Source organism: Scyliorhinus canicula, chromosome 16 (assembly GCF_902713615.1).
Source record: "Scyliorhinus canicula chromosome 16, sScyCan1.1, whole genome shotgun sequence".
Taxonomy (NCBI): Eukaryota; Metazoa; Chordata; class Chondrichthyes; order Carcharhiniformes; family Scyliorhinidae; genus Scyliorhinus; species Scyliorhinus canicula.
Window position 1 is genome coordinate 138,597,828 of NC_052161.1, and position 60,948 is coordinate 138,658,775.

The following is a 60,948-nucleotide window of genomic DNA, read 5'->3' on the forward strand; positions in this document are numbered from 1 at the left end:
ACAAATTTTCATTTTAATTCAGAAAGATGCAATTTAATCAATCAGCGCCTTCTAAAAGTCAAATTGCTACAAGAGCTGTGATTGACTTAATCCTTCCTTTCTTTCGTTGTCTATTATTGGTAATCTTGTTGAGCAGGCGCAGTGACCAGGCTCGTGTTGCAAAAGATCTTTTCATTCATGGGATGTGGGTGGTGCTAACAAGGCCAGTGATGGTCAGCCAGCGTCCTGAGCGTGTACTGTGCTGATTGGAGGGAGAGAGTTCCAGGATTTTAACCAAGTGATTATGAAGGGACAGTTAAAGTCGGGATGACGTGGGACTGATTGAATAGGAATTGTTGAAATGGCGATCCCTAGGTTTATTCATTCATAACTGATTTTTGATCTCCTCGCTCTCTATGTTTCCTCTATTTTATATTGGTTGATCGTGGAATGAGAAGGATAAGGATGTTGGGGAATGTTTTATGGAACACTAATAGTGCTATTTCAGGGCAGCACGGTGGCGCAGTGGGTTAGCCCTGCTGCCTCACGGCGCCGAGGTCCCAGGTTCGATCCCGGCCCTGGGTCACTGACCGTGTGGCGTTTGCAACATTCTCCCTGTGTCTGCGTGGGTTTCACCCCCACAACCCAAAGATGTGCAGGGTAGGTGGTTCTCCCTGTGTCTGCGTGGGTTTCACCCCCACAACCCAAAGATGTGCAGGGTAGGTGGATTGAACACACTAAATTGCCCCTTAATTGGAAAAAATGAATTGGGTACTCCAAATTTATATTTTAAAAAATAGTGCTATTTCACTCTATCAGGCAGTATGGTCCTCTTTACTGTATATTTCAGTATCTGTTCTTTTTAGATCTATTCATGACCATATTTTGGAATTCATTTTAAAATATGCAGAGCGTAATTATCAATTTGTTCGATCTTTCACATCGGTATCGCTTGGTTGTGCACTGGCTACTTCTGTACTTAATCAGAATTTGAAAATAGTTATAAAGTGCCAGTCCGTAAGTAAATGGTTATTTATAAGCCCTCAGTGCACCCATACCCCTTAATGCCCAGCATTCATTTACAAAATGTAATTGCCAAAATAGCACTGATATTATAGATGATATTGTCTTCGGAGTGTTACTGTACAAAATTGAATTAACAGGTCGTGTGTTCGAATCAAAGTGTCCTTGGTTTGTCTCCTTCAAGGCAGCAATAAAAGAATGGGGAGGATGGCTGTAGATCATTTTGTCTGTGTCAAATTTTTCCACTGGTGAGATTGAACATCGAGGGAATGGACTCTCCCTCCAGTCTCTGCCATATGTGACATGGGGATCTTTAATCCTGTCGTTGAAATCGAAAATGTCCCATTTGCGTCATGCTAGCATCCTCGATCCTCCTCCTTCAGCCTTACCAGAGTCTTCGCATCCACAGATTTCCATTGCATTGGTCCATGAATATGCTTGGCAAGTAGTGCAGTGATTTGCCTTCTGCTGTATGACTGGCCAGGAAACTCTCCTGCTCTTGATGCCTGCCATCAGGCTTATTGAAGAATCTACAGGCTGAATACCAACCTGTTTGGCCACGTTATGAATGCCCTGAAGTGGGACTTGAGCCCAGATCTTTTGGTGCACAGGCAGAGACTCTGCCTACTGCACCACAAGACCCTCACTAAAAATCAGAAAATATCACCAGAAATACAAACTTGAATTGGTCTACTTTTGAATTATGGATTATAATAATTACATTGTAGTATTTTGAGCTGCACCATATATATTTTTCAACAATTAAATGCCTTCATATTTTTGGGACCTGAACTCTGGTGTTCCCTCCCTAAACCTGTCCAGCTCTCTCCTCACTTTCCGCCTCCCTCTAAGAGACTCGTTAATACCTACTCTTTGATGAAGCTTTTAGTGTAAATTAATAAATCTTTATTTACATTACTCTTTTTTTTTTTTTTTTTTTTTATAAATTTAGATTACCCAATTATTTTTCCAATTAAGGGGCAATTTAGCGTGGCCAATCAACCTACTTTGCACATTTTTGGGTTGTGGGGGTGAAACCCACGCAGACACGGGGAGAATGTGCAAACTCCACACGGACAGTGACCCAGAGCCGGGATCGAACCTGGGACCTCAGCGCCGTGAGGCGGTTGTGCTAACCACTAGGCCACCGTGCTGCCTATTTACATTACTCTTAATGATTTTATCCACATTTAATTATAAAGTTATGTGGCTCAATGTTGAGTTTTGTTTAGTAATGCTGCTGTGAAGCATCTTGGGGTATTTTTAATGCTGCGTGACAGTTTTGCAATTATCGTATCGCTTGGTGACTTCACGCGTTCACGTTTTTTCAATTATGAATTCTGTTTCTGCCTTTCTAGGTCAAAACTCGCCAGGAGACGTTCAGGGCAACAAACGATATAAAAGAAAACCTTTCACCGAAAGCAAGAAATGAAGTAGTAATTCTGACTTGCCTTTCGAACGGGCGAGTGTTGCTCTTAACCTTTTGTGATTCTTGATGGTTTCTCATGTACACGTGGCTTAACTCTCTATCTGAGCGCCGTTTCTTTTCCTAGTTACCAAAATACTGTTTTTCTTTTTCTTTTACATCCATTCCAGGTCTCGTAGTAGCATGTTGTAAAATAGTCGAGTGTGTGCACGATTCTACAAAACCTTATTTTCTTCCATTGTCGCTTCCTTCGCTTGTCTGTAGGATGTTGTTGCCCGTGCTTCCTGTCAAACTGTAGCTTTTAATTTGCAGGGTAACTGCAGTTGACCCTCGGTGGGGGGGGGGCTCATAGCCGTAAGATGAGGCGGGAATGAGAAATTCAGGCTGCTTTCTTCTGGCGAGGGATGGCTTAAGGAGAGCACATGCCTTCAGGAACAGGCTGTGTGTTCTGGAACATCTCGCATGGTAATCTCCAGTATTCTAGAATGGCACGGCTGACAGAAGATCGTGTGATCGCAGCAGCCAGGAACTTTGCTGGATTGTTAAATGTGGAGTTGGAGCGAAGCTCATTCTGAGGAAGTGCGTGCCTTCCACGTATTCAGTTAGTGGAAAACTAGTCGATTGTGAAAGCAGTCCCCCGTTGAATGGCGGGTTCACAAGCAAATGGTGTAGCGGGACGACCGCAGGGGAAAGCAACCTGGGCAGGACGCTGCTCTTCCAGGCACATGGTGCAGTGCTCGGTCTGGCCCCTTTCCTAAATATCTATCTCCTGTTTGCATGCATATTTAGAGGCGCACGTTTGTCCACATTCCATCATCTTTTCAGGTAAAAAGCAGATGGTGCCGGACTTTCACTTTCCAGACTTGACCCCTCACCTTCGGGTGAAGTGACAAGGATACTTGCATTATTACAGTGATAAATACTTCCTTGCAATGTAATTACCATCAATCGGGAACAATGGCCAAGCATAACTGACCCAGGTCAGGTAATTCCACATCATTGCTGACCCAGATGGAGAGCAGAAAATACTCCGCAAATCCAGAACTGTGCTGGATTCCTGCCTACAACCAGATGCATTAGAAATAAAATTGCCTTGGAATTGACTGTTGCGACCCTTCTAGTTGCTGGCCTTTGCCTTTCAGATAACGTGCAGCTAAAGTTGCTATTTTAAAACCAAGGTGCGATTTAGAAAGTAACACACAAGAATAATAAAACCCTCCAAACCAGTATTCACACCAGTGATTGTAGGAGTCAGCTTACTGAAGCAGTTAAAGTGCAGATATTGAGGCAACCCTCTGTACATCCCATCCTGAGATCATCTTTAACGTGTTTCAGTCTCAACAGTTCAACTAGGAACAAGTTTTTCGGAAGGGACTAGGATTTCATTGGCCGCCATTCCCCTGAAGTTACACATGCACAAAACAATTTTCAATTTTTGGCAATCCATTTTGTACCTTGACTGTCACTGATGCATCGCTAAAGGTGTGTGCTCAAATGTCCCTTGCCAAATGGTTTGTCCCTTCCAGCAAAGCAGGTATAACACAAGCTGGTCACAACCCTGTTTACATGTCAGTATTTTTCAGTAGTTTTGAGTTTATTGTCTTAAAAAGTCATCTTCTAGCCAAAATCAAATGCACCAATTTGTATAACTCCAGGACGATTGGGACAAATTATATTGAGGGTATTTAATCATTTAAGAAAATATTGACTAACTGCGCAGTGATAGGGGAAGGCGTATAGTGAAAAAAGAATGGTATGTGATCACAAGCAAACTGTTTACTTAAAAAAAAAGTTAATACATTTAGGATATTATTGGCAATCATTTAGGGTTTTGCCAAACTTGAGCACAGAGGAAGCATTTTGCTAATTGTAGTTTTGTCCTTGATCTATTCCACCTGGTCCCTGAAGGTAACACAAACTTCCTTTGGAAACCTCCATTCATTGTAGAGCTTTTCCCTCTAGTTGTTTTCACCTCCTGCTACACAAGAAACGTGTACTTCTAATGCATTATAGCGGCCAATAAAGTGGTGTGTAATGGAAAACCTTTTTCACTAATAACGAACGAACGTGAAGTGAAATTCGATGATGCTCACAGACCTTCTGTGATCACGAGCAGTAGAGATCAGGCCACGCTTAGCAACCCAGCAGAGATAACTTGGCAGCGCTGCAGATTTATTTTTACAGTATATATGCACTTTTTCTTACCAATAACGGATGACCACGATATGCGTAAGTAGAGCTTGATCAAATGGGATCCCAGTGGGGATATCTACTGGATATTCTGGCAGTTTGTCCACTGAATAGTTATCGGGAGACTTTAAGTTGCTTGACGTGCTAACCAGCACTGATTTGTGGAGTGGAGATGTGAGGGGCATTAATAGTCTTAACACGACAGAGAACCATACTGATGCTTGAATTGTTTGCTACAGGAGTTAACCAGGATGAAAGCTGGTTCAGCAAATCAAAAGTGAGAATTTCAGTGATAATGTTTGATTAGTGTACTGTTTACAGTTTCATTTTATTGCAGAAGGAACAGTGCTACGAAATGAGAGGGAAGAAATGTCTAATCTTTGCTCTGAACAACTTAAATAGACTAAAGTGCTAAAACTGGAATACCAATCCTTCGCACCAATCCTATTCCTTAAAATTCCAACTTGATTTGCTCTGTCCTCCGTTGATTTCTATTTTAAAGTTTAACTTGTACAAGTGTTTAAGAAATGTATGTGGAAACAAATTGTAGAGTTTAAGGTAAATACACGTTCATTTGCACACATGATGTGCCTAGTTAGTGGCTATAACTTAACATTATATCTCATGCTATCATAAAATGGAGCAGATAAAATTGGATGCAACCTTGTGTCTGCAAACCTAGGTAACCAAATAGCAAACAATATTTATCAAATGCATAGATCCTTTTAGATATAACTGTTGAGAATCAACATCTAATTTTATTCTTAAGTGCATTTTTAAAAAAAACGTTCACCAAGGGGAGCCATTTAAAAAGAGTGGAGGACATGACTGAGGCTAGCAAACCTACAGATCAGAGTCTGTACTTGTGTGAAAGTACACATACCCAAGACCAGTTATAGTGTAAGTAGTCCAGTGTATTAGACTACAGAGGTTATAGTTTGTATAATATAATCAACCACTTATAAATGACAGCAGATGAGTTAACTCTTGAGTTACTCCCTTATCAAGCTGCATGGCTTTTAATGTTATTGGACAATGCAAATGGACCATTTTTACTCAAACACAACTCGGCTATATTTTTCCATGTGACTTGCATTCTATTCGACAAAGCTAGGGTATTGATAAAGTACCACTTTTGTTTTTCAATCTCTTGGATATAGAAGCTGAATCTAAACTAAAAACTGATGGCTATTAATAAGCCGGCAGGTGCACTCAAACAATCTGACGACAGAAGGAGCCGCCGCTATTTATTATCTGCTATCCACTTGTAGTAAATTTTCAAGATACAGTCTTCGGCTGTGATCATGTACGCGTTTCGTTTCGTAAAAAGGTCAGGTTAAATATGTATGCTCGGTAGAACCATTACGAAGTGTACCTGAAGTCAGCCAACTTGCAGAGCACACGGGGAGATGGGTCATGCCAGAGGCCAGACAACCTCCGGAGCATGGGCAGTTTGTATAGTTTTAGTGGGACTTAGCGAACCGTACACTGGTCAGCTAATGCTTCGGTGTCTGAAAAAAATAAGGCTCGGTCATTTTTATAGTACCAGACATTTGAAATCGTTGTAATGTATTTAAGCTGAAATAAAGTTATCACGGTAGATGCAAGATTCTTGGATTAAGTTTATAGCTAGATGACGGTATAATGAAGGATTCCGATGGGGAAAGCTTGAAGTCTTTACTTTCCACATTAGATACCAAATGATATTTGCACATCTTGCACTTTTAATATCGCGTTTCCAGCTATGTCACAATTTAAGCAGCACTGATTATTAAAAGATATATCTTTTAATGCCAGCCTAATAATAGACAAAACAAAACCCCAGATCTCTTCAAAACATAATATACAGTTTAGTATGATGGTGTAACTGAAAAATTGCTTTGTTTAGAATATAAATTGTTACCTGATGATAGGTTTTACTTGTCATTTTCTTTAAAAAGGTAAATATTTGGGTCTAAAATGGTATGGGAAATAAAATTCACACTTTGTTTAAATCTCGAAACCTTAAGCTGAAACTGACCGTGGTAAGAAATCACATGAAAACATAGCGTTAATCCTATCTGAGAGTCAGCCCTCTCTACAGTTGGGAGAAATAATGTTCACATTTTTATAAGCAGATTTTTTTTTCTCGTACCAAATCTCAAATAAATAAACCGAAACCCAAAGTTATCAACCCCTCAGATTTGCCAAATTAAAGGACCCAATACAGCAGAATTTGCTCCCAAAAAAATTATTTGGCCTTCAGTGCTGATGAATCGTGCAAGGAAAGAAATCCAGGTGGATCTGTAAATACCTGTTCACCTGAGCATGTCGAATCTACAGAACAAATGCACTGGAAATTCTTTTACTTTAATACTGAGCTTTTTAAAAAATTAACATTGTGACATTTGTGTGTGTCGCTATCTCTTTTTATCGACTCTTTCAAATTGTAAACGCAGCTTCTGCTGTTCACATGTTAAGCATATAATCATGGATTTATCAGAGCAAAGGTTCCCCCCCTCCCTCTCATTTCTAGCTTCTGTGTAATTTTTAGCGGGTGCACAGTGGGTGCACTGTTTATTTTGTATGAATTGTTTGCAGTGAATTGCACACCTTTTAAGAAGTAATTGTTTAGGAAGGGATTGAAATTTGCTGTGGGACATTGTACACTTTCTCAGCATAAGAGCCCTTTCGCCAGTACTGCACATTGAGATATGAAACTACAACCACTTGTTTTGAGAGAGACCGGATATGTTTTGTGAAGAAGGGAAGGGTTCAGAGTAGGGTTACAGTATTCTAACAGTTGGGTTTTCTGTTTTCTGGATTATCCAGACTGCAAGTACTCTGGTGCTGTGCTATAGTACTTAACAGGATTTATTTTATTTTTTTAGAGCGTTTTTGCATGAAAATTTGAAAGTGGTAATCAAACCCACTCTTAATATTTCAGCTGTGCCGAAGTATCCTGTACGTTTATGGGAATCACTGCTGAGATTGGATTATTTTGTAGATTTGATTGCGCGAGGAACTTATACATAAATTGACGAGTTATACGGTCTCCCTCAAAAGAAAAGATTAGTGGGTATTTGCCATTAAAGGGAGAGATACTGGAGCTGCTTTCCGTAGGTTTACTGAATGTGCTGGTAATCAGGAATTTACCTGTGTGTTTTTCTAATTTTAATTTTGTCTGTTGTGGCTGGTTAACCACAATCCATTGTAGTTTAAGGGTAGTTTTAGTTGGGATTGATTTATTGTGCTTCCTATCAACACCAGTCCCTTCAGAGGAGTGCATCAACACTGTACATTATTTATTTCGTCAGGGTGGCTACACATTCATAATTTTTATTTTGTAAATATGTGTTGAACCAAGCTTGAGGTATAAAGACTTAAAAAATGTAAATATTTCATTTATTTGTACTAATTATAATCCATTTGCTGTATAGCATAGACGTGTAATGCAGATATCTAATTCTGTGTATGTTAACCTGCACCACTGAACTATTTAGTGAATGAGGTAACAATAAAGGTACAACCAGAGCATAAGCAAAATAAACTGGTCTTGTTTTTATTTCTATTTCTTAGAACACTAAAAACAAATAACTGATAATACAAAGTTGTGCATATATATATTATATTTTACTCATGACCCTTTGAAGTATATTTCACAACCAGCTGATTACTTTTAAAGTGTAGATATTGTTCTTTGGGCAAATCCGGAGCTGGAAGAGTACACAGCGCAGTCCTACACACAACAACAACATTAATAACATGTTCATGGGTATTTAATGGTTGAGCAGCTAATATTTTCCAGGACAGTCTGAGAACTCCCTGGTCTTCAAAAATCGGCTGTGGCGTTTTCTACATCAAGCAGACGTGCTTCAATTCAACGCCTCGTTCGAAAGGTGGCACTTTGCACAATGCAGCCCTTCCTCTGTTGCACTGATGTCAATTTAGCTGATGTGTTCGAGCGCTACTACAAAAATGCATTTTTGTTTAATGGCAGGTTAATTACAATGTCGCATTAAACTAGATATTGTTACAGAATGTTTTACAATAACTAGATTCAAGACTTTCATACGTTAATAGTGTGCTATGCATCCTTGTCTATTACAAAATGATCTAATACAATAAACTGGCTTAATGCTGTTTGTATCATTTTGTTTGAGTAATGCCTTTTACCTTTAATTAGATTGTGGGTCTAGCTCACCTTTAAAACTAAAACACACATGGGTAGCACAGTGGTTAGCCCTGCTGCCTCATGGCACTGAGGACCCAGGTTTGATCCCAGCTCCGGGTCACTGTGTGGAGTTTGCACATTCTCCCCGTGTCTGAATGGGTTTCACCCCCACAACCCAAAAATGTGCAGGGTAGGTGGATTGGCCACCCTAAATTGCCCCTCAATTGGAGAACAGAAAATAATTGGGTACTTCAATTTATTTTTTAAAGAACTAAAACACACAAACGCAGTAATACTGAGAGCAGACAGAATCGTTAGAACTTCTATCCTTTGGATAAGACCCAGTTGCATTTAATCAAGGCCAGAGTTACTCAGAAAACGACAGAGGTTGCAGCCCGAATTTGGGGTGCTGACTACAGGCAAGGCTGAAGAGCAACTTAGAAAGGTAAAAGGCGCAATTTATGAGCATGGGGAGAAGGCCAGTAGAATGCTTGCCCAACAACTAAGGACGAGGCTAGGGAAATAGGGAGGGTAGTGGATGGGGGGGGGGGGGGGGGGGTAATCTAGTGGGTGACCCGGCAGGGCTGAACAAGGTCTTTAGGGACTTTTATAGGAAGCTGTACACTTTGGAACCGACCGGGGGGAGGCGATTCCTGGATGGACCTTCCCAATAGTGGGAGGGGCTTGGTGGCGGACTGGGGGCCCTGGTCAGGATCAAAGAGGTATTTGGGGAGGCCTGAAAGTCATGCAGTCGGGCAAAGCCCCAGGGCCGGATGGGTATCCGGTGGAGTTTTACAAAAAATTTGCCGGGATAGTGGGGCTGGTGCTGGTCAGGGTTTTTAACGAGGCAAGAGACAAAGGGAGTTTACCCCCGACTATGTCGCAGGCCACCATCTCGCTTATTCTGAAATGGGATAAGAACCCAGAGGCTTGTGGGTCATACAGGCCGATCTCTTTGATCAACGTAGAAGGCACGTTACTGGCCAAGATCTTGGTGACCAGAATTGAGGACTGTGTACCGGATGTAATTGTGGAGGATCAAACCGGGTTTGTAAAGGGGAGGCAGCTGGTAGCCAACCTAAGAAGGCTGCTCAACGTGATTATGATGCCCCCGGAGAGTAGAAGGTAGAGATAGTGGTAGCCATGGATGCTGAAAAGGCTTTTGACCGGGTCGAGTGGGATTATCTATGGGAGGTACTAGGACGGTTCGGGTTCCAGGTGGGGTTCATCGACTGGGTTAGGCTATTGCCGAGGAGACGAGTGTAAGGACAACATCGACTACTTTACACTGCACCTTGGGACAAGACGGGGCTGCCCTCCCCGCTGCTGTTTGCGCTGGCCATAGAGCCGCTGGCAATTGCACTGAGAGCGTCCAGGGGCTGGAAAGGGCTGGTCCGGGGGGGGAGTGGAACATAGAGTCTCGTTATACGCGGATGATCTGCTGTTATATATATCGGACCCAATGGTGGGGATGGACGGTGTTATGGAAATCCTGAGGGAATTTGGCCAGTTCTCCGGATACAAATTGAACATGGCTAAGAGCGAGTTGTTTGTAATTCAGGCGAGGGGGCAGGAGAGTAGGCTGATGGGGTTGCCGTTCAGGCTAGTGGGGGAGAGTTTCCGATATTTGGGGATTCAGGTGGCACGGGACTGGGGCAAGTTGCATAAGCTCAACCTGTCCCGACTGGTGGAACGAGTGAGGGAGGAGGTCCGGAGGTGGGATGCGCTCCCGCTGTCATTGGCGGGGTGGGTGTAGACTGTTAAGATGCCGATTCTCCCGCGGTTCTTGTTTGTTTTTCAGTGTCTCCCCATCTTTATCCCGCGGTCCTTCTTTAAGAGGCTGAATAAAATGATTCTGGGATTTGTGTGGACAGGGAAGTCCCCGCGGGTGATGCTTGAAAGGAGCAGAGGAGAAGGGGGGCTGGCGTTGCCGAACTTCAACTATTACTGGGCGGCCAACATAGCGATGATAAGGAAATGGATGGTGGGTGCGGGGTCGGTGTGGGAGCGGATGGATGCTGCTTCGTGCAGGGGCACTAGCTTAGCAGCCCTGGTCACGGCGCCTCTGCCGCTTCCGCCGGCGCGGTACTCCACCAGCCCGATAGTGGATCTGGGGCCAGTGGAGGAGGCGTGTAGGGGAGGTAGGAGCATCGGTGTGGACCCCAATGAGCGGCAACCACCAATTTACCCCGGGGAACATGGACGGAGGGTATCGACTGTGGAGGAGGGCGGGGATTGGTGAGGATGGGGGATCTGTTCCTGGAAAGGAGCTTTCCGAGCATGAGGGCGCTGGAGGAGGCGTTTGGGCTGGCGGGAGGGAACAACTTTAGATACTAAAAGGTGCGGGATTTTGTACTTCCCACCAATCCCACCGAAGGGGAGGCAGGACAGGGTAGTTTTTCGGGGAGAGGGTAGAGTCTCAGATGTCTACAAGGAGCTAATGGGAGCTGAGGATACGCAGACCGAGGACCTGAAGCTTAAATGGGAAGAGATAGAGAACAGTGTCTGAGCAGAAGCTCTGAGCAGAGTGAACTCGACCGCAACATGCGCCAGGCTCAGCCTGATCCAGTTTAAGGTTGTGCACCGGGCCCACATGACGGGGGCCCAGATGAGCAGATTCTTCGGGCTGGAGGACAAGTGTGCTAGATGGGCCGGCTAACCATGTACACGTTCTGGTCGTTCCCTAAACTCTGGGGGTATTGGCAGGGATTCGCAGATGTCATGTCCCGGGTATTGAAAACTGGGGCAATCTTTGGGGTTTCGGAGGATCTGGGAGTCCAGGAAGAGAGAGAGGCCGACGTTCTGGCTTTTGCTTCCCTGGGAGCCCGGCGATGAATACTGTTAGCATGGAGGAGGAGCTCAAAGCCCCCTAGGGCTGAGGTATGGCTATCGGACATGGCGAGCTTTCTTGGCCTGGAGAAAGTCAAGTTCGCCTTGAGAGGTTCGGTATTAGGGTTCGCCCGAAGGTGGCAGCCATTTATTGATTTCTTCGCAGAGGAGTAAGCGGAAGGGGGGGAGGGGGTTAGAGTAGAGTCGGGGGATATTGAGGCAGGTCCGTGCATGAACAGGAGCCCTGGTTTGCACTATGTTTACTTTGTGTCTTGACTTTTTTTTGTACTGTACAATGTCACTTTTTCTATATGCCTAAAATATGTTAAAATTGTTTTAAAAAGAGATCCAGTTGCATTTTTTTAAAGAATAAAAAGTTCTCTTGGTGTTTTGGCCACATTTCCTTCAAGTAGCACCACTGAAAATAAACCGATTAACTGGACTAAATGAAAAACAAACTGCTGGATATATTCAGCAGGCCAGGCAATGTCAGTGGTGAGAGAAGCAGCATTAATGTTTTCAGTTAATAGCCTTTCACATTAACAGGGCATTGATTTTGGTAAATTACTGCTGTTTGATCTTCCTCAGGACATCTGGCTCTTGAATGTTTAATGGCTTTGTCAAATATTATGGATTAAAACTGGGACTGAAGGAAAATAAGATGGAAGGCATTCCCCTGCACACAAAGATGGCAGCATTAAATATCAGTGAACTGTGCAAATTTGCACCCAAAGCTGGAGATACAAAGTGTTATGATTTCCGCACCATTTCTTTTTTTTTAATTTAGATTACCCAATTATTTCTTCCAATTAAGGGGCAATTTAGCATGGCCAATCCACCTACCCTGCACATCTTTTGGGTTGTGGGGGCGAAACCCACGCAGACACGGGGAGAATGTGCAAACTCCACACGGACAGTGACCCAGAGCCGGGATCGAACCTGGGACCTCAGTGCCGTGAGGCAGCTGTGCTAACCATTGGGCCACCGTGCTGCCCTGCATTTCTTTTTTTTAATGTACTCCTACCCATATGTCAATTCACAGGTTTACGTGGGCTTCAGCTTAAACAAAAAAGTCACAAAAATATTGTGGAGGACAGAAATGCCATGAATCTGCACGAAAAAGAAACAATTTGCATTTATTTTGCACCACTCAAGACGTCTCAAATTGCTTCACGGTTGATTAATTACATTTCTACGAGGATGGGGTGGGGGGAGTGGGTCTAGGTAAAGGTGCTCTTTCGGAGTGTCAATACAGACTCGAATGGCCATCTCCTGCACTGTTATTCTATGAAAATAGCTCTATTTGATTACAGAATCCAGTGCAGTGCAAAGTAACTTTTTATTTATTTCATGGGAAGTGGGCGGTGCAGCCTGGGACAGCATTTATTGCCCATCCTTAATTGCACTTGGAGAGGACATTTTTTTTTCTTTTTTATAAATTTAGAGTACCCAATTATTTTTTCCAATTAAGGGGCAATTTAGAGTGGCTGATCTACCTACCCTGCACATCTTTGGGTTGTGGGGGTGAAACCCACGCAGACACGGGGAGAATGGGCAAACTCCACACGGACAGTGACCCAGAGCCGGGATCGAACCTGGGACCTCGGCACCGTGAGGCAGCAATGCTAACCACTGTGCCACCGTGCTGCCCAGGAGAGGACATTTAATAGTCAATCGCATTGCTGTGAATCTAGAGTCACGTGTAGGCCAGACCAGGTAAGGATGGCAGATTTCCTTCCCAAAAGGACATTAGTGAACCAGATGAGTTTTTAAAAAACAATTGACAATGGTTTCATAATCATCATTAGGCTTCTTAATTCCAGATTGTTATTCAAACTTCATCGCCTGCCATGTTGGGATTCAAACCTGGGTCCTCCAGAGCATGACCCTGGCAATACTAGTTTAGTGAAAATACCACTGCATCATTGCCTCCCCATTTATATCTGAAGATTTTGCGGCATTGCAGTGTTATGTAAATGCAACTTTACTTTTCATTTTCGTAGCCGTCGGAGAGAACAGAGCTTTTGTAGAGATTGGGTGAGACATTGGAAAGCAGTCCAACAGTCTGGTCTTTCAGCTAACTAACTGCTGGACTTGGAGCAAATAACAAGATTCAATGCAAGTTATTTAAGTAATGTCCTTCCTCCTTGACCTTTGTGGATAGAGATGAGGTCATCGTCCAGCTACGTGCAATATGCTCTGCAATGTGAAACCAGGATCCCCCTCTTCAATCATCAGTCAGTTTGAATAAGAATGATCTTGTCCATAATTTAAGAAGGGGGGCCTCACGGTAGCATGGTGGTTAGCATCAATGCTTCACAGCTCCAGGGTCCCAGGTTCGATTCCCTGCTGGGTCACTGTCTGTGTGGAGTCTGCACGTCCTCCCCGTGTGTGCGTGGGTTTCCTCCGGGTGCTCCGGTTTCCTCCCACAGTCCAAAGATGTGCGGGTTAGGTGGATTGGCCATGCTAAATTGCCCGTAGTGTAAGGTTAATGGGGGGATTGTTGGGTTACGGGTATATGGGTTACGTGGGTTTAAATAGGGTGATCATTGCTCGGCACAACATCGAGGGCCGAAGGGCCTGTTCTGTGCTGTACTGTTCTATTCTATAAGTGACCATTCACTATGCACCTTTGAAATGTAACACGAGAGTGACTATTTACATTACTCACTTTGCGCCTGTGTATAGAGGGACTATTTCAAAAGAAACGATTAGTAATTAATAGTTTTGCCTTTTTACTTTGAACCTTTAAAACTTCTTCAACATCTTAAAAACTAGCACGTGTCCAGGTCTTCAAGATTGTATTCTGGAGTATTCAGAGGAAACTGGAATAGAAAGATAGAAATATTTTGTTGATATGAAATGAATTGAAAATCGCTTATTGTCACGAGTAGGCTTCAATGAAGTTACTGTGAAAAGCCCCTAGTCGCCACATTCCGGCGCCTGTCTGGGGAGGCTGGTACGGGAATCGAACCGTGCTGCTGGCCTGCTTAGTCTGCTTTAAAAGTCAGCGATTTAGCTGAGTGAGCTAAACCAGCCCCAGTATTATTGCAATATTATTTGCTTGATAAACTTGAATGGCTGCTTACATTTAAGAATGCGACTGAAATGGGTACCGATGTCTACAATGGCTTCACATAGACCTAGGTAAAGGGGATTATCTTTTATAAGCATAGTGGTCCACATTTTGCAGTAAAAATAACAGTAAATCTATCAGTGCTCACTGTTGACTAAATCGGCATAAACTTCCTATACTTGCACATGTGCAGTTGCCCTGTTCTTCTCTTGCCTGGAGACTTGTCATTAATTGCACAGAAAAGCATACATTTGTGGTACTTGCGTGACTGATACCCACTAAACACACCAGAAAAATTAAGGGTTTGGCTGTTCAAATGTAACTGAATTTTTAAAAGCATGGTGCCAAACAACCTCCATTGTACTGAAAGTGAATTTTGCAAGTGTAGAGTCTCATTCTTTAATATACTAATTATTATTGGAGGGTTTTTTAAAAATCTGTTTTACCTTTTCTATTGGCCTCTTTTTCTGCTCTTTCATTCTCTGTATATGATTTGTCATTGAATTAGAAATTCTATTAGCCCTGCTGCCTCACGGCGCCGAGGTCCCAGGTTTGATCCCGGCTCTGGGTCACTGACCGTGTGGCGTTGGCACGTTCTCCCTGTGTTTGCGTGGGTCTTGCCCCCACAACACAAAGACGTGCAGGTTAGGTAGATTGGCCACGCTAAATTGCCCCTTAATTGGCAAAAATGAATTGGGTACTCTCGATTTTTTTTTAATTAGAAATTCTAATTTGCACTTATTGATTTATACTCTGCATGTCTCCGGATTCTTCAGTCCAATTATTGTTGCCCTCTTCACACAGGATGGAGAAGAAACTGTCCTGAAAAAGCTCCGAGTCTGTGGGCAAGTTTAATGAACAGCTAGCATTTGCTCAGCACGGTCTGCAAAATCCAGGCTATTACAAATCGTGCTTGCTTCATGCTGCTGTATTCGAATGTCATAATGCTTATGATTTTCTAAATATAGTCAGTTTATTAGTATGTTTACTCAAGCCTGAACCACACACTTCCTCTCCCCCTCAGTCTCATCCTTCTCCAACCCCCTACCTTGCCCCATACATCTGAAAATGCACATTCTTCAAGGACGTCAGATGGTCATTTTGTCATATGGCATAACACCCTTCGCCATTCCACTGTGCAAATGATTTGCTTTACCGGCTAGTCAGTGCCATATTTCATACAAAGAGAAAAGCTCCTAAAGGATGTGAGGAGCAACAATATGGACTAATTTTAAGCTTTCATAACCCTGTAGCAGCCTACAAGCCAACACTAAGTGCTATCTGAATGAAAGAGTTGTCTGCAAGGATGGGTACACTTGGAGTATACTAAGACCTGCCCTATTATAAGCTCTTGTGTGCATTATGATTTGAATAATGCATATGGATATTGGTGAATGGCCTGGGGAGAGGGGCTGATTTGAGTGCCCTACCATTTATGTTGGCGAGGAGAAGGCGAAGGTATTCGGGTCCAAAGAGAAAATGCTGGAAAATCTCAGCAGGTCTGGCAGCATCTGTAGGGAGAGAAAAGAGCTAACGTTTCGAGTCAAGTTGACCCTTTGGACAGGACGAAAACATATGAATGTGATTCGCTGACACTACCCCCTTCCACCCATCGTCAGCACCTCCTCCAGCAATGTGGAGGCCGGCTCCACCGGGAAGCTCTGTATCTCCTTTCTGGCGAAATCTCGAACCTGCATGTATCTAAACATTTCCCCCTGCTCCAGCCCATACTTTGCTACCAGCTCCTTCAATCCTGCAAACCGACCCCCAAGAAACAAATATTTTAGTGTCTTAATCCCTTTCTCCTCCCATCTCTAAAACTTACGTCCCACTTCCCTGGCTCAAATCTGTGGTTCCCCTGGATCGGCATTCCCCTTGACCCTGCCCCCAACCCGAAGTGCTGCCGAAACTGCCTCCAAATTCTCAAGGAAGCTATTACTACCGGACTCCGAGTATTTCCCCAGGGCCATTGGGAGCGGCGCTGTTGCTAGCACCTTCAATCCCGACCCCCTACACATACTCTCCTCCATTCTGACCCACTGGGAATCAACCCCTCTGACCCAGCTCCGCAACTTCTCCACATTCGCCGCCCAGTAATAATATATCCGGTTCGAAAGGCCCAAACCCCCTGTCTGCCTTCCCCTCTGTAGCCGCACCTTTCTCACTCTGGCCCACCTTCCCTCCCCATATGAACGAGGTAATCATTCCTTCAATTTCTCGAAAAAATGCCGTTAGCAGGAAAATCGGCCGGCATTGGAAAATAAACAGGAATTACAGCTCTGGCAGAGATTTTTAAATTTACTTAATGATGTCTGCTTTCAGCATCTTCAAAGGTTGTTTAGGTAAGCATTTCTTCCATGTTATTTTTTCATCGAATTTACAGTGCAGAAGAAGGCCATTCGGCCCATCGAGTCTGCACCGGCTCCTGGAAAGAGCACCCTTCCCAAGGTCAACCCTATCTCCACCCTCCACTACCTCCACCCTATCCCTATAACCCAGTAACCCACCCAACACTAAGGGCAATTTTGGACACATGGGCAATTTATCATGGCCAATCCACCTAACCTGCACACCTTTGGACTGTGGGAGGAAACCGGAGCACCCGGAGGAAACCCACGCACACACGGGGAGGATGTGCAGACTCCGCACAGACAGTGACCCAAGCCGGAATCGAACCTGAGACCCGGAACTGTGAAGCAATTGGGCTATGGGTATTTTGAAATGTGTGAATTCTTACTTTATCCAAAAGCAATAATTTATCATCGAAAACTGAAGATGAATATATCAATTCAATGTAGGGCTGGAGGAGGAGCCTCAATGTATCAATTGCGAAGAGCACCCTGTTCCCTATTCTTTCCTGTTCATTCCTTTCTCTTAGTTGCTGCCCAGACATGGTTTACAAGATACACGGCCGTTTGATTTTACTTGTGGGGGGGAAAAAAATCATTTTAATAGCATCCTACCATCTTGTCACAACAGTGACCAGAAAGGGCAGGTTTGTTCCTCCTCCAGCCCTACATTGGAATGGTATATTCATCTTCAGTATTCCATGATAAATTAAAGATAAAAGCAAATTACTGCGGCTGCTGGAATCTGAAACTAAAGAGAAAATGCTGGAAAATCTCAGCAGGTCTGGCAGCATCTGTAAGGAGAGAAAAGAGCCAACGTTTCGAGTCCAGATGACCCTTTGTCAAAGCTAAAGAGAAAATGGGAAATATTTATGCTGGAGAGTGAGAATAAAAGATGAGCCATAGCCATAGAAACCCAGGGAATTGCGTGGGTTTCGCCCCCACAGTCGAAAAATGTGCAAGCTAGGTGGATTGGCCACTCTAAATTGCCCCTTAATTGGAAAAAAATGAATTGGGTACTCTAAATTTTTTTTTTAAAGAAACCCAGGGAAACCAGGTGCTAAAAGCTACAGAAAGCAAGGGGGGAAAGTGCTAATGGCAGTCCCCAGAGAGAACAAAATGTATGAAAGGCCAAACTGTAGAGAAATTAACATCAGGTGTAGATGTGGTGGCGGGTGTGGGTGTGATGGGGGGGGGGGGGGGGGGGCAGGGAGAAAAGGGTAACGAAAAGTGGATAAGAGGGGGGAGGAAGGTAAATATATATAAAGAAAGACAAGAGAGAAAGAAAGACAAGAGAGAAAGAAATGGTAAAAGACAGTTAAAATGAAATGGGGTGAAAACAAATGGGTTGAGGTGGGGAAGAGCTAATCATCTGAAGTTGTTGAATTCGATGTTGAGACCGGAAGCCTAACCGGAAGATGAGATGTTTTTCCTCCAGTTTGCGTTGTGCTTCACTGGAACATTGCAGCAGGCCAAGAACAAACTTGTGGGCATGGGAGCAGGGTCTTTTGTTAAAATGGCAAGCAACAGGAAGGTCAGGATCCTGAATGCACACAGACCGAAGATGAAATGAAATGAAAATGAAAATCGCTTATTGTCACGAGTAAGCTTCAATGAAGTTACTGTGAAAAGCCCCTAGTCGCCACATTCCGGCGCCTGTCCGGGGAGGCTGGTACAGGAATCGAACCGTGCTGCTGGCCTGCTTGGTCTGCTTTAAAAGCCAGCGATTTAGCTCAGTGAGCTAAACCAGCCCCTGCTCAGCAAAGCGATCACCCAGTCTGCGTTTGGTCTCTCCGATATAGAGACAGCCACATTGGGAGCAGTGAATGCAGGAGACCAAATTGGAAGATATGCAAGTGAAACGTTGCTTAACCTGGAATGAGTGTTTGGACCTGGGATGTTAAGCATGGAAGAGGTAAAGGGGCAGGTGTTACACCTTCTGCGATTGCATGGGAAGGTGCCATGGGTGATGGGAGAGGTGTTGGGTGTGGTGGAGAATCCGCAGTAATTGCTTTTATCAGGTACTTGGGTATTCAGGTGGCTCATGATTGGACCGCCATGTATAAATGGAATCTGGCGGCTTGGTGGAGGGGGTGGAAGGGGATCTGAAGAGGTGGCGTGCCCTCCCACTTTCGTTAGCAGGGAGGGTGCAGATGGTCAAGATGAATGTCCTGCAGAGGTTTTCTGTTTTGTATTCAGTTCCCTCTTGATGTTCCTGTCTGAGGCGATCTTTGGTAATGGGGGCAGGTTAATTTGGGCTTTCGTGTGGGCTGGCAAGAAAGCGTAGTTTCGGCGGCTGTTTTTACGGAGGAAACTGGAGCTGCTCCTAAACCTGTTGTATTATTACTGGGCAGCGAATGTGGCGAAGGTCCGGCCGTGGTGGGGGGAGGAAGAGGCAGAGTGTGTGCAGGTGGAGGAGGCGTTGTGTGGCAGGGTACTTTTGAGGTTAGGAATCAGACATATACAGTTACAGGATTTTGTGCAGAAGGAGATGCCCGCGTTCCCTCGGTTGCCAGAGTGCACTTTGTTGGACACGTTGTCATCAGGTGAGTTAGGGGACGGGAGGATCGCAGACATATATGGATGATCATAGGGAACGTGCCAATTGAGGAAGTGAAGCAGAAGTGGGAGGTGGAGTTGGGAATGGAATTGGGATGGGGTGTGTGGAGCGAGATTATGTACCGGGTAAATGCAACATCTTCCTGTGCCAGCATGAGCTTGGTACAGTTCAAGGTGGTGCGTCGGGCCCACATGACGCGGGCGTGGATGAGTGGGTTCTTTGCCGAGGTAATGGGTAAGTGTGAGGGATATGGAGGGGCAGCCGGCAAATCATGTCCACATGTTTTCGTCATAGAACATAGAACAGTACAGCACAGAACAGGCCCTTCGGCCCTCAATGTTGCGCCGAGCCATGATCACCCTACTCAAACCCACATATCCACCCTATACCCGTAACCCAACAACCCCCCCCTTAACCTTACTTTTATTAGGACACTACGGGCAATTTAGCATGGCCAATCCACCTAACCCGCACATCTTTGGACTGTGGGAGGAAACCGAAGCACCCGGAGGAAACCCACGCACACAGGGGGAGGACGTGCAGACTCCACACAGACAGTGACCCAGCCGGGAATCGAACCTGGGACCCTGGAGCTGTGAAGCATTTATGCTAACCACCATGCTACCCTGCTGCCCCATGTCATGTCCATGATTGGTGGGGTTCTGGGGCTTGATAACCTGATATGGGTAGCACAGTGGTTAGCACAATTGCTTCACAGCTCCAGGGTCCCAGGTTCGATTCCCGGCTTGGGTTACTGTCTGTGCGGAGTCTGCACATTCTCCCCGTGTGTGCGTGGGTTTCCTCCGGGTGCTCCTGTTTCCTCCCACAGTCCAAAGATGTGCAGGTTAGGTGGATTGGCCATGCTAAATTGTCCTTAGTGTTGGGTGGGGTTACTGGGTTATGGGGATAGGGTGGAGGTGTGGGCTTGGGTAGGATGCTCTTTCCAAGAGCCGGTGCGGACTCGATGGGCCGAATGGCCTCCTTCTGCACTATAAATTCAATAATTTCTATGATTTGAAGCTTTATCGAAGATTGTGGGGGTGGAGATGTTGCTGGGCTGTCTGGTGCAGATCTTTGGGGTATCGGAGCTTTTGGGAGGGGGGGGGGGGGGGGGGGCTGATGTAGTGGCTTTTGCCAAGCTGACTACCCAGCCACAAATTCTACTGGAGTGGAGGTGGGTGGAACCAACAGTGTCGGTGTGGCTGCGGGGTGTTTAAACCGGAAAAGATTAAATTCACTCTTGGGGGCTTGGAGGGGGAGAGGGTTCTGGGCGAGATGGAGGTTGTTCTTGTCTCAGTTTGAGAACCTGCCAGCAGGGAAGAGGAGAGGGGGCCGGAGGGGGGGGGGGGGGGGGGGGGGGGGGGGGGGGGGTGATGGTTAAGGGGAGAAAATGTCAAACTGGGGATTGTGTTCGGTTTTTGAAAGATTGTGTTCTTGTTTCTGTACGCCCTGGTTTGAATAAAACATTAATTGGAAGCTGCAATGAGATTTGGCTGTCCACCTTTCCTGGAGTAGGGACAGCAGAAATTTTCTATTAAACATACCAGCCCCACCCAAACTGAGCAGGTGGAAGCAGACAGTCTGATACTCATGCCATGTATGGCAAATTATTATACTTCCTGTATCAAACCAAATATCCTGTCACAATATAGGATTTCCCCTTACGAATAACCAGATTGACAAATCTCCGGATGTAATTTCCCCCTTTCCATTTGCATCAAAAGACAGACAGAAGATTCTTTGGCTTTTTTTCTGTCCCCGTTGGTATTTCCACGGGGTGAGTCTCCACTTGTGGGTTCAGGCAGGGTGGCAGCACATTGGAGCCCAGGTCTCCCCCCCCCCCCCGCCCCACCTGCCCATCCCCCTCTCCCTCCGACCCCCCCCCCACCACCTACCCATCCCCACCCACCTGCCCATCCCTACCCCCTGCCCTCCCCCCACCACCTGCCCACTCCCGCCCACCCCCTGCCCATCCCCCCTACTCTGCCCACACCCTGCCCATCCCTACTCTGCCCACACCCTGCCCATCCCCCCTACTCTGCCCATCCCCCCTACTCTGCCCACACCCTGCCATCCCCCCAACTCTGTCCACACCCTGCCCATCCCCCCTACTCTGCCCACACCCTGCCCATCCCCCCTACTCTGCCCACACCCTGCCCATCCCCCTACTCTGCCCACACCCCCTACTCTGCCCATCCCCCTACTCTGCCCACACCCTGCCATCCCCCCAACTCTGTCCACACCCTGCCCATCCCCCCTACTCTGCCCACACCCTGCCCATCCCCCCTACTCTGCCCACACCCTGCCCATCCCCCCTACTCTGCCCACACCCTGCCCATCCCCTACTCTGCCCACACCCTGCCCATCCCCCTACTCTGCCCACACCCCTGCCCATCCCCCTACTCTGCCCACACCCTGCCCATCCCCCCTACTCTGCCCACACCCTGCCCATCCCCCCTACTCTGCCCACACCCTGCCCATCCCCCCTAATCTGCCCACACCCTGCCCTGCCTACCCCCTGCCAGCCATACTGTGCCCAAATTGTCAAGTCATGTTGACTTGCAAGAAATTGCAGCCAATCAGCATCCGGAATCAGTTCAGGCCATTGGCCCTAAGCAAATGAGTGAAGATTGAGTCGATGGCCGTGCCGGCTGACCCCCAGCCGGACCCCCAGCCTTACCACCCCCCGCCCCGGTCCTTGCGGCCCTGTCCCCTGCGGTCAGCCTCCTGTCTGCAGCCACCAATCGATGGGATCCTTGGCTTTAGCCGCAGTGTTTCCGGGTGTCTGATTGACAGGCGGATTGGCGAATCAGAGCGCTTCCCGGGTAGAACGCGGAGTAGCAATCTGGGCTGCAGCCAATGGGAGGCGGGGGGCGGGGCCTGAGGCCTGAAATGTAACAAAGCGCAGGAAGCAGCTTCTTGCAGAGAGGAGATCATGGCTGAGTGAGTATCACCCTGTGTGTCTGAGTGAATATCACCCTGTCTGTCTGTGGCTGAGTGAATATCACCCTGTGTGTCTGAGTGAATATCACCCTGTCTGTCTGTGGCTGAGTGAGTATCACCCTGTGTGTCTGAGTGAATATCACCCTGTGTGTCTGTGGCTGAGTGAGTATCACCCTGTGTGTCTGTCTGTGTCTGAGTGAGTATCACCCTGTGTGTGTGTCTGTGTCTGAGTATCACCCTGTGTGTCTGTCTGTGGCTGAGTGAATATCACCCTGTGTGTCTGTCTGAGTGAGTATCACCCTGTGTGTCTGTGTCTGAGTGAGTATCACCCTGTGTGTCTGTCTGTGTCTGAGTGAGTATCACCCTGTGTGTGTGTCTGTGTCTTGAGTATCACCCTGTGTGTGTGTCTGTGTCTTGAGTATCACCCTGTGTGTGTGTCTGTGTCTGAGTATCACCCTGTGTGTCTGTCTGTGGCTGAGTGAATATCACCCTGTGTGTCTGTCTGTGTCTGAGTGAGTATCACCGTGTGTCTGTCTGTGTCTGAGTGAGTATCACCCTGTGTGTCTGAGTGAGTATCACCCTGTGTGTCTGTCTGTGTCTGAGTGAGTATCACCCTGTGTGTCTGTCTGTGGCTGAGTGAATATCACCCTGTGTGTCTGGGTCTGTGTATCACCCTGTGTGTCTGTCTGTGTCTGAGTGAGTATCACCCTGTGTGTATGGGTCTGTGTATCACCCTGTGTGCCTCCCTGTCACCAGACATTATTTTATTTGTTTCCTTGTCCAAATGTTTCTTCTGGAGAGATTCAGTATTTTGGGGTTAATTACAGGGCTTCCTGACTTGAATCTGGGCAACTTCCTTTTCTTTCTCTTTCCCCATCCCCCCTCTCTTCCCCCCCCCCCCCCCCCCCCCCCCCCCCCCCCCCCCCCCATTTCTTTATAAAATTCCTTCCTTCATTTCTCGTTAGGTTGTAACGAGCTGTCTTTTCCTGCACGAGTTCCTCGGCCTTGCCCAGCACAAACTGCTGGGAGGGGGAGGAGGTTTTACAGCCTCCACGTTTGCCAGATACCACACAGGGGAACTGTGAGTTGTAGTTGTGAGGCGTGATTTTGAGATATTAGAACCTCTGTTACTGAAGTGGTGAAGATGCAGAGGAGATTGAACTGTTTTTAAGTTAAGAATTTCATAGAAGCAGATTGCAAAGGGAGTGGAATGTAGGTTAAAAATGGCAACTGAGAGAGGGTTGTTAGAGCATGGAGTGCATTGGTTGCATCAGGAAAAGTTGGCTGAAAGTTTGAAATGGTACACTAGAAAATGGGATGAGCGCAGGGTTAAGGGATTTGTTTCATGTTTCTCCAGCTAACATATTTTCTCATAGTTCTGTTATACTCTCCATCTTCCTTTTTGGGGAAATCTTTTACTAATCTTTATTATTGTCACAAGTAGGCTTACATTAACACTGCTGTGAAGTTACTGTGAAAATCCCCTAGACGTCACATTACGGTGCCTGTTTGGGTACACAGAGCGAGAATTCAGTATGCCTAATCCACCTCACAGCACGTCTTTCGGGACTTGTGGGAAGAAACTGGAGTACCCGGAGGAAACCCACGCAGACACGGGACAACGTGCAGACTCCACACAGACAGTGACACAAGCGGGAATCAAACCTGGGTCCCTGGTGCTGTGAAGCAACAGTGCTAACTACTGTGTTTCCGTGCTGCCCGTGTATTTTGCAGTGCAGTAGGAAGGCATTCACCCCATCAAGGTCTTGTTTATTGATTCCACTCCCTTGCCCTTTCCCCACTTCTTTCACATTGTTTTTCTTTTCTAACTGTCCACTATTTACGAGCGGCACGATCGCACAGTGGTGAGCACTGTTGCATCACAGCATCAGAGACCCGGGTTCAATTCAGACCTCGGGTCACTGTCTGTGCGGAGTTTGCACGTTCTCCCCGTGTCTACGTGGGTTTCCTCCGGGTGCTCCGGTTTCCTCTCACAGTCCAATGGTTAGGTGGATTGGCCACGCTAAATTGACCAAAAGGTTACGTGAGGTTACGTTGATAAGGCGTGGGCCTGGGTAGAGTGCTTTTGGAGGGTTGGTGTAGACTGGATGGGCCGAATGACCTCCTTTTGCACTAGGAATCCTACAATTCACTTTTTAAAAAAAGTTCCATTATTTTTCTCCCAACTTCTCGCTCTTGGTGATGAACTGAAGGTTTCTCTCCAACCACTGAAAAAATACCTCCTGACATTACTTGATCAGGTTTTTAAAAAAAGGTTTTTCAGAGCTCTTACTTGTCCTCCTTTGGGATAATGGAACAAAATCTACTTTCCCTTCTCAACTAAAGCCCCTGCCACCCTGTGTTCTTTCAGAATAGGAATAAGGAGGAAAGGGTTTGCATCCTCTCAATATGACAAATATCTCATTGACCACTCTCTCTTGTGTTTGTTCTCTTTCCACTGATTTCCAAATTGAAGCAGATACTTGGCCTCCACCATTGAGTACAGAATCTTAGAATAATTCTTCACTGAAGTGAGCAAAAGCAACTTTAAAATGCAGATCAGCAACGTTTAACAGTTTCAAAGAGCCCCAGTGAATTGCAGAACTGTACAATTTGAGAAGTTGGTTGTCTCTCCGAATAGACTGACGAGCGATTGACTTTATTGGCAAGTCATGTTGCAGCTGTATAGAACTTTAGTTAGGCCACACTTAGAGTATAGTGTTCAATTCTGGTCGCCAGAAGGATGTGGAGGCTTTAGAGAGGGTGCAGAAGAGATTTACCAGGATGTTGCCTGGTATGGAGGGCATTAGCTATGAGGAGCGGTTGAATAAACTTGGTTTGTTCTCACTGGAACGATGGAGGTTAAGGGGCGACCTGATAGAGGTCTACTAAATTATGAGTGGTATAGACAGAGTGGATAGTCAGAGGCTTTTCCCCAGGGTAGAGGGGTCAATTACTAGGGGGCATAGGTTTAAGGTGCGAGGGGCAAGGTTTAGAGGAGATGGGCGAGGGAAGTCTTTTTACACAGAGGGTAGTGTGTGCCTGGAACTCGCTGCCGGAGGAGGTAATGGAAGCAGGGACGATAGTGATGTTTAAGGGGTGTCTTGACAAATACATGTATAGGATGGGAATAGAGGGATACGGACCCAGGAAGTGTTGAACATTTTAGTTTAGACGGGCAGCATGGTCGGCACAGGCTTGGGGGGCCGAAGGGCCTGTTCCTGTGCTGTACTTTTCTTTGTTCTTTGTTAATTCCTCAGAGGAAATTTTTTGTATATATTTTTTTGAAAGCTGAAGCACGAACATTGAAAACGAAACAGCCCTGAACTTTCTCTCACCTCTGGTTTAACCGAGTCTGCGGACTGGAGAAAAGCAGTTTGCCCTGAGGTCCATGAATGAGATGCTGTGTTGATGTGTGTATTGGTACAAACATGCCATTGGTGAAATGGCTTTGTCAAATATTTCTGAATGGCATGCAAACTGCGTCTTGTCATCTTTTTAAAAATAAATTTAGAGTACCCAATTCATTTTTTCCAATTAAGGGGCAATTTAGCCTGGCCAATCCACCTACCCTGCACAGCTTTGGGTTGTTGGGGGCGTAGCCCACGCAGACACGGGGAGAATGTGTTCTTGTGTCATCTTAATTGATCATTTCAAATTGCTCCATTGCTCCCACGATGAGTGACACACAGCTTCCTGTGCCAATACTTTACCTTGAGGCACAACCCCATTTGGAAATTTAACTTGTGTAATTGCACATGAGATTTTTCACAGCCCAAGGGAGCATTGAATAAAACAGGATGCTGGAAGTGTTCATTCCCTTTATCCTTTCATGGGATTTGCATGTGGCCGGCAAGGCTGACATTTATTCCCCACCCCTAATTGCCCTGAAACCGAGGGGTTTGCTGAGGCATTTCAAAGGGGCAGATCAGAGTCGACCACATCGCTGTGGGTCTGGAGTCATGTAGGCCAGATTGGGTAAGGGCGGCAGATTTCCTCCCCTGAAAGACATTAATGAAATGAAAATCACTTATTGTCACGAGTAGGCTTCAATGAAGTTACTGTGAAAAGCCCCTAGTCGCCACATTCCGGCGCCTGTTCGGGGAGGCTGGTACGGCAATCGAACCGTGCTGCTTGGTCTGCTTTAAAAGCCAGCGATTTAGCTCGGTGAGCTATGAATCAGATCGATGATAGTTTCATGGTCGCCATTGCCAAGACTGACTTTCAATTCTAGATCTTACTAATTGAATTTAAATTCCGCCAGCTGCCATGGATGGATTTGAACCCAGTTCAGGATATGAGCGTCCTGATCATTAGCACAGGCTCTGGATTCCGACTCCAGTGACATTACTATCACTCCACTATCTCCCTCCAACAATGTTGGAAGTGCAGTCAGGCAGATGCAGATCCTTTTTGAGCATCGGATGAACATAACTTTATCCTACACCCCAATCCCTGTTGGCACTAATTTTAATATTTCCTGGTAAAAGTTTGAAGCTGAGTATATTGTAACTAGCACAGGTCCGATGGGCGAAATAGCTTCCTTCGTGCTGTCCAGTTTTGTAACTTCAACTGCAGTGTTTTTGTGGCAGATAAGCAGGGTATCACTGAAGGTGAATTGGGCGAATAACGTTTGCGTTGGTATTGTGTTCCCCTTGTCCCTTGGATCTCATTTTCGTTTTCAATGGTAATGCTTTTGTCGAAATTGGTAGATTTATTTCCTCATTTCATGGATGGGAAGGTACCAGGAAAAAAACAGATTGAAATGCGACCAAATGACTGTAGAGACCGATTGCCTCATTCTGAGAAGCCTCGTAACTATATTTAAAGCTTTTGTGCTGTTTCGCAATGTTGCATTTCAGATTTTGTAACGAGCATTACATTAAATGTAAGATTGTCCTCTGACTGGGGAAGTTGTGCAAACGGGGGAATTAACATGATTAATCAAATTGAACTTGTCTCCTAACCAAACCTGTATCATTCGAGCCTAAAGAGGATAATACAGTGCGGTTACTCAAGGATATAGCAGCTATACCTCAGCTGGGACAGACTTGCATATTAGGAGCATAAACTCTTTGGGGCATCTTTTACAACATTTTTCAATGGTTTTATTTTCCTTCCCGTTTTCTCCACGAGTGTGAAGATATTAATTTTCATTTGAGGAAGAAATGCTTCAAATCCTCCTCCTTGCCGAGTTGATTTTTTTTTTCTCAACATATTCTTTATTCATAGAATTTTTATAAAAGTACATCGCAAAATATTTCAAGAGTCTGCAATAAAATTCAACTTTTCAAATCGTAATGCGTGAGCAAGGGTGTAAAGTGTTGTTGCTCATTATTCAATCTGGTTTAGGGTGCAGGAGTTTCAGATTCCCGGGAACAGGAGGAGGAGGGGTATGAGGCAAGGAGGAGGAGAGGTATGAGGTACGAAGCGAGGAGGACGGATATGAGGAGGAGGAGTGGTATGAGGCGTGTCCTTGATAAGTATGTACCTGTTGGGCAGGAAGGAAGTGGTCGAGTGAGGGAACCATGGGTTACTAAAGCAGTTGAAACATTTGTCAAGAGGAAGAAGGAGGCTTATGTGAAGATGAGACGTGATGGTTCAGTTGGGTCGCTTGAGAGTTACAAGTTAGCTAGGAAGGCTCTAAAGAGAGAGCTAAGAAGAGCCAAGCGAGGACATGAGAAGTCTTTGGCAGGTAGGATCAAGGATAACCCTAAAGCTTTCTATAGGTATGTCAGGAATAAAAGAATGACTAAGGTAAGAGTAGGGCCAGTCAAGGACAGTAGTGGGAAGTTGTGCGTAGAGTCTGAGGAGATAGGAGAGGTGCTAAATGAGTATTTTTCGTCAGTATTCACATAGGAAAAAGACAAAGTTGTCGAGGAGAATACTGAAATACAGGCTACTAGACTAGAAGGGCTTGAGGTTCATAAAGAGGAGGTGTTAGCGATTCTGGAAAGTGTGAAAATAGAAAAGTCCCCTGGGCCGGATGGGATTTATCCTAGGATTCTCTGGGAAGCTAGGGAGGAGATTGCTGAGCCTTTGGCTTTGATCTTTAAGTCATCTTTGTCTACAGGAATAGTGCCAGAGGACTGGAGGATAGCAAATGTTGTCTCCTTGTACAAGAAGGGGAGTAGAGATAACCCCGGTAACTATAGACCAGTGAGCCTTACTTCTGTTGTGGGAAAAGTCTTGGAAACGTTTATAAGAGATAGGATGTATAATCATCTGGAAAGGAATAATTTGATTAGAGATAGTCAACATGGTTTTGTGAAGGGTAGGTCGTCCCTCACAAACCTCATTGAGTTCTTCGAGAAGGTGACCAAACGGTTGGATGAGGGTAAAGCAGTTGATGTGGTGTATATGGATTTCAGTAAAGCATTTGATAAGGTTCCCCACGGTAGGCTATTGCAGAAAATACAGAGGCATGGGATTCAGGGTGATTTAGCAGTTTGGATCAGAAATTGGCTAGCTGATAGAAGACAAAGAGTGGTGGTTGATGGGAAATGCTCTGACTGGTGTCCAGTTACTAGTGGTGTACCACAAGGATCTGTTCTGGGGCCGTTGCTGTTTGTCATTTTTATAAATGACCGGGGGAGGGTGTAGAAGGATGGGTGAGTAAATCTGCAGATGACACTAAAGTCGGTGGAGTTGTGGACAGTGCAGAAGGATGTTACAGAGTGACATAGATAAGCTGCAGAGCTGGGCTGACAGGTGGCAAATGGAGTTTTTTTTTTTTTTTTTTTTTTTATATATTTTTTTTTTTTTTTTATAAATTTAGAGTACCCAATTATTTTTTCCAATTAAGTGGGCAATTTAGTGTGGCCAATCCACCTATTCTGCACATTTTTGGGTTGTGGGGGCGAAACCCACGCAGACACGGGGAGAATGTGCAAACTCCACACGGACAGTGACCCAGAGCCGGGATCGAACCTGGGACCTCAGCGCCGTGAGGCAGTTGTGCTAACCACTGGCAAATGGAGTTTAATGCAGAAAAGTGTGAGGTGATTCATTTTGGAAGGAATAACAGGAAGGCAGAGTACTGGGCTAATGGTAAGATTCTTGGTAGTGTGGACGAGCAGAGAGATCTCGGTGTCCATGTACATAGATCCCTGAAAGTTGCCACCCAGCTTGAGAGGGTTGTTAGGAAGGCGTACGGTGTGTCAGCTTTTATTGGTAGAGGAATTGAGTTTCGGAGCCATGAGGTCATGTTGCAGTTGTACAAAACTCTGGTGCGGCCACATTTGGAGTATTGTGTGCAGTTCTGGTCGCCACATTATAGGAAGGATGTGGAAGCTTTGGAAAGGGTACAGAGGAGATTTACAAGAATGTTGCCTGGTATGGAGGGAAGATCATATGAGGAAAGGCTGAAGGACTTGAGGCTGTTTTCGTTAGAGAGAAGAAGGTTAAGAGGGGACTTAATTGAGGCATACAAGATGATCAGAGGATTAGATAGGGTGGATATCGAGAGCCTTTTTCCTCGGATGGTGATGTCGAGAATGAGGGGACATAGCTTTAAATTGAGGGGAGATAGATATAGTACAGATGTCAGATGTTGGAAGCGAGGAGGAGGCGGAGGGGTATGAGGTTGGAAGCGAGGAGGAGGGGTATGGGGTTCGAAGCGAGGAGGAGGGGTATGAGGTTGGAAGTGAGGAGGAGGCGGAGGGGTATGGGGTTCGAAGCGAGGAGGAGGGGTATGAGGTTCGAAGCGAGGAGGCGGAGGGGTATGGGGTTGGAAGTGAGGAGGAGGCGGAGGGGTATGGGGTTCGAAGCGAGGAGGAGGGGTATGGGGTTCGAAGCGAGGCGGAGGGGTTTGGGGTTCGAAGCGACGAGGAGGCGGAGGGGTATGGGGTTCGAAGCGAGGAGGAGGGGTATGAGGTTGGAAGTGAGGAGGAGGGGTATGGGGTTCGAAGCGAGGAGGAGGGGTATGAGGTTGGAAGTGAGGAGGAGGGGTATGGGGTACGAAGCGAGGAGGAGGGGTATGAGGTTGGAAGTGAGGCGGAGGGGTATGGCGTTCGAAGCGAGGAGGAGGAGGGTTATGGGGTTTGAAGCGAGGAGGAGGGGTATGAGGTAGGAAGTGAGGAGGAGGCGGAGGGGTATGGGGTTTGAAGCGAGGAGGAGGGGTATGAGGTAGGAAGTGAGGAGGAGGAGGAGGGGTATGGGGTTCGAAGCGAGGAGGAGGGGTATGAGGTTGGAAGTGAGGAGGAGGCGGAGGGGTATGGGGTTCGAAGCGAGGAGGAGGGGTATGAGGTTGGAAGCGAGGAGGAGGCGGAGGGGTATGGGGTTCGAAGCGAGGAGGAGGGGTATGAGGTTCGAAGCGAGGAGGCGGAGAGGTATGGGGTTCGAAGCGAGGAGGAGGGGGTATGAGGTTGGAAGTGAGGAGGAGGCGGAGGGGTATGGGGTTGGAAGTGAGGAGGAGGCGGAGGGGTATGGGGTTCAAAGCGAGGAGGAGGTGGAGGGGTATGGGGTTCGAAGCGAGGAGGAGGGGTATGAGGTTGGAAGTGAGGAGGAGGAGGAGGGTTATGAGGTTGGAAGTGAGGAGGAGGCGGAGGGGTATGGGGTTGGAAGTGAGGAGGAGGCGGAGGGGTATGGGGTTCGAAGCGAGGAGGAGGGGTATGAGGTTGGAAGTGAGGAGGAGGCGGAGGGGTATGGGGTTGGAAGTGAGGAGGAGGCGGAGGGGTATGGGGTTCAAAGCGAGGTGGAGGGGTATGGGGTTCGAAGCGAGGAGGAGGGGTATGAGGTTGGAAGCGAGGCGGAGGCGGAGGGGTATGAGGTTAGAAGCAAGGAGGAGGGGTATGAGGTTGGAAGTGAGGAGGAGGGGTATGGGGTTTGAAATGAGGAGGAGGAGGGGTATGAGGTTGGAAGTGAGGAGGAGGCGGAGGGGTATGGGGTTCGAAGCGAGGAGGAGGGGTATGGGGTTCGAAGCGAGGAGGAGGCGGAGGGGTATGTGGTTCAAAGCGAGGAGGAGGGGTATGAGGTTGGAAGTGAGGAGGAGGCGGAGGGGTATGGGGTTCGAAGCGAGGAGGCGGAGAGGTTGGGGTTCAAAGCGAGGAGGAGGGGTATGAGGTTGGAAGTGAGGAGGAGGCGGAGGGGTATGGGGTTCGAAGCGAGGAGGCGGAGAGGTATGGGGTTCAAAGCGAGGAGGAGGGGTATGAGGTTGGAAGTGAGGAGGAGCAGGGGTATGGGGTTGGAAGTGAGGAGGAGGCGGAGGGGTATGAGGTTAGAAGCAAGGAGGAGGGGTATGAGGTTGGAAGTGAGGAGGAGGCGGAGGGGTATGGGGTTTGAAGCGAGGAGGAGGGGTATGAGATTGGAAGCGAGGAGGAGGCGGAGGGGTATGGGGTTCGAAGCGAGGAGGAGGGGTATGAGATTGGAAGCGAGGAGGAGGCGGAGGGGTATGGGGTTCGAAGCGAGGAGGAGGGGTATGAGGTTGGAAGTGAGGAGGAGGCGGAGGGGTATGAGGTTGGAAGTGAGGAGGAGGCGGAGGGGTCTGGGGTTCGAAGCGAGGAGGAGGGGTATGAGGTTGGAAGTGAGGAGAAGGCGGAGGGGTATGGGGTTCGAAGCGAGGAGGAGGGGTATGAGGTTGGAAGTGAGGAGGAGGCGGAGGGGTATGGGGTTGGAAGTGAGGAGGAGGCGGAGGGGTATGGGGTTCAAAGCGAGGTGGAGGGGTATGGGGTTCGAAGCGAGGAGGAGGGGTATGAGGTTGGAAGTGAGGAGGGAGGCGGAGGGGTATGGGGTAGGAAGTGAGGAGGAGGCGGAGGGGTATTGGGTTCGAAGCGAGGAGGAGGGGTATGAGGTTGGAAGTGAGGAGGAGGCGGAGGGGTATGGGGTTTGAAGCGAGGAGGAGGGGTATGAGGTAGGAAGTGAGGAGGAGGAGGAGGGGTATGGGGTTCGAAGCGAGGAGGAGGGGTATGAGGTTGGAAGTGAGGAGGAGGCGGAGGGGTATGGGGTTCGAAGCGAGGAGGAGGGGTATGAGGTTGGAAGCGAGGAGGAGGCGGAGGGGTATGGGGTTCGAAGCGAGGAGGAGGGGTATGAGGTTCGAAGCGAGGAGGCGGAGAGGTATGGGGTTCGAAGCGAGGAGGAGGGGGTATGAGGTTGGAAGTGAGGAGGAGGCGGAGGGGTATGGGGTTGGAAGTGAGGAGGAGGCGGAGGGGTATGGGGTTCGAAGCGAGGAGGAGGGGTATGGGGTTCGAAGCGAGGAGGAGGCGGAGGGGTATGTGGTTCAAAGCGAGGAGGAGGGGTATGAGGTTGGAAGTGAGGAGGAGGCGGAGGGGTATGGGGTTCGAAGCGAGGAGGCGGAGAGGTTGGGGTTCAAAGCGAGGAGGAGGGGTATGAGGTTGGAAGTGAGGAGGAGGCGGAGGGGTATGGGGTTCGAAGCGAGGAGGCGGAGAGGTATGGGGTTCAAAGCGAGGAGGAGGGGTATGAGGTTGGAAGTGAGGAGGAGCAGGGGTATGGGGTTGGAAGTGAGGAGGAGGCGGAGGGGTATGGGGTTCGAAGCGAGGAGGAGGGGTATGGGGTTCGAAGCGAGGAGGAGGCGGAGGGGTATGTGGTTCAAAGCGAGGAGGAGGGGTATGAGGTTGGAAGTGAGGAGGAGGCGGAGGGGTATGGGGTTCGAAGCGAGGAGGCGGAGAGGTTGGGGTTCAAAGCGAGGAGGAGGGGTATGAGGTTGGAAGTGAGGAGGAAGCGGAGGGGTATGGGGTTCGAAGCGAGGAGGCGGAGAGGTATGGGGTTCAAAGCGAGGAGGAGGGGTATGAGGTTGGAAGTGAGGAGGAGCAGGGGTATGGGGTTGGAAGTGAGGAGGAGGCGGAGGGGTATGAGGTTAGAAGCAAGGAGGAGGGGTATGAGGTTGGAAGTGAGGAGGAGGCGGAGGGGTATGGGGTTTGAAGCGAGGAGGAGGGGTATGAGATTGGAAGCGAGGAGGAGGCGGAGGGGTATGGGGTTCGAAGCGAGGAGGAGGGGTATGAGATTGGAAGCGAGGAGGAGGCGGAGGGGTATGGGGTTCGAAGCGAGGAGGAGGGGTATGAGGTTGGAAGTGAGGAGGAGGCGGAGGGGTATGAGGTTGGAAGTGAGGAGGAGGCGGAGGGGTCTGGGGTTCGAAGCGAGGAGGAGGGGTATGAGGTTGGAAGTGAGGAGGAGGCGGAGGGGTATGGGGTTCAAAGCGAGGAGGAGGGGTATGGGGTTCGAAGCGAGGAGGAGGCGGAGGGGTATGGGGTTCGAAACGAGGAGGAGGGGTATGAGGTTGGAAGTGAGGAGGAGGCGGAGGGGTATGGGGTTCAAAGCAAGGAGGAGGGGTATGAGGTTGGAAGGGAGGAGAGGTATGGGGTTCGAAGCGAGGAGGAGGGGTATGAGGTTAGAAGCAAGGAGGAGGGGTATGAGGTTGGAAGTGAGGTGGAGGCGGAGGGGTATGGGGTTCGAAGCGAGGAGGAGGGGTATGAGGTTGGAAGTGAGGAGGAGGGGTATGGGGTTCGAAGCGAGGAGGAGGGGTATGAGGTTGGAAGTGAGGAGGAGGCGGAGGGGTATGAGGTTGGAAGTGAGGAGGAGCCGGAGGGGTATGGGGCTCAAAGCGAGGAGGAGGCGGAGGGGTATGAGGTTGGAAGTGAGGAGGAGGGGGGTATGAGGTTGGAAGCGAGGAGGAGGGGTATGGGGTTCGAAGCGAGGAGGAGGGGTATGAGGTTGGAAGTGAGGAGGAGGGGTATGAGGTTGGAAGTGAGGAGGAGGGGTATGAGGTTGGAAGTGAGGAGGCGGAGGGGTATGGGGTTCGAAGCGAGGAGGAGGGGTATGAGGTTGGAAGTGAGGAGGAGGGGTATGAGGTTGGAAGTGAGGAGGAGGGGTATGAGGTTGGAAGTGAGGAGGCGGAGGGGTATGGGGTTCGAAGCGAGGAGGAGGGGTATGAGGTTGGAAGTGAGGAGGAGGGGGGTATGAGGTTGGAAGCGAGGAGGAGGCGGAGGGGTATGGGGTTGGAAGTGAGGAGGAGGGGTATGAGGTTGGAAGTGAGGAGGAGGCGGAGGGGTATGAGGTTGGAAGTGAGGCGGAGGGGTATGGTGTTCGAAGCGAGGAGGAGGCGGAGGGGTATGGGGTTGGAAGCGAGGAGGAGGCGGAGGGGTATGGAGTTGGAAGTGAGGAGGAGGCGGAGGGGTATGGGGTTGGAAGCGAGGAGGAGGCAGAGGGGTATGGAGTTGGAAGTGAGGAGGAGGCGGAGGGGTATGGGGTTCGAAGCGAGGAGGAGGCGGAGGGGTATGGGGTTCGAAGCGAGGAGGAGGCGGAGGGGTATGGAGTTGGAAGTGAGGAGGAGGCGGAGGGGTATGGGGTTCGAAGCGAGGAGGAGGGGTATGAGGTTGGAAGTGAGGAGGAGGCGGAGGGGTATGGGGTTCGAAGCGAGGAGGAGGGGTATGAGGTTGGAAGTGAGGAGGAGGGGGAGTATGGGGTTGGAAGTGAGGAGGAGGCGGAGGGGTATGAGGTTGGAAGTGAGGAGGAGGGGGAGTATGGGGTTGGAAGTGAGGAGGAGGCGGAGGGGTATGGGGTTCGAAGCGAGGAGGAGGCGGAGGGGTATGGGGTTCGAAGCGAGGAGGAGGGGTATGAGGTTGGAAGTGAAGGAGGGGGGGTATGGGGTTGGAAGCGAGGAGGAGGGGTATGGGGTTGGAAGTGAGGAGGAGGGGGGGTATGGGGTTGGAAGCGAGGAGGAGGCGGAGGGGTATGGGGTTCGAAGCGAGGAGGAGGGGTATGAGGTTGGAAGTGAGGAGGAGGCGGAGGGGTATGGGGTTGGAAGCGAGGAGGAGGGGTATGAGGTTGGAAGTGAGGAGGAGGCGGAGGGGTATGGGGTTGGAAGCGAGGAGGAGGGGTATGGGGTTCGAAACGAGGAGGAGGCGGAGGGGTATGAGGTTGGAAGCGAGGAGGAGGCGGAGGGGTATGAGGTTGGAAGTGAGGAGGAGGGGGGTATGGGGTTCGAAGCGAGGAGGAGGGGTATGGGGTTGGAAATGAGGAGGAGGCGGAGGGGTATGGGGTTGGAAACGAGGAGGAGGATGGTGAGAACAGTTGAGACCAATACTGCCCTTGCGTTGTCCACAGCCAGAAGCACCCACCTTTCTGCATTGTTAACCGAAGCCAATGGTTGGTGGACAATTAGATAACTCCCCGGAGGAGGAGGATGCAGAAATGTCACACGGTTCCTTGTTTGAATATGTATATTTTTCCTTTCTGTTTTGTGTGTCTCTGCTCTCCCTTCCGAGGGAGCTCTAAATATGAAAGCATTTACCTTTCAGCGATTGCTCTACCATTTAAAAAAAAAAAAAAATGAAAATCAATAAAAACATTCAAAAAAGTGGGACGACACTGTGGTCACAACCAAAGGCATTGAGGGTCCTATCGAAGGGTTAATGTACCACCTTGCTCCTGCTGAAGACCAGCTCGAGGAACAGCACCCCCCCCCTCAACCAGGCCCATCCTGGGCTCCACACTGAACCTCTGCCTATTTTGCTGCTTGTTTCATGCTGGTTTGTTTTTATTTTCTTTTGTTTCCTTGTCGACAACTGTCCTGCCATTCACACCTCTTCTGTCCCCCGATCCTGCTGTGTGCGGCCTGCAATTTTAGGAATTGCGTGAATCTTAAGAACAAGATGAAGAAATGAGCCTATTTTCTCTCTTTCCCTCGTAGAGCTGATATCGCCCTCATTGGATTGGCCGTGATGGGTCAGAACCTGATTTTAAATATGAATGATCACGGTTTTGTGGTAAGTATGGCCTGAACAATGATTTGATTCCGCTTGCTGTGAATGGCACCTTGTGTGTGCTCACTCACTGCTGTATTTCTGTAAATGGCTGCATTTCCGATGCTGCCTGTAGGGCGGTTTGGGAATCCCGGAGACCCGGAGCCTCGCTGTGTAAATGGCTGCATTTCCGATGCTGCCTGTAGGGCGGTTTGGGAATCCCGGAGACCCGGAGCCTCGCTGTGTAATTGGCTGCATTTCCGATGCTGCCTGTAGGGCGGTTTGGGAATCCCGGAGCCTCGCTGTGTAATTGGCTGCATTTCCGATGCTGCCTGTAGGGCGGTTTGGGAATCCCGGAGACCCGGAGCCTCGCTGTGTAATTGGCTGCATTTCCGATGCTGCCTGTAGGGCGGTTTGGGAATCCCGGAGCCTCGCTGTGTAATTGGCTGCATTTCCGATGCTGCCTGTAGGGCGGTTTGGGAATCCCGGAGACCCGCTGTGTAAATGGCTGCATTTCCGATGCTGCCTGTAGGGCGGTTTGGGAATCCCGGAGACCCGGAGCCCCGCTGTGTAAATGGCTGCATTTCCGATGCTGCCTGTAGGGCGGTTTGGGAATCCCGGAGCCCCCTGTGTAATTGGCTGCATTTCCGATGCTGCCTGTAGGGCGGTTTGGGAATCCCGGAGACCCGGAGCCCCGCTGTGAAATTGAAAGTTTGCTTGTTTTCCTCCTTCCGACTCTGTCCCTTTGTCTTTGTGCCGATACGTACTCAGCAGATTTGTGGAAGTTAGTTTAACTCTGGCTGTCCCACCAAATCAAAGCCGAGTAATTTATCTATATTCTTCCCGAGCCTTGCCCCACTCTCCGCACCCCTGTGGGATTTTGCTTTTGAATTAATGTGGTTTTCCTGACTGATTTTCCTGCTTGAAGAAGGGGACTGAGCCTCAGTAACAGCTTCATGATGTGAGCTTTTACTCCTGGTGAAGTGAACAGGATTGAAACTAATTTCTACTGAAGACTGACATCAGAGGTAGATCAGCCCCATTGCTCTAGAACATAGAACATACAGTGCAGAAGGAGGCCATTCGGCCCATCGAGTCTTCACCAACACCCATTTAAGCCCTCACTTCCACCGTATCCCCGTAACCCGATAACCTCTCCTAACCTTTTTGGTCACTAAGGGCAATTTATCATAGCCAATCCACCTAACCTGCACGTCTTTGGACTGTGGGAGGAAACCGGAGGAAACCCACGCACACACACGGAGAACGTGCAGACTCCACACACAAGCCAGGAATCGAACCTGGGACCCTAGCGCTGTGAAGCTACAGTGCTAACCACTGTGCTACCGTGCTGTCCAAGCTCAGGCTGCTCTGAGCTAGGTCCAAACACAGGCTCGCGGTGAATGTAAAGACCGTTGACCTGATCCTGACCTCATTCTCTGTAACCCTGCCACTTTCCTCGCCTGCGAACACTCCTGTGAAATTGTTTTGAGGTCTCGGTGATGATGTAGGTTTCATTTCTGTGTACTCTGACACGAGATGATGGCTGTGACAGGTTTGCCGTGATGGCTGTGACGGGTTTGCCGTGATGGCTGTGACGGGTTTGCCGTGATGGCTGTGACGGGTTTGCCGTGATGGCTGTGACGGGTTTGCCGTGATGGCTGTGACGGGTTTGCCGTGATGGCTGTGACGGGTTTGCCGTGATGGCTGTGACGGGTTTGCCGTGATGGCTGTGACGGGTTTGCCGTGATGGCTGTGACGGGTTTGCCGTGATGGCTGTGACGGGTTTGCCGTGATGGCTGTGACGGGTTTGCCGTGATGGCTGTGACGGGTTTGCCGTGATGGCTGTGACGGGTTTGCCGTGATGGCTGTGACGGGTTTGCCGTGATGGCTGTGACGGGTTTGCCGTGATGGCTGTGACGGGTTTGCCGTGATGGCTGTGACGGGTTTGCCGTGATGGCTGTGACGGGTTTGCCGTGATGGCTGTGACGGGTTTGCCGTGATGGCTGTGACGGGTTTGCCGTGATGGCTGTGACGGGTTTGCCGTGATGGCTGTGACGGGTTTGCCGTGATGGCTGTGACGGGTTTGCCGTGATGGCTGTGACGGGTTTGCCGTGACGGCTTTGCCGTGACGGCTTTGCCGTGACGGGTTTGCCGTGACGGCTTTGCCGTGACGGGTTTGCCGTGACGGGTTTGCCGTGACGGCTTTGCCGTGACGGGTTTGCCGTGACGGGTTTGCCGTGACGGGTTTGCCGTGACGGGTTTGCCGTGACGGCTTTGCCGTGACGGCTTTGCCGTGACGGGTTTGCCGTGACGGGTTTGCCGTGACGGGTTTGCCGTGACGGGTTTGCCGTGACGGGTTTGCCGTGACGGGTTTGCCGTGACGGGTTTGCCGTGACGGGTTTGCCGTGACGGGTTTGCCGTGACGGGTTTGCCGTGACGGGTTTGCCGTGACGGGTTTGCCGTGACGGGTTTGCCGTGACGGGTTTGCCGTGACGGGTTTGCCGTGACGGGTGTGCCGTGACGGGTTTGCCGTGACGGGTGTGCCGTGACGGGTTTGCCGTGACGGGTTTGCCGTGACGGCCGTGACGGGTTTGCCGTGACGGCCGTGACGGGTTTGCCGTGACGGCCGTGACGGGTTTGCCGTGACGGCCGTGACGGGTTTGCCGTGACGGGTTGGCCGTGACGGGTTGGCCGTGACGGGTTGGCCGTGACGGGTTGGCCGTGACGGGTTGGCCGTGACGGGTTGGCCGTGACGGGTTGGCCGTGACGGGTTGGCCGTGACGGGTTGGCCGTGACGGGTTGGCCGTGACGGGTTGGCCGTGACGGGTTGGCCGTGACGGGTTGGCCGTGACGGGTTGGCCGTGACGGGTTGGCCGTGACGGGTTGGCCGTGACGGGTTGGCCGTGACGGGTTGGCCGTGACGGGTTGGCCGTGACGGGTTGGCCGTGACGGGTTGGCCGTGACGGGTTGGCCGTGACGGGTTGGCCGTGACGGGTTGGCCGTGACGGGTTGGCCGTGACGGGTTGGCCGTGACGGGTTGGCCGTGACGGCCGTGACGGGTTGGCCGTGACGGCCGTGACGGGTTGGCCGTGACGGCCGTGACGGGTTGGCCGTGACGGCCGTGACGGGTTGGCCGTGACGGCCGTGACGGGTTGGCCGTGACGGGTTGGCCGTGACGGCCGTGACGGGTTGGCCGTGACGGCCGTGACGGGTTGGCCGTGACGGCCGTGACGGGTTGGCCGTGACGGCCGTGACGGGTTGGCCGTGACGGCCGTGACGGGTTGGCCGTGACGGCCGTGACGGGTTGGCCGTGACGGCCGTGACGGGTTGGCCGTGACGGGTTGGCCGTGACGGGTTGGCCGTGACGGCTGTGACGGGTTGGCCGTGACGGCTGTGACGGGTTTGCCGTGACGGCTGTGACGGGTTGGCCGTGACGGCTGTGACGGGTTTGCCGTGACGGGTTTGCCGTGATGGCCGTGACGGGTTGGCCGTGACGGGTTTGCCGTGATGGCCGTGACGGGTTGGCCGTGACGGGTTTGCCGTGCCGGGTTTGCCGTGACGGCTGTGACGGGTTTGCCGTGACGGCCGTGACGGGTTTGCCGTGACGGGTTGGCCGTGCCGGGTTTGCCGTGACGGGTTTGCCGTGATGGCTGTGCCGGGTTTGCCGTGACGGCTGTGACGGGTTTGCCGTGACGGCTTGGCCGTGACGGGTTTGCCGTGACGGGTTGGCCGTGACGGGTTTGCCGTGACGGGTTGGCCGTGACGGGTTTGCCGTGATGGCCGTGACGGGTTTGCCGTGACGGGTTTGCCGTGATGGCCGTGACGGGTTGGCCGTGACGGGTTTGCCGTGCCGGGTTTGCCGTGACGGCTGTGACGGGTTTGCCGTGACGGCTGTGACGGGTTTGCCGTGACGGCTGTGACGGGTTTGCCGTGACGGCTGTGACGGGTTTGCCGTGACGGCTGTGACGGGTTGGCGGTGACGGGTTGGCGGTGACGGGTTTGCCGTGACGGGTTTGCCGTGGCGGGTTTGCCGTGATGGCTGTGATGGGTTTGCCGTGACGGGTTGGCCGTGACGGGTTTGCCGTGCCGGGTTTGCCGTGACGGGTTTGCCGTGATGGCTGTGCCGGGTTTGCCGTGATGCCGTGATGAGAGAGTTGATTTATTGTTTGTGCTGTAGGTCTGCGCCTTCAACAGAACCGTCTCCAAAGTGGACAGTTTCCTGCAAAACGAGGCCAAGGGAACCAAAGTGATTGGCGCTCGGAGTCTGGAGGAGATGGTTCGCAAGCTGAAGACCCCCCGACGCATTGTCCTCCTGGTCAAGGCTGGCCAGGCAGTTGATGACTTCATCCAGAAGCTGGTATGTTGACTGTAGCGCAGGTTGTTCAAGTTGCTGTTCGCGATTCATCGACAGAATAGGAAAGGGGAGATTTACGGAACGTCTGCTACAGTGCGAGGCGGACAAAGTAGAAGGGAAAAGTTTTTTTTGGTCTGTTTTAAAAGGATGTGTCTGTGATAACAGGAGTGGCAAAGTTGCCTATCCGCCAATCTTGTCTGGCGTACGCCACAATGTGGCTGAATCTTCACTGCCCTATGAAATGACCTCTTGTATCGGACCAATGCAGAAAATAAACAGCGATGTGGATGTACCCACACCACCTGGACTGTAGCGGTTCAAGAAGGCAGCTCACCACCTGGAGGGCAGTTGGGGAGGGGCAGCACATCCTGGCCTTGCCAACAACCCAAATCCTGCAGCTGCAGAATAGACACCATTGAGCATCTCTGTGGAAGGTGTGTGCTGTGCCTCAGACACACACACACAGAGACAGACACACACACACACACGCAGAGACACACACACACACGCAGAGACACACATGCACACAGACAGAGAGACGCACGCAGACAGAGAGACGCACGCAGACAGAGAGACGCACGCAGACAGAGAGACGCACGCAGACAGAGAGACGCACGCAGACAGAGAGACGCACGCAGACAGAGAGAAGAGACGCACGCAGACAGAGAGACGCACGCAGACAGAGAGACGCACGCAGACAGAGAGACGCACGCAGACAGAGAGACGCACGCAGACAGAGAGACGCACGCAGACAGAGAGACGCACACAGACAGAGAGACGCACGCACTCACACTAAACGTTTTAACACTACAAGGCATCACAGTCAGCACAGATCTTTGAGAGTTTCCATGCTACACACCCGCAAACTATTCCTGTGATTGCTGAAGATAACTCTAATGTTGGGGGCAATACTTTGTACCCTCCGTCTAGCTTGGGCATTGTGGGACAGTTTAATGGGAGAACCTATTCATCACTACAAATAGATATTTTCTCTCTTTATTCTTTTTATTACAAAAAAAAATGCAGAGTACCCAATTCATTTTTTCCAATTAAGGGGCAATTTAGCGTGTTCAATCCACCTACCCGGCGCATCTTTGGGTTGTGGGGGTGAAACCCACACAGACACAGGGAGAATGTGCAAACTCCACACGGACAGTTACCCAGAGCCGGGATTGAACCTGGGTCCCAGGCGCAGCAGTGCTAATTCTGGAAACTCTATGTGTTTGTACCGCCTTCCTGCTCTTTTTTCTGGGGGGGGGGAGAATGTCACTGACTGATCGCCACAGCTCCCTAACTACCACAGCTGAGGGAATGTCTGTCCCCTTCTGTCACTTTACAGTTATGCTTCCGTTTGGTTTCCGCACTGACCTCCCAGAGCCCATCTCCCAGGTCTGCTCATTCCTTCAGTCAATACCTACAGCAGCTCAGTGATGGCTTTACCAAACATTATGCTCCACTCTCACTCGGACTCTCGTACTGTCAACGTGATGTTTGCAGTCGAATCCTAGAATGATTCAGCACAGGACGTCATCGGTCAGCTCACTGTGCCTGAGCAGGCCCTTTGCTGGAATTAATCCCACCCTCCTCCTTCTCTTCCCAACAGCTCTGTATCGAGTATTAGCTATTTCTCTCAAATTGTTTCCACACCCGTTCCCAATCGCAATAACGTAACTTTTTTTGGGGAGAAAAGAATAGTTTTCCCACACCACAGAATGTTTACACAGAAAGAGGCCACTCAGTCCATCATGTCTGCCGCCCCCCCCCCAGCCTAATCCCACTTTCCAGCATTTGGGTCTGCAGATCACAGCGCTTCAGGTGAAAATCCAGTCACCTTTTCAATGAGTTCAGGGTTTCTGCTTCTACAACCGGTTCAGGCAGCGAGTTCCCCACATCCCTCTGGGTGAAAAAACCTTTCCTTATCCCCCGCTAAACCTTCTACCCATCTATGCTCTCTCGGCACTGGCCTTCCATCTAAAGTTAATAGACTCTTCCCATTCACTCTATCCAGGTCCTCTCAATTTTGTATATCTCAATCAAATCTCCCATCAGCCTCCTCTGTCCCAAGGAGAACAACCCCAGCCAAACCAATCTTTCCTCATAGCTTCAATGTTCCAGTCCCGGCAACATCCTCGTCAATCTCCCCTGCATCCACCTGTTGTGTTTTTCCAGTCACCATAAATCTGTGCCCTCTGGTTTATTCCCTTTGAAACAGTTTCCCTTACTTTCTTCTACCGAATCCATCCCTGATATAAACCCACTGTTGGTTTTCCCTCAATCAAATGTCCCCCCTGCTCCAGACAGAGAGCCTGGCTTCGGAATCCCATTTCTTCAGGTTTTGCCTGGGACCGTGGTTATAATGGGGGAGGGGGGGGGGGGGGGTGGGGTGGGGAGGGGGGGGAGTGAACCCTCCTTCAGATAGGCGGTTAGATCTTTAGAATTGTATCCTCCCTTTGATAACGGAATTGTTTTGTTCCCCTCTCGTCAGGTTCCGCTGTTGGAAAAAGGCGACATCATCATTGATGGTGGGAACTCTGAATACAACGACACAACAGTTAGTATTGCACCTTCCGGAGTTAACAGGTTTAACGTAGAACTTTATTATCAAACTCTCGGTCGATCTCAAGCACAGTCTTGGCGCCAGAGTGGTGTTTAGCTGGAGGGGGAGCCCTGGACTGGGGGCGAGGTGCAGTTCGACCCCTACTTTAAAGTTGAGCCTCATCTCATTATTTCTATTGCAAATGCTGATGTCCACATTTATAATGAATTTGGCCCATGTAAACACGTCACACTGTGGTGAAAACCTCCAGTAAATGAAATGAAAATTGCTTATTGTCACGAGTAGGCTTCAATGAAGTTACTGTGAAAAGCCCCTAGTCGCCACATTCTGGCGCCTGTCCGGGGAGGCTGGTAAATGGTGCTGCAGCATCACTAATGCCGGGAGGATTTAATTACACCACAATCCATTTATATTGGCAGTCTCCTTTATCCATGTGGATAACAATATGGGGAGAGTCAAAGCTGTTGCAAAACGTGGCGGTGGGGGGGGGGGAGGGGGGGAAGAGAAACTATCAATGAAATGTGCACTACTTATTGTGTTGAAATCCCTCCCAGTATCCAATATTTTTGAGCAAAGTTTAGCTGATAACCTACATTTTTTTCCCCCTTCTTCCAATAGCTTGTAACGTTTTAAAATTTTGTTGGTAAGTTTGAGCTTTTATGTTTTTTTAATAAACAAAGTAATCCTGAAACCTACAAGGTTATTTTCCTAAGTGGAGGAGTTAATGTGCACTTTTTAAAACTAAGTTATACAACACAGTCTGCACTGTACGCTGTATGGAAAATCCCAGAAGCAATGGAAAATGTGTTAATTGTTGAGCAAACAGGGGTTTCTCGTCTGTGTTTGTTGTTGCTGAGATGTGACCAAATTTGCCTCATTGTTTCCTGTCCTGATGTGCAGAGGAGATGTAAAGACCTGAAAGCGAAGGGCCTCTTGTTTGTCGGCAGTGGTGTTAGTGGTGGAGAGGACGGTGCCAGATATGGACCCTCTCTGATGCCTGGAGGTCACAAAGAGGCGTGGTAAGTCAACAATCCATTCTGATGACTGTAGCTAGTGCTGTTAGCTTTTTTTTTTTAAGTATTCCCCCCCCCCCCCCCCCCCCCAATAATCCCGACAAGTGATTGGTATTTCTGAAGTGCTACTTCTATTCGATTCAGAAATGAACTCCTGTTATGAAAATGGGGTAAATGCTGATTAGTCAGTGAAGTGTTCCTTCTGATTCGGTGAAGTCCTGCATTACCCCTGTTGCTGGGTGACGAGTTGTGTCCACACCTCAAGCAAGTGTTACTGGCTAATCCAAAGTAACTTTGTCTTTATTCAAGGCCAATAACCAAGTCTCGGTACCATAACCGGCGATGGAGAGAGAAGCTGCCGATTTAATATGGCTGCTGTGATGGCTAAACAGCTCCAGTCACTCTCGCCCACAAGGTGGGGGAGGGTTCTGTTCCCGTCCCGATTAATCTGGATGATTTGCTCCTGTTGTGAAACCTTTAACCCACCACCCAACTTGGGCATAGAGGGATGCAGCACAAGGAAGTGCTGAGGGTTTTGGCCAAGGGTGGTATTCTGACCGGTACAGGCTTGGAGGGCCGAAGGATCTGTTCCTGTGTTTGGGCGGGGGGGGGGGGGGGGGGGGGGGTACCGTGCTGCCCAGGATATTACTTCTTCTGAGAAAGTGGGATTGTCCACGACTTTGTAAATTGTCACCACCGGCCTGTTGTGTCCTCTTATCTCCGTAATGCTGGAGCGGGGAAGCAGTGAGCAGATGTGAGGAGCAATCTCATGGGGTTGGCCAGGGGGGAGAGTGAGGGAGAGGCGGCCATTTGTAACCTCAAATGTGATTGAAACAGAGACCAGGAGGAAGGGAAAATACGGTTTAAAAATGAGAAATTCTAATTTGCGAACTGCATTTAACCTCCACGAAGAGTTAACAAAATTAGGGAAGAATCGATTCACCCAGATTAGAAAAGGAAGTGTAACGCGAGACAATGTTTCTGTTAATAATGAACAAACTTTGCAGCAAGTGCTTGGTCTGGTAATGCATTGTTCTGATTCACCATTCTGAAGGATCTCTCCTGTGCAATAATGGGCGAGTATAAAGTTTAAATCATTCACGTCCTGACCTTGTTCGTCTTTTAGGAGGGATGTTCATTGTTTCATTTACACCTTGGGTGACCAGAGACCGTTGAATGATTTTCTTTGAGTCTGTGTGTGATGCAATGCTGGGGTGGGGCTGTGGGCAGATGAGTCAGATTCACTTCTGCTTTCCATCCGCCTTTCCCAGGCCTCACATCAAGGACATCTTCCAGAGCATAGCTGCCAAGGTTGGGACTGGCGAGGCCTGTTGTGAATGGGTAAGTTTCAATTCGGAAATCACATGTTGTATAATAACCTTTTGAGCTGAACTTTCAAAACGTTTTACTGTCCGGAATCGGAATAATACAGTAAATGCTCAAAATGAGCAATTGGTCACTCAGTGTGTGGTTGAGTCTTTGGATAGGACTCTGATTAGAATATTCGCCGACCATTCCCGTTCTGACTCTGGAACATTTGGTTTATGTTGATGAATCTCTTTAGCCCCTTTCTGGCATTGATGTGAAGCTGAGGGTGGCCTAGTGGTTAGCACAGCTGCCTCACGGCGCCGAGGTCCCAGGTTCGAATCCCGGCCCTGGGTCACTGTCCGTGTGGAGTTTGCACATTCTCCCCGTGTCTGCGTGGGTTTCGTCCCCACAACCCAAAAGGTGTGCAGGGTGGGTGGATTGGCCACGCTAAATTGCCCCTTAATTGGAAAACATAATTGGGTACTCTAAATTTATAATAAAAAAATTGATGTGAAGCTGGATTTGTAGTAACGATTTGTAATTTATTTTGCAATGTCTGAGTCTCTTGCGGGGAAAAATGACTTGTTTTTGACAATGTTTCTCACCTGACACTCCCAAGAATACAATGTCAGGGAAATCGGCAGATTTCGACAGTATGAGTACATTTTAAAAACCGCGTGATTCCGTGATTGGGTAACATTTGCTAAATAATCCTCAATGTGCTAAGAATTTAATTAACTGTCTTCTCTCTCTCCTTCCCCCCCCCCCCCCCCCCCCCCCCCAACCTGGGCTAGTCAATTCCAGACCTGGAGTCACAACGCAAGTGATTTGATTTAAAATATCCGAGATCCTTCTCTGAGCCCAATAAACCTTAGTCACTCGGTTTGTAACTTTAACACGAGTAACCTTTTATTATGTACAGTATTCTAATTAAACTGACAGAAAATGTAGCTAGCAGCCTAATACCCCCCGCACCCTCCCTCCTAACTACCCCACTCCCCCCTCCTAACTACCCCACTCCCCCCTCCTAACTACCCCACTCTTCTCTCTCTCTCCCACACGGGGAAAGGGATGGTGAGGAAAATATTAATAAAATAAAAGGATAATGATCTTTGATGTACTGGGATGATTTCTGGTTTGCGTCTCTCCCAAGTTCAGCTTTCAACTTCTTTAGGCTTGACGTGGTTTTCTCTGGCAAGGTGCTTTCTCTGCAGACTTTGCTTCATTCCGAATTCACATCACAGGATGTGCCGGGCACTTGCTGCTTTCAGAACGGTAAAGCAGTTATTGTCGTTCTTTTCACTTCAGGAAGCAGGGGAGAGAGAGAGAGGGGGGGGGGGAGAGGCGAAGAGTTCCTTTCACTTCCAAGGTCTAAGCACTTCTGCCCAGTTCTCTCAGAAAGCGTCACAGAAGGACCAATCACTGACCGTTTTTAGGCAGTACTGCCCCTGGCCAACCTACTGGTTGTCAGCCAACCAATCGATCCAGCTCCCTCCAAACCTGGTTCCTAAGATCCACTCTGTGCCGAGGAGTCTGGCTTCTCCTTTCCAAAAACAAAACCTGGGAACACCGTGTCCTGACAGACAGGCAGCTTGAGTCTTCTGCTTAAAGGTACATTCTGATCATGGGCCCCAGGATCAAAATAATAAAATAAGAAGTGGGAACGAAGAAAATAAACAGGTAGGACTCTTGACTAACAACCAATTTAAGATTATCAGTTGGCCTTGGAGTGTGGTGCATTTGTGTGTATTTGAAACTACACATATGTTGTTTGCGGACAGAAAGAACATGTACACGCACTGAACCAGTTTCAGCTAAAATAAGTGAAAGCCATTTGACGGTTCATTCCTCAGGGGGACGCCTTGATTAATCAATTGAGATGCCCTGTTTAAATTTCAAACAAGTTATGGTCTTTGAACCTTCTGGAATTTTCCCGTCCAGTTGTGACATTAGCTGGGATTGTAACACAGTCGGAGTCCACTTGCCAACCAATCGGCAGTCTCTTCTAATACAGTATAATTTAGTTGGTTTCTCTTGCATTGTATTCTTGTGAAATGAACATGTACACACACTGCACCAGTGTGATGGAGTCCAAGATGAGAAGCTTCCGCAAAAGAATGTCTTTATTTTTCAGCAACAAATGGAATTTGCTTTTGACAAATGGAATTTGGTGGGAATGAGCAAAACATCAACCCATCAGGCGGACCTTTTGTAGTTTTGCCTTTCTGACGGTGTCTTGTAGTTTAGTGAAACCCAGATGGGAGTGGTTCTGATCTCTGTTCTGTCCCTCAGGTTGGGGATGAAGGAGCTGGTCACTTTGTCAAGATGGTGCACAACGGCATTGAGTATGGTGACATGCAGCTGATCTGCGAGGCCTATCACCTGATGAAGGACGTACTCCACATGGGCCACGATGAAATGGCGAAGGTTAGCATTGTCTGCCTGTGAGGTATAGCTCTGATCCAAGGACTTAGTCACCCAGTTCATTCCCTCCTGCGTGATCTGAGTACCTCCAGGATCGGGAACATTGACTTCCCTCCATCAACATGTTATTGTCCCTCTGGTTTTGAGGTAAAAGTTGGAATTTCACATTTTGATCCAATGTTATTCTGCATCTCACAATTTCTTTTCAAAAAATTATTTCCCTGGATGCGGGTGTCATTGGCAAAGTGGTATTTGTTGCCCGTCCCTAATTACCCTTGAACTGATTTGTTTGCTCGGCCATTTCAAAAGGGCGGTTAAAGAGTCAACCACATTGCTGTGGACCTGGGGTCGCATGTCGGCCGGACCTGGGGTCGCATGTCGGCCGGACCTGGGGTCGCATGTCGGCCGGGCCTGGGGTCGCATGTCGGCCGGACCTGGGGTCGCATGTCGGCCGGACCTGGGGTCGCATGTCGGCCGGGCCTGGGGTCGCATGTCGGCCGGGCCTGGGGTCGCATGTCGGCCAGGCCGGACCTGGGGTCGCATGTCGGCCGGGCCTGGGGTCACATGTCGGCCGGGCCTGGGGTCACATGTCGGCCAGGCCGGACCTGGGGTCGCATGTCGGCCGGGCCTGGGGTCGCATGTCGGCCGGGCCGGACCTGGGGTCACATGTCGGCCGGACCTGGGGTCGCATGTCGGCCGGGCCTGGGGTCGCATGTCGGCCGGACCTGGGGTCGCATGTCGGCCGGACCTGGAGTCGCAGATTTCCTTTTCACAAAGGAACCAGATGAGTTTTTATGAGAACCGAAGATAATTTCACATCACCATTTCTGAGACTAGCTTTATGCCCCATTGTTTGTTAATTGAATTTAAATTCCGTCAGCGCCCATGGTGGGATTTGAACCCAGGTCCCCAGGGCATTAGCCTGGATTGCTGGAGCGGTGACGATAACACACCCACTGACTCCCCTTAGTTTGAATAGAAAATCTCCATTTCTTCTAGCACGTCGAGTTATGAATGATGTTCTTGGTTATCTAGTTTCAACGAGCTACGGTAACTTTTTTTTTTAAAAACCTTAATTTTATTGCGGCATTTACGAGATGCATTTGTAGAATTTATGTTGGGGGATTTTGTGGAGAATCCAGATTGTTGTTTGCATAATATGTTATCACCAAAGTCAGTGTGTTATTTTATTCCACCTCAGGTATTTGAGGATTGGAACAAGACGGAGCTTGATTCATTCCTGATTGAAATCACAGCAAATATCCTCAAATTCCGGGCTCCTAACGGGAATCCCCTGCTGCCCATGATCAGAGACTCTGCAGGACAGAAGGGTACAGGGAAGTGGACTGCTATCTCGTCACTGGAATTTGGAGTGCCGGTTACACTTATAGGTAAGGTTGAGGTAGTTTCAATCCTGCACCTTTCACTGAGCACCTGTCACTACCTCTGCTGCCACCTTTTATGGGAGAGTCACCCAGTTTAGGTTAATGCTTGTGTAACCTGGAAAGCAAATCTGGCCACCTTGAACCCAGACACTGACAACCTGCCGTTGCTCAGCAACATCCCACATTTGATCGCTGGACTGTGCGGAGTTTGGGGTGAAAAGCAGCAGTCGGCTCTGTCCCACTAGATTGTCGAAGGGAAGATCAGGGAAGAAAAGCGGCCAGTGTTCCCCTCCAGGTCCCTCTCTCCCGAGTGTTTCCCCCCTCTCCCGCGTGTTTCCCCCCTCTGTCCCGCCTGGTTCCCCTCTCTCCCGCCTGGTTCCCCTCTCTCCCGCCTGGTTCCCCTCTCTCCCGCGGATCCCTCCGGATCCCTCTTTTCCGAGTGTTGCCCTCCAGATCTTTCCCCAGAGTCCTCTGCAAAGTGTGTGTGGACATTTGGGTGGCATCAGTGGTTTTGATCATTAAAAAGGCCTTTGTTTATGTCGTACCTTTCACAATCTCAGCATCCCAAAGTGTTTGCAGCCATGATAACCATTTGAAGTGTAGTCACTTTGGAAACGTAGGAATCTCAGCATCCAATTTGTGCGCAGCAAGGTCCCACACACAGCAAGGTGATGATGACCTGTCTTTGTGATGATAATTGATAGGTGGGACCGAGGAGAGATTTGAGAAAGGTGCCTTGAAACACAGGAAACGGAAGTGGTAAAGGTGTATCAAAGACAGCGGAATATGTTAATAGCAGAGCAACAGTCGGCATTCTGTGAAAGCAAAACTTAAGAGCAATTAACAGATGGCACAGGTTGGGGGCCATTGGAATTAAAAAAGGTCAAGATGGAGGAGCGACTTCATAGTCTGTAGTTGCTGAGCTCCAATATTAAGTCCAGAAGGCTGTAAAGTGCCTTCTATTTTAAGAGATATTTTACTTCCACTTGATTTAATGTTGCATCTGAAACACAGCATCTTTTAGCAGTGCAGTGCTCCCTTGGTACAGCAGTGTAGCATCATCCTCTATAGACAGCACAAATTCTAAAGGATATGGAGTTGACATCCTTCTAACCCAGAGCAATAGACCTGGAGGAGGAAACTAATCTGGTACATTTTTGGGAGGGGGGGAAAAAAGAATGTAAATGGGATAGTGGAGGGAAGGAAATACACACATCACTAAAACTAGCAACACGGCTTTGAAAGACCTTCTCAGTGGAGGGAAGGAAATACACACATCACTAAAACTAGCAACACAGCTTTGAAAGACCTTCTCAAAATGCCAACCTATCACCCATGTTCATTTGCAAAGAGAGAATTGAAAATAGGGGAAATCCTGTTAAACTTGCCCAGAACCTTGATTGGAGACACTTGGGATAATTCTGGTCTCCAGATTTCTTTTGTTTTTAAAGTTAGAGCCGCAGGTGAAAGAGGTAGTAGGGAAGATGCTGGAATCTATCATGAAAGAAGAAATAGCGAGGCATCTGGATGGAAATTGTCCCATTGGGCAGACGCAGCATGGGTTGATAAAGGGCAGGTCATGCCTAACTAATTTAGTGGAATTTTTGAGGACATTACCATAGCGGTAGATAACGGGGAGCCGATGGATGTGGTATATCTGGATTTCCAGAAAGCCTTTGACAAGGTGCCACACAAAAGATGAAGATGCATGGCATTAAGGGTAAAGTAGTAGCATGGATAGAGGATTGGTTAATTAATATAAAGCAAAGAGTGTGGATTAATGGGTGTTTCTCTAGTTGGCAATCAGTAGCTAGTGGTGTCCCTCAGGGATCAGTGTTGGGCCCACAATTATTCACCAGTTAAATAGATGATTTGGAGTTGGGGGCCAAGGGCAATGTGTCCAAGTTTGCAGATGACACTAAGATGAGTGGTAAAGCGAAAAGTGCACAGGATACCGGAAGTCTGCAGAGGGATTTGGATAGGTTAAGTGAATGGGCTAGGGTCTGGCAGATGGAATACAATGTTGACAAATGTGAGGTTATCCATTTTGGTAGGAATAACAGCAAAAGGAATTATTATTTAAGTGATAAAATATTAAAACATGCTGCTGTGCAGAGAGACCTGGGTGTGCTAGTGCATGAGTCGCAAAAAGTTGGTTTACAGGTGCAACAGGTGATTAAGAAGGCAAATGGAATTTTGTCCTTCATTGCTAGAGGGATGGACTTTAAGATTAGGGAGATAATGCTGCAATTGTAAAAGGTGTTAGTGAGGCCACACCTGGAGTATTGTGTTCAGTTTTGATCTCCTTACCTGAGAAAGGACGTACTGGCACTGGAGGGTGTGCAGAGGAGATTCACTAGGTTAATCCCAGAGCTGAAGGGGTTGGATTATGAGGAGAGGTTGAGTAGACTGGGACTGTACTCGTTGGAATTTAGAAGGATGAGGGGGGATCTTATAGAAACATATAAAATTATGAAGGGAATAGATAGGATAGATGCGGGCAGGTTGTTTCCACTGGCGGGTGACAGCAGAACTCGGGGGCATAGCCTCAAAATAAGGGGAAGTAGGTTTAGGACTGAGTTTAGGAGGAACTTCTTCACCCAAAGGGTTGTGAATCTATGGAATTCCTTGCCCAGTGAAGCAGTTGAGGCTCCTTCATTACATGTTTTTAAGGTAAAGATAGATAGTTTTTTGAAGAATAAAGGGATTAAGGGTTATGGTGTTCGGGCCGGAAAGTGGAGCTGAGTCCACAAAAGATCAGCCATGATCTCATTGAATGGCGGAGCAGGCTCGAGGGGCCATATGGCCTACTCCTGCTCCTAGTTCTTGTGTTCTTACGTAAAAAGATTTACAAGGATGACATCAAAACTGAAATGTTGGCCTATTGGGACATATTGAACAGGCGGAAGCTCTTTTCTAGACTAGATCGAGAACTGAACCGAGAGGTTTTTAATAATGAAGGGCATGATGGGTAGATGTTGAGCTGATGGTCCCAGTTGTAAGGGACTCAAACTGGGAATCGTCCTCCTCCAGGTACCTGCCCAAATAGGGGTTGGAGTCCAAGGACTTGGATTGGCCCATGATTATTCAGCACTGCAATGGTTTGCTGTTTCTGTTGCCTGGCTCACCAGGAAGCTCCCCACATTCTCACCGCCACAAGGAACAGTTTCGGAGAGCCCGACAAGTGCACGAGAGAGAAGGGAAAGGAGATTGAATGAAGAGAGACTCTCTTGGAGCTTAAATGTCAGGCGGGGCTCAGTTGGTTGGCCTGTTCCTGTGCTGTGGACTCTGGTTTGTAATAATGATCTGGGTTCTTTTTTTTAGGCGAGGCTGTCTTTGCCAGATGCCTGTCGTCTCTGAAAGATGAAAGGTTGCTAGCTGGCAACAAGCTAGCGGGACCCAAAGAAACAAAATTCTCTGGGGACAAAACTAAATTCCTGGAAGATATCCGCAAGGTGAGATTCTCGAAGGACTGTCTGAATGCGGTTTGTGGCGGACGTTGTATTTTAGTAATGTCATGTCAGACTACCTTTAAGAAATGGGGGTTTGGGGCAGCACGGTGGCGCAGTGGTTAGCACTGCAGCCTCACGCCGCCAGGGTCCCAGGTTCGATCCCATTTCTGGGTCACAGTTCGTGTGGAGTTTGCACATTCTCCCCGTGTTTACGTGGGTTTCGCCCCCACGACCCAAAGATGTGCAGGGTAGGTGGATTGGCCACACTAAATTGCCCACACTAAATTGCCCCTTAATTGGAAAAAATGAATTGGGTACTCTAAATTTATTTTTTTTTAAAAGAAGAAATGATGGTTTATCAGTGATGTCAGAGTGTGGGTGGAGCTGTTCTGTCAGCTTTTACTTTCACTTTGGGCTCGCAGCTACAGGGTGTTTAGTTTTAATTTAGATTTGGAGACGCTGCAGTCACAGCAAGATGTGTAGGAATCTCTCCAAGCTTATGAATGTTAATTTGGTGATTTCAAAGTGGTAACTGTTAGTGAAGTTAATCCTGATGTCTTTCTGTAAAAAGGGTTCTTTTTGTCTTGTGGATGTTGCAAGGAAAGATTCAGGGTTACTTATAGAGTACTGTATTCTTTGGGGAATTTATTGGTGTTGATAGTTGTAAAGATGTTTACTGTGAGTTTATAAAGTGTTAACTGGTTTCATAAATAAACATTGTTTTAATTTTAAAGTACTGTAGATTTCTGTTGCATCACACCTGCAGAGTGGGCCCGTGTGCTCCCCATAGCCACAATCTATTTAAAGTTGTGGGTCAGGTGAACTCCATGATACACTTTGGGGTTCTCTAAACCCTGGCCCATAACAGGTAAACACTGGTTTGAAATGTTGGTGCTGAAATCAGGTGTGGAATGCAGTGTGTCTGCAGCACATTCATTCCCATGCAGCCTCTGTGACGAGCCCTGATGTGATTTTGGGGGCAGTGATGGGCGAGCCAGACTCCTCCTCGTTTATTTGGTCAGTGACTGACCGTGCGGAGGTTTCAAGCCGCATTCTGTTCTGACCCACTGGTTTCTGGGGAGGTGGTTTCTGTGCCCCTGGTGGACGTGGAATCATCCGGGGACCTTGCTCCCAGGAACCACGGTAACCCTCTGGAGGGGAATGTCCCAGTGAGGATAGGATTGGGCATGCGATGGAATAACTTGCCTATTAAAGGGAATAACATCCGACTGGTAAAGATCTTTCAATTCTGATTCCCTGCAGTGCTAATTCCAATTCCCTGGTTGAGAGGTGGGCATGATGATGTCCCTCTGAATGAGCAGAAGGTGCAGGCGGACAGACTTGGATTTGCATGAAGGACGATAGCGCCGCTGTGCTTGAACCTGGTGCAATCGATTCCAGTTGTGTAGCAACTTCGCTCTGAAATGAGTTACGGTGCTATATTTTCAGCAGGATGCCTGGCTGGTGTTTCGAGATGTATCAATCTTGACAAGGCTGTGCATGCTCCCACTGTGAAACGGGATAGGCTGCAATATCTCTCTATTCTCCCAACAAACATGGATGTGACGTAAATTGTTAACAGCCCAAAATACATGTACCGGTTGCTCATGTATAATCCAGCTTCCTTATGTCATTGTGCAAGCAGGAAAAGTTACTACTTTATAGAAGTTATGACCCACGTGTATATATTTAGGAGGATTGGCCATGCTAAATTGCCCTTAGTGTCCAGAGTGGTTGGGCTGGGTGGGGTCGCAGGGTTACAGGAGTGGGGCGGAGGTTCGGGCTTAATGGTGTGCTCTTTCCAAGGGCCGATGCAGAAGGAGGCCATTCGGCCCATCCAGTCTGCAAGGTAAATTCAATATCTGTGTCTATTTAAAGTGGTGAGTGTCTTTTTGTCCTGCTTGCAGGCCCTCTACGCTTCAAAGATCATCTCCTATGCCCAGGGATTCATGCTGTTGAGACAAGCCGCTAAGGAGTTTAACTGGTCCCTGAATTATGGTGGGATTGCGTTGATGTGGAGAGGTGGCTGCATCATCAGGAGGTGAGCAATGCGCTCGATAGGCGACGCCAGCTTGCATTTATGTAGCACCTCTGACACGGTGTACGGTCCCAAGGTGCTTTGCAGGAATGTTGGGTTCCACAGCGAGCAGTGAGGGACACGAGGAGAGCGTCAGCTGTCACGTGTGGAGGAGCATGAGGAAGCAGCAGGAAATCCGAGCAATGAAGTTGTACCTAACTAGCGGCTTTGTTCTGTCGGTTATTGTGTGCATAAGCATTTACAAATCTAATAAGGAAAGATTTAGATTTTTCCTGAGATACAGGGGTTGTAGGCCTACATAAATCTCTGAAGGGTCTTCAAATGGAACTCTGGTTGTTCGATCTACAGTCAGTAAAAGAGGAAAACTGGCTCAAAAAATTCTAAATCCTTTTTTTCTGACGTTTTCAGGTAGTGTTCGTGCAGTTATTGTTTGGGAAGCTGGCACTGTTTTGAAGTTAGGGTCTCGGGTTCCTGGGTAACAGGATAATATTTGCAGGCCAGTTTTAGGCCCGTTTTTTTTTTTTTTAAAAAACACTTGCAGGGAAATATCCGTAAAAGTTGTTTTTATTTCTTCAGTGTCTTTCTGGGAAAAATTAAAGATGCTTTTGATACGAATCCGGAATTGCACAACCTGCTTCTCGATGAATTCTTCACGAAGGCCGTTCAAGATTGTCAGGTATTTGCACGCACTGAACTGAAATCGTTGTAAATATTATAGAATCATTTATCAAAATCGTTGTGGCAATAAGAACGTGAGAAGTATTAGCAGGAGGAGGCCATTCGGCCCCGCGAGCCTGCTCCACCATTCAATACAATCATGGCAATCTGATTGTGACCTCAACCCACGTTCTTGTCTGCTGCTGCCGCCGCCCCCCGGCCGGCGCCGCCACCGCCACCCTATAACCTTTGACTCCCTTGCCTAACAGAGATGTATTGACCGCAGCCTTGAATAAGGGGCTGGTTTAGCTCACTAGGCTAAATTGCTGGCTTTTACAGCAGACCAAGCAGGCCAGCAGCACGGTTCGATTCCCGTACCAGCCTCCCCGGACAGGCGCCGGAATGTGGCGACTAGGGGCTTTTCACAGTAACTTCATTGAAGCCTACTCGTGACAATAAGCGATTTTCATTTCATTTTTTCATTTCATGTATTCAATGACCCAGCCTTCCCTGCTCTCTGAGTGACAGAATTCCACGGACGAACAGCATGGGAGAAGAAATTCCTCCCCATCTCCAACTTAAATGGGAGAACCATTATTTTGGAACTGCGCCCCCCCCCCCCCCCCCCCCCCCCCCAAAACTATATACCAGCGTCTCTGTTACTGTGGGCAACGCTAAGTGATCCATTGGTGTCTACTTTTGCATCTGACACGCACTCAGTGTGACAGGCTGTGTTACTAATTCTCTTGCACGAGAGAAGTTCTTCATGCGAAATGATTTTCCCTTCGCGCAAAGTGAAAACGGGATGCCACGCCTCGTCCAGATGTCAGAATATTCCAGTGAGTCTGTCTTCTCCAGGACATTGTTCCAGGCCTGTTTGGTTCTGGATTTGGGCTCCGGTTACACTTTGGAGACTGAGCCTCTTTTACGATGTGTTCACAACAGTCACAGGTTGTCAAAAAAATGTCATGCAGACAAAATTCTTGAAACACTCAGCAGGCCCGACAGCGTCTGTTGGGAGTGAGAGTTAACGTCTCGTCTGTGCTGGCTGTCGACTGTTGACTCTCCTACTCTCGTCACAGTTTCTGACAGAGTTGCTGAATACTTCCAGCGTCTGAAAGTATTTTAAGACCATAAAACATAAGCTTTTCATTCCAGGGATCATTCTGGACCCTTTCCAAGGCCAGCACATCTTTCCTTAGATACGAGGCCCAAAACTTTTGTAAAATTCCTCCCGCCCCCAACTCTCGCACTCTCGTTCTTTCATTCCCTTTCTTCGAATACAAAATTTTAAGAGAATAACGACAATCCTCCACCAGTGCATATCCAAATCACGCTGCAAGGATTTTTGCCAGATTAACACTGAATATTTTGTCTGCAGGAGTCCTGGCGCTGTGTAATCAGCACTGGTGTGCAGATGGGCATTCCAATGCCCTGCTTCAGCACAGCTCTGTCCTTCTATGACGGTTACAGGCATAAGATGCTGCCAGCAAATCTTATACAGGTAAAGAAATGACGAGATGTATGATGTTTATCAACTCTCCCCTTCAGCTTAATTTTTTTTATGTCAGTTCTGTTTTACACAGAACAAACAGCTTGCTGAGGTTTCTCCATAACTGCTCTTAACCAAGACTTCTGGCCCCATTCAAAACAGAGAATGCTGGATAAACTGAGCAGGTTTGGCAGCATCGGTGGAGAGAGATATACGGTTAATGTTGAGTCCAATCCGACTCTCCTTTGGAATAGAAGACAGGCTGAAGTGGTTCTGCAGTAGAGTCCTATTGGATTTGACATTAACTCTTGTTTCTCTCTCCACAGACGCTGCCGGACCTGCTGAGTTTATCCAGCATTTTCTGTTTTTATTTCCGATCTCCAGCACCCGCAGCATTTTGTGTCAATTTTAAGATTTTGTTCTCCTTTTGAAGCTTGCTCGGCTGTCCGAGGAGAGAGCGTTGATATTTGAAACAGAGTTTCAAAACTTTAACCCAATAGGGTCTGGAAAAGATGATCTTTTCCGGTGGTGCAGTGGTTAGCACTGCTGCCTCACAGCACCGAGGACCCGGGTTCGATCCCGCCCCTGGCCCACTGTCCGTGTGGAGTTTGCACATTCTCCCCGTGTCAACATGGGTCTCACCCCCCCCCCACACACACACAACCCAAAGATGTGCAGGGAAGGTGGATTGGCCACGCTAAACTGCTCCTTGAATGGAATATCTTTTTAAAATGATGATCTTTCCAACTTCCATGAGGATGGTTAAATTTGCTCCGTCAATTATTTTGACTTCTGCCGTCAGTAGTTTAGAGAGAGCTCTTTAAACCAGCTGTAAACGGGGGTTATTATTCATTAAACTATGGCTTCATCTTTCAAATTGTGCATCGCATTCCAAAAGAGAGTGAGTGACTAGTAGGTGAATCTTCAAACGTAGCTACGTTTCTGTGTAAGGAATATATTACGAGGGTCAGATTTGTTTTTGAATTAATTCACGGGATGTGGGCGTCGTTGGCAAGGCCAGCATTTATTGCCCATCCCTAATCAATTGGGGGGGGGGGGGGTTACATTGGGATTTACCTTTGATTAAAAAATGGATCAAGATGGAGGAGAAGGGGCATGGTCTAAAATTATTGAGCTCAACATTCACTAATTAAATTGCCTAAGTCTTCTGATATTTTTTAGCATCTGATATTTCAGCACATTATAAATGGCGATGCTACAAGATGGTCACAGACTTCCCTGAAAGAAAGGGCTTGGTTTTTCCCAATCTGTGCTTCATTACAGCTGACGGCAAGGACATTTCTGGTTTTGACGTCACAGGCAATGCCACTAATAATAATCATCTTTATTATTGTAGCAAGTAGGCTTACATTAACACTGCAATGAAGCTACTTTGAAAATCCCCCAGTAGCCACACTCGGGCGCCTGTTCAGGTACACGGAGGGAGAATTCAGAATGTCCAATTCACCTAACAAGTCTTTCGGGACTTGTGGGAGGAAACCGGAGCACCCGGAGGAAACCCACGCAGACTCGGGGAGAACGTGCAGACTCCTTCATGTATGAGGAGTGCTCTCGGTGGCATGACCAAAATTCAGCCTTTGCTAATAGCCGAGGAGGCGGAGTTCAGCCAGTCTTAAACCGGTATCTTAGCAACAAAAACTCGTACACTGAACCAGGTGCGGGTTGATTTGGAGTTCAATTTAAACTGTTTAGGAGAGGTCAAGGATCAAACCTGTTGGCACCATGGCGCCCGCTAATATAAACGTTCTTTTGCCCACAGGCGCAGAGGGATTACTTCGGTGCCCATACGTATGAGCTGCTATGTAACCCGGGCACTTTCATCCACACAAACTGGACTGGTCACGGTGGAAATGTCTCTTCATCCTCGTACAATGCGTGATCTATGAATAGTTTGACAGTGAAACACTTTTTAGTAAAATAACTAACATTCCATGAGAGTAGATATTTTAAACAAACAGAAACTGTGTAATTTTGAATATTGCAACGTAAGATGGTTATCTTCTGCCCAGTTTAGAACCAGGGTCATGAATTTGCTGTGGATTTTCAATAATATTTTCAAGTTTTGGGCACTAATTGAATGAATAATAAAAAAAAATCTGTCTCACCTGCGATCATGGCTTTTATTTAAAACCTAATTATTGCTGTTCTGTAGTTGCAATACCAAGATAATGTTTTGTTCATTCACAGAACAACGGTGTCGTTGGTTAGGCCAGCATTTGTTGCCCATCCCTAATTGCCCTTGAGGAGGTGGTGGTGAGCTGCCTTCTTGAACCGCTGCAGTCCCCGAGGTGTATGTACACCCACAGTGCTGTTAGGGAGGGAGTTCCAGGATTTTGACCCAGCGATAATAAAGGAACTCCGATATATTTCCAAGTCTAAAGGGCAATTAGAGACGGACGATAATTGCTCGTGACGCCCACCCCAAGAATAAATATATTTTAAAAACGTCACACTAGTGTGTGGCTTGTAAGAGAACGTGCTGGTGGTATATCCCCCTCCTCATGTGTCTGCTGCTCTTGTCCTTCTCGATGGCAGAGGGTGTGATGAAGGTGTTTTAGTGCATTGCTTTGCTGCAGTGCAGCTTGTAGATGTTGCTCTGCTGCCTCTGCCGTGTACCGCGGTGTAGTTTTGTTCCTTGATGTTTTAAATTGCTTTTTCAATAATCTTAACTGACCTGATAAATAAAACTATCCAAGCCTCGTATAGAATCTACACTGCAGAAGAAGGCCATTCGGCCCATCGAGTCTGCACCAGTCCTTGGAAAGAGCACCCTACTTAAGCCCACTCACTGCTGCACCCTGTCCCCATAACCCAGTAACCCCACCTAACCTTTTTTGGATACTTGAGGGCAATTTAGCACGGCCAATCCACCTAACCTGCACATCTTTGGACTGTGGGAGGAAACCGGAGCACCCAGAGGAAACCCACGCAGACACGGGGAGGATGTGCAGACTCCGCACAGTGACCCAAGCCGGGAATCGAACCTGGGACCCTGGAGCTGTGATGCAACTGTGCTACCCACTGTGCTACCGTGCTGCCCCATATTTTTTGATTCATTCATGAGATGAGAACATTGGCAGGGTTAGAATTTATTACCCATCCCTAATTGCCCTCGAGATGGTGGTGGTGAGCCGCCTTCAATTGCTGCTGTCTGTGGTGAAGGTGCACCCACAGTGGAGGTGCAGCTCTGGGAATAAATGTGCATTAATAGAGGAAAGATTGGGGTCATTACTGCCCCAGGTTACAGAGAGCGGGGAAATGTGCATCTTCAGCAGTTAACCCGGAGGAAACCCACGCAGCTGGGCTGAGAGGTGGCGGATGGAGTTTAATGTGGAAAAGTATGAGGTGGTTCACTTTGGAAGGAGTAACAGGAATGCAGAGTACTGGGCTAATGGCAAGATTCTTGGTAGTGTAGATGAACAGTGTAGGGGTGTGGAACGCCCTGCCTGCAACAGTAGTAGACTCGCCAAATTTAAGGGCATTTGTGGTCACTGGACAGACATATGGGTGAAAATGGAATAGTGTAGGTCAGATAGGCTTCAGATGGTTTCACGGGTCGGCGCAACATCGAGGGCCGAAGGGCCCGTACTGCGCTGTTATGTTCTATGTTCTTAACTATTTATGTATTAAATTAGTGGTTTCAGTGACCAGAACTGCAGGATATTTAACCTGACATGGGGGTCAACTACCTTCAAGTGAGTGGTGACGGCACTATTGCCATTTCAAGAATCTTTGTAAATTAAAGGACAAGATCGCTTTTTGAGGCCAGGGGTGATTTTGAGCTCCTGGAAGATACTGTTCTACACCTTCATCGCTGGATACACGGTGGAGCAGTGGTTAGCACTGCTGCCTACAGTGCTGAGGACCCGGGTTCGAATCCTGGCCCTGGGTCACTGTGTGTGTGGAGTCTGCACATTCTCCTGTGTCTGCGTGGGTCTCACCCCCACAACCCAAAGATGTGCAGGGTAGGGGGATGATTGGCCAAGATACATTAGCCCTTAATTGGGGGGGAAAAGTAGT

The 60,948-nt window shown here is 48.5% G+C and overlaps 2 protein-coding genes across 27 annotated transcripts in view; both read left to right on the forward strand.

Moving 5' to 3' along the window:
• The window catches only part of kif1b (kinesin family member 1B), a 235,404-nt gene extending 227,261 nt beyond the window's left edge, over positions 1-8,143 (forward strand). For all 26 annotated transcript variants that reach the window (XM_038821353.1, XM_038821352.1, XM_038821350.1 and 23 more), the window contains one exon: positions 2,361-8,143. In XM_038821353.1, the coding sequence (XP_038677281.1) occupies positions 2,361-2,403 (43 nt within the window). In that variant the 3' untranslated portion in view covers positions 2,404-8,143. The remainder of the gene's footprint in view (positions 1-2,360) is intronic.
• A 14,306-nt stretch (positions 8,144-22,449) lies between these two features.
• Positions 22,450-59,037, forward strand: pgd (phosphogluconate dehydrogenase). Its single transcript, XM_038821378.1, has 13 exons — positions 22,450-22,527; positions 36,173-36,248; positions 40,405-40,584; positions 43,067-43,132; positions 44,039-44,157; positions 45,423-45,492; positions 47,752-47,886; positions 49,085-49,274; positions 52,593-52,723; positions 54,628-54,761; positions 55,335-55,434; positions 56,797-56,919; positions 58,688-59,037. Exons 1-13 carry the CDS (start codon positions 22,520-22,522, stop codon positions 58,805-58,807), a joined length of 1,452 nt encoding a protein of 483 aa, XP_038677306.1. The 5' UTR covers positions 22,450-22,519; the 3' UTR covers positions 58,808-59,037.
• The last annotated feature ends 1,911 nt before the right edge of the window (positions 59,038-60,948 follow it).

Coding starts and splice junctions, on each gene's coding strand:
- pgd (XM_038821378.1), top strand. Junction 36,249..40,404: donor TGAATGATCACGGTTTTGTG/GTAAGTATGGCC, acceptor TTTGTGCTGTAG/GTCTGCGCCTTCAACAGAAC. Junction 56,920..58,687: donor TGCCAGCAAATCTTATACAG/GTAAAGAAATGA, acceptor TTTTGCCCACAG/GCGCAGAGGGATTACTTCGG.